The 72,089-nt window shown below is 33.5% G+C and overlaps 1 protein-coding gene and 1 pseudogene across 1 annotated transcript in view; both read right to left on the bottom strand.

Annotated features, from left to right (window-relative positions):
* LOC128210736 (endothelin-converting enzyme 2-like) overlaps nt 1–9,709 on the bottom strand; it is a 15,240-nt gene extending 5,531 nt beyond the window's left edge. Inside the window, exons 1-12 of the mRNA XM_052915087.1 lie at nt 9,502–9,709; nt 8,961–9,170; nt 8,360–8,646; nt 8,060–8,151; nt 6,595–6,787; nt 5,872–5,991; nt 5,045–5,131; nt 3,948–4,105; nt 2,110–2,204; nt 1,581–1,699; nt 1,027–1,155; nt 744–821 (exon numbers count right to left, since the gene is read on the bottom strand). Coding sequence (XP_052771047.1) covers nt 744–821; nt 1,027–1,155; nt 1,581–1,699; nt 2,110–2,204; nt 3,948–4,105; nt 5,045–5,131; nt 5,872–5,991; nt 6,595–6,787; nt 8,060–8,151; nt 8,360–8,646; nt 8,961–9,170; nt 9,502–9,709 — 1,776 coding nt within the window. The remainder of the gene's footprint in view (nt 1–743; nt 822–1,026; nt 1,156–1,580; nt 1,700–2,109; nt 2,205–3,947; nt 4,106–5,044; nt 5,132–5,871; nt 5,992–6,594; nt 6,788–8,059; nt 8,152–8,359; nt 8,647–8,960; nt 9,171–9,501) is intronic.
* Nucleotides 9,710–42,956: 33,247 nt separating this feature from the next.
* On the bottom strand, nt 42,957–59,811 carry LOC128210735 (membrane metallo-endopeptidase-like 1; annotated as a pseudogene).
* Nucleotides 59,812–72,089: the final 12,278 nt, after the last annotated feature.

Here is a 72,089-nt window from a genome sequence, read left to right as displayed (position 1 = left end):
TTTAAACACATTTAAAAACATAATAAATAGACTTAGGTTTTTCACTGAGACAAATGCCTTTTAGAAATCAAACATACGTCACAACCCAGGAATTAGCAAGTAAATGTAGTTTCTTTCAATCTCATTTGGTTACTGCTAGCCCAAAATACGCAATTTGTACGCTCCAAACTAAACAGAAACACTGGATTATGAAAATACTTAAAATTACTGGTTTGTTCGACGTCTCATAAAGAAATTAAGACACATGACACCAATTAGACAGCCAGCGATAAAAAGATTGATTGTAGTATCAATATAAAACATTTCTTGACATAGTGTTGTTTTATTGAATGCTGTTCGGACTTTCAAATGCTCCATTGGTTTATCAGCTTATTAAATCACTATTTTCTCGTAAATTCAAAAACCTTTGTTAGTGAACCATTCAGAATGATTTTTCTAATAGTAAACGTATTTTTATCCAGTAATATGAATGCAATACATGGTATGGTATAACATGGATAACGATTGGAGAATTAGGCATACTAAGCCTCGTCTTACTGCGATGTGGAAATGCATGTACTCGATATTCGGATCCGTTCTGAGGTATCATTAAACGCTGCATTTTCCATTGTAATATAAACGCTGTTGTCAATTGATCTCAAATATAACGTAATCATTAGGAGTTTGTCTAAGTATATTTCCTCAGAACATTATAATGTCCAAGAAAAGAAGAACATGCGTCCTGTTCTAAAAGTGGTACTCACATTGGTGTATAAGTCGGTAAGGAACGTGTTGTTGAGGATGAAAGACGGGTAGCCCACTTTCTCAATCATCTCATCAAGCTGCAATTCGAGGGATAATTTTAGGCATTACTGCCGCGTATCTTCAAAAGACAATTGGCTAAAGAAAAAGCTGTTTTGATCGCAATGCATCCGAAGACGTTTGGAAGGAGTTTTAAACCAAATAGAGTATTTATTTATATAAATATTATTGAACGTGTTCCATTTTTGAACCGAAATAATAAAAACATTATCAGCTGCAATCTACCTTTTTCTCGGCATTTTCCCTTGTCTTCGCGTCCATCCAGATCTTTCTCAGAAGGTATTCCTTGAAAGCTCTCTTCACATAGGTTACCAGGGTTGTAACCTGCAAAGTTTTATTGTCTGTCCCTTTATTCTATGACTGATATCATAACAAATAAAGTAACTTAATCAAAATATATGTATGGAAGGTATAATCTGGATATAGAGGGGTTCTGGTTACAGAACTGCTTAGTATTACAGCTGCTATAAATGCATTTGGTTCAGCGTAGAATAAGTCTTATTAAGGCATAACAACCATAATGTGAACAAGCAAGCTTAAAAAAATAAACATAGCGAAACTAAAAAGGCATGGATTTTTCATGACAGGACGGTTACAAGTCCAATAAATATATGGAATGAATTGGAAGTTCACGAGTGTGATTAAGTCAAAGTAAGTCAAAGTATACTATGTGTATGTGAAAAGAGTTATAAATCACCTAGTTAGCTGCAATCATCTGTTTTTCCTGGCGTGAAACAGTATAAGAAGTTACTGAATTGAATGTAAATGTGACGTTGTACCTGAGCAAGAGACGCGTCGATCATCGTCGCGTTAACATATACGGCAGCGGTAGCGAGTCCTAACGCCTTGTTGGTGTAAAAAGTACAGCGACGCCAATGCTCACCTTCAGCCTCCATTTCTGTAAAGGCAAAATACATACGTCATCATAGTAGTCATAAAGTGTACGCCAGCGAGTATAGCCTGAGTTTATTATATAATACAGTTACAAAAAGGTATATAGCGATTGGAACGAGTAATGAGGCATAACATCTTCCTGTTGTAAATCGCCATTTCCTCCGTTTCTGCTCTAGAATCTAGTCGAACAGTAATGTGTGGATGTACACAATAATTTAGTCTGATAAATATCTTATCGAAAGTACCAGTACTTAATATATGCCATACTAATATATCAGTTCAAATATGTGATGTTAAACCCTTTCACCCGTGTTGTCTGTTAATTGCTATATAATTTTAACTTCTCAATCAGAGTACAAACATCAAATTATGCCATATTTAACACTTCATGTGGGATTCGAGATAAGTTAGTACCTTCGTCGTGGTTGACATCGGGTTGGAATGTTGTGAGGTCAAAGAAGGGCTTCATTGACCTTGCCAGACCCAGTAAAACATACCTCTCTAGTATGCTGTAAAATTATAAATGAGATTATGAGAGTAGCTTCTACGATTTCAGGCAGAAAGGTGATGCTTTGATCACAGACCCGACCCTTTGTATGACTCTAGTACGTTTCATAAGTATGAGAACATACATATAAGCTCAGAAACACCTTAATGGAAGGAATGTAGTGAAGTCAAACTTATATTTCACCTAGGAAATTCAAATGTTAGTCTTTCCAGAAAATATCTATACATAACAGATAGGAATTACAAAGTCGTGTCTAGTGCGATATTGCAATTAAAGTGATATTAACCTAGAATGAAAAATGTCATTACTTTTGTGTTTGTCCTTATAGTGACATCCGATTAATAGTTAAAAGATTGTCTACACTAGAATAACATTAAATTAATGAAAATCATTCAAATATCAATTCAGGTCCGTGTTTTGTTTCTAGACCCAGACAGATTTTGATTAGAAGTTTGCTTTTGGTATTAACACTGTCTGATGCCATTTTAAGATTAATTTGATAATGAGAAATTGCTTTTACATTACCCTGGTAAAACATTATATTTCCATTCCTTAAAGAAGAGCCTTTCCCTGAATAAAATGCATGGATCGACAAAACAAATACTGATGTTGAATTGATCATTTCAGTCAAAAGCCTTTGATTTTGTATAGCTAGCAGTGTATTAATTTGTAATATAGATGCATAAATGGTCACAATGTAGCACATACATTAGTATCTTACAAATGCTTGCTACAGAAACATTTTGACCATATCATTCGTATTTTGTTTAACTATACCTCATAGAATAGCATACCATTCCATGTCTTAGCTGTCACCACAAATAATATCAATAGGTCTTAAAAGACAACTACAAAACACAACACAGACATTGATGTGTATGTAATGCTGTATGTTTCGAGTTTCAGTGTCATTTTGCGAGATTTTAATTTTCTACATAGCTACTTAACAAAATTGTTAATACTACATGCAGTACAAAGTCCACGTCGAATGTTCAAGTTTATGCAATGTAAAAACTAATTTTCTTCGCATTAACTAGATTACAAAACTACGTTATGTCGAACAATTTTCTCCTGGGAAATCAGGAGGGGTACAATAAGTACGTTAAGTAATACTTATTACTCCCAAAATTGACAGTTAACATTATGTAACTCCTAAATCATTCAATCTTCAACGCCGTTTGCAAACATTATGCATTCCATTTGCGCTGAATCGCTTTACATTCTTACGTTTGTTAAACATTTAGCTTCGTGTAATGCGTTTTCCAAATCATGCTTACGAAATAATCCAGAAATTCAGTATCTATGGTCATGAGTCTTTCACATTTATAACACCTTAGTTCTCTCCTACGTGTTTTTCTACGTTTTTTCCCCATTTTATACATTTCGAATTGCTTATCGATATCTCACATGGGAAATCATTTAAAAAATGTGATTGATTTTTTTACTATTAGTCAATTTTAATAATAGTTGTAACACATCGGGCATCAACGCTATCTAAAACCAGACTTGATATAATAAAAACAGGCGATATCAATCAACTAAAGTATATTTTCTATTTCAGGAAAAAGTGACGTTCCTGATAGGTATTAGGACGCTATACATAGCGTTGGTGAAACATTCCGTTTATGAGCATACTATTTAATCTATTGCGCAGTCATACAATGGGTTTTCATTTATTTTTAATAAGGATTAAGGAAACTGCTTTCTCTGTATCTTTACTAAAGCTATAAATACAATTGCATACCCCTTTTTCTCGTCGTTGCTGTTGTACTCGTGCACGACATTACAGACTTGTTTGAGTGCCCCCTCGTGGAGGACTATCACTTCCGTTTCAGGTTTGACGACATGTGCTGCTCCACTTCCTTCCGACAGTAAGTTGTTCAGGTAGAACGACCAGTTGATCTGTAACATTGCCATGCAATTTCCGGATTGTTATTACATGTTGAGTGATACTAAATCTTGTAGGCTCATTAAGGATGAAGGCGGGTTACAAATATTACTACACTTCAGTCCGTGTCTTTGGTAAAACCAGAACAGATACGGCATCTTAAGTTAGAGGTCATCATTAGGTATAGCTTATAACACTAATAGTGTCCTTGTATGCATTAAAATGTTAACATATCATTTGTATTATATTTGAAAACATTCATGTAGTTTTCAGATATATTATTCTGAGAAGATCCCGGTGATGCGACCAAGAGTTATATTATGGTCGTTATAAACATTACCTGTAAACAATTAAATATCAATTCCATCATCATGTGGAATTCTTGTGTTTAATCAACAAACACAGTGTTAATAATTTAAGGAAATGCAGCTCGGAATTCATTGTGGAAGCTCAGAATAAATGTTGTTCATTCATCTATGGCAATATTTTTAATAATGAAGTATAAAAACGCTGTGTTCACAGTTAGGTATATGATGAATATACGGGTGGTTAATCGCTAAAAATGGTTATACAAGAAAAACTTAAACAATGACATTGATTTGCATGTTTCTCCTACTATTTAAAAACATTACAGCAGTTGACAACAAGTTCCATGAGTAAAAACATTTTGGGTCCTACATATAAAAATGTTTTTACTAACGTTGATCGGAGCTAATTGAAACAACTACCTCGTAAAAGAACAATGCTATGTAAACAGAAACATATTTGCACCCGAAAGCGGATTATGGTTCTTTGAAAAAGATCAAATTGCGCGCAGAAAACGATTTATCTTTCATGAATTAATTTGCATGCAGCAATTAATAAAGCATTTTACGAAATGGAATTAGATTCCAAAGCCAATATTTGTTAAAAGAGAGAGCGTTAACATAATTGATAATTAATTGTGTACTCACCATAGAGCATTTAGATTGCAAATCTTTTACAGCTAAATCCTTGTAAGCCTGTGTCCGGTTGTGGATGTGAAGGTCTATATCATGAGCCTGTGAAAGGAAATTGCGACGATAAAACGACCAGTAAACGGACAGACAAATGCTAGAAATAATTCATGTTAAAATGAAAGCTGTGTTTAATGTTTTTGCTAATGACAAACATTAATGCATGTTCCATTAAAACGAACAATGATGATTAACTGCATACGGTCCGCGTCATTAGTTCGGATTACAATTTAATGATTGGAATGCGATTTAATGTTTTACAAAATATAATTGCCAGGGCTGACATTGAATTTTCTGTATAGCTGAAGCCATATTATGTTTTGCAAAGTTTCTGTTACTGTTAATAAAAAACAGCACCTTACATAGAATGACTTTTCGTTGGAGTAATGTTGAATGTCATCAGTTCATACATGTAATTGATTTAAATAGTGAACTATCCACAGCCATTAGTCGTCACAATCACGCAAAACATCTAAATTAACTATGTCTATTTTTCAATGATCAGCAATAAATAAGTTGTAAAGTCTTAGAAATAAACAGTACTTGGTCCCATGTCTCATTCGCAAGTCCCTTATAATAGGGTAAACCCAAGCACACTGTATTGGTATGAACTGTGTTTAATTCACAGGTTTTAAGTGTTCTGATACTTTTAAAGAAACTGATATTTATAATTACAATGATGAAACATTTAATCAAGTTTAAGCAAATTTGATAAATTTACTATGACATTAATTCCTGTTACGCTGCAGAGTATGTTGTATTCTTGATAAATTGGGACCTTATACCAATGCGAGTTGTTTCTCCAGCTGCAGGATGTTCTGTGCCTCCTTTTCAGCTTGCTCCTTGGTCTGTTCCCAGAGCACCAGGAGCAAACCTGTCGTCTCTCGTAGGTAGGCTTTTACCTGCTGGAAAAAACAACAGCATACATACTAAACATAAGATAACTGTGCCTGGCTAGATAAAGTGACGTTGTCATAGAGACTTCCTTCAACTAATTTAATGACATTTGGCGAATAGAAGTGTTGTATCAATTCGCTCTATTCTGCACTATATGATTATCGTAAACTTTCAGCTCGTTTTGTTATGTTTGCACGTGTCGGTGTATTTTCAACACCTTTCATATTCAATGGTAAATCTTTATCAGAATCTGAGCCATGGGAGTCTTTATTTTTATTTTCAATTCCAAGTATTGAAGTTGACTATTTTTGTGAAGCTATTGGTTTTGACTTCTACAACTGATGTGGTCATTGTATCGCAAACATGGTAATAACGTTCAACCAGTTGTATTTTTCGTTAAACGTTTCTTGTTAACTATTTTCTAACGTTGTTTACTGATCAGTACACAGGTGGAACTTTTATCCCATCTATGGTGTTGGGGTCGTGAAACACTACAAATAAATGTAAAATCACGTGCGAATTGGACAACTGACAACTAGAATATCTATTTTATTGATATTTATTCAGTGGTGGCTAACGACGAGGAACAGTTTACAATGCTTTTTACATACCGCGGTTACATTCTCCTTTGGATGTGAATGCGTATCCTTAATGTGTGGTTTCTTCGTTGTGGTAGGTTCAGGAGTCTCTGTGGTATCGATGTTGTATTCAGGGTTAGTAGAGTCTGTCTTGTTGTCTGTCAATTCGGTCTGGGTTTCATTAACTTCAGGTTGTGAAATAGCGTCTGGATCAGTGCCGTTGATACTGAAAATGTTAATTTTGAACTGCAAATATAAAGGCAATAATGCGATGTCGAACGATTTACAGCACACTACTCTTTTTCGGTTTTTTGTTTCACCAGTTTCTAATGTAAATGTTATTATAATTATTAATATAATAAAATAATATCACAAAACTGTTCATCGGACCCTTTCATTCTTTTATTTCATACAGTTTATATAATACAAAATTTCAAAATATATTAAAAGATGGATATATTTTCTCTCTGATACTTGAAATATAAAGAGTTTCCTCGCTGTGTGGCCTTCTTTTTAAAAAAGAACACAAACTCTCCACGGAAACCAACAACCGCTAATAACCTCTAATTATTCAAATGTTGCCCACACTTAAGAATCATCTAACAGACAAGCAGACACCAGACTTCATTTGTTATTGTTATTATATTCTTAAATATCCCGAAATTTACTTGGGCCACTCAAACAATTCTTATCTGAAATGGTCTATCTGGTGACTTCTTAACTTGCTTAAAATATATTTGTTGAGAATCTTGGTTTCTTGAATATTCTCAAATAAAACGCCCAATGATGTGTAAGAAGTTGCGAGTGGAAAGAACAAACATCTTCTTAAATACTTTGAATACAAATTTCTTTGCTCTATAATTGTCAGGGAGAATCTGAACAAATGTCCTTAAGCAGTATCATAAGATCTCACGTAATGCATACTTCTCTTAAAACAAATTTACTCATAATTATGCAGAATAAGAAAAAAAAACCATATGACTCTGAGAACCATTAGCACTATGGTCGTACTAGTACTCTGCCTCCTTCACCTGATTGCAGACCGAAAGTAAAGTAAAACACAAATCAGACAACCATGTTAGCAGTTTCAATACAACCAGGCTTAAATTAAACAATATCGGTTAACCTGGTTTCGTATTCAAGACGTTGAGAATTAATTAAAATAGTATTTGAGTATGGAAAAGGGAGAAAGTGTTAAGCATACTCACACAGCTTTCTGAGAAAAGAGCGTTCAATGACAGGTGTCTATGAAATCAATCTTTAAATCAATAAATAATAAATAGAGTCAAAGGTAGGGCCACACCTAATAAGGCCATACACCGTGATAAAATAATAACTATAACTATTTGCATAACCGACACACACATTTCTTTAGAATTGACCATCTGAGACACTAGATTTTTTAAACGGTACTTGTAGTTGATGGTTTGGTCATAAAGTATAAGTCCACCTGATTCACAAAATTGTTTAAGTGGTACTTATTGTAAATGGTTGGTACCTGTTTGTGATGTTTGAGCTACGTTTACTGAGCGCCCTCTCGACATCCTGTTTGAAAATGTTGAACGGGAACGGCGAGTAACCAGGCTCGATCTGAATAAAATATTGGTTGGATTATAACCAAAGGACTTCTTGCAGAGATGAGAAATGTTATTACCTCGAATTTCAGTTTAATTTATGTCAGGTAGAAGTGTTACAAGGGTATGTCTTATATTGATTTTTCCGTGTAGTTATAATGCTTTAATGGCTTACTGAATATTGATACTTAAGATATGATTATGATCTGCGACGTATGAGGTACCTTAATGATATTGACATTCGGGTTTCTTTCATCCGGTCCAATCATGACTTGAAACAGCGGCCAGAAGTTTAGCTTATGTATGGACAGTAGCGTTCCAGTCATGTCCCATTTCTGATGCGTAGTGCCTGCCCCGGGTAACGCCTCAGTCCCGCCGCCTCTAGTGACGTTTGTAAGTAGTGATCGGAATCTGCTGATCGTTTCTGCACGCGACACTTGACTTTCGTCCATGCAACTTCGGTAAAAGTCACGCACCTTCTTCTGCACGCCTCTATCTATTTTGTGTGTTTCTGAAAATGTAAAACGGTACCAGTACACTTTCAATAACGTCTTCAGTCTAAGCTTGAGATTTAAACGCAGCAATGGGAATTTTGAAATTGAACAAAAAGGAGAGCATATCATCCGTGTTGACGAAGGGTGATTGGTATATTAAGTTGAACTAGTTTAACTATTTTCACCATCAATGTAGTACTAACAGTTTTGAGCCTTGAGTCGCAAACTCAGACTTAATGCTTCTGTGAGAAATGGGCCGGTCTTTAGTTCGAAAGTAACAAGTAGCCTTATTATTGTATTCTTTAATCTCTCTACACACATACTAGCTTACCAATTAATGTTTTGAGCATGAACCAGTGTTTATACGCCAGTTCCTGGAAGCGGTCCCAGATGGGGTACCCGGGTGGTATGGGCGTCTCCCGTAGCCAGCCTCCACATGCGTACTGGTGGAAGTTCTCACATGGGTCGGCACTCGTGTCCATGGCAGAAAGGATCGAGCTAGCCGCAGATAGGCAGCCAGGAGACTCGCATTTCGGCAGTACTGGAAAAAAGACCCTAACTGAAGACTGTGTATTTAAAGTCGTGCATAGTTATCTGGTAGTATTTACAAGGTCCGCGGTCGGGTCAAGGGAGGAAAATGAAGCCAGCCGCCACCAAGCAACCCGGGGACTCGCTTTTGGCGGAGCTGGGGTTAATACTTTCTGATATCTGTCTATCAGTGAGCGTTAAAGTATGACGAACACTACGATTTTAATCAATATTCAAGCGAAGCGATAAATTGATGTTTATTACCTGTCCATTCCTCCAATAATTTGAGAAAGTGATCCTTTTGCTGTAGATATATAAGTATTCCTCATTTCATCGTTTATTACCTTTGACCTCCTTCTTCCCGCCAATATGCGCAGCAAGGACGATGATAACGACGAAAGCAACGAGTGCCAGCGCGAAAAGACCCTTCTCGGGTCCTGTCACTGCACGCCTCGTCTTGCACGGACTGCACGTGCAAAAAGGCCCGTCCTCGTATTCCAGCATATCATCCTCAGAGCCCGATCGACTGTCCGCGAACGGCGACTCCTGCATCTAATAGGACAGGGCTCTAAATGTTTATTTTCGGTACATACGTCAGGATACAAAATTTAATTCAATATGTTAACAATGCTATTTCAGTGCTATTGCTATGGGTTTGGAATACATATTATGAAATCGTTGGTTCAAACATGATACACATATACAATAATAATACACAGGGTCAAGGCATGATCCCGGGTTAAAAAGGTACAAAGAAAATATAGTATATACATAAAAGTATATATATATATATATGAAAATAACAATTTAATTTTAAAGAAAGATCGTAAAAATAAAGTCGACAAATAAGACAAGAAATAAGACAACTCTACAGTTGTTGAAAACATCAATCTTATAAAACTTATTTATTAAGGAGGCAATAAAATAACATAAATGGTAATATTAACATATAAGTGTAAGTTAAAATACTTTGCAAATTCAAACTATTATGAATTCATTTAAAAGTAACTATTCAAACAGAGATTTTGGCGACATGAAATAAGGATACGCAACTCTATCCAAATGTATATTAACGCAAAATACAAGGGCTGAATAATTACACCTGAATACAGTTTACACTGTCCAAAACATGTTCCAAGCCGACGAATTGAATGACCAGCAATCGATAAAAACAGGAAAAGTGCACTATGATCCTGCATCCATGAAAATAAAAAGTATGTTGATGTTCCAAATAACAATGGTAAGGCCTATAAAATATATTGTTTGGTTAGGGTAACATCCTTTTCAAAAATAGATAGGGTAGGTAGGCTTTTTTTTTGTAAGGCTTTATATTAGAATGTTATTTTCATCATTGGAGAATGGTGTTAAAGTTACCTTCTGTATATGCATTTAAGGTTTTAAACTTCATATTGAAAAGCAATTTATTTTTTTTAAATTGTTTTTTTTTTAATTTTTTTATTATTTTTTCAAATCGGCTATAAAAACGGTAGGGTCGGCGCCTATTCCGTAGGTAGGGTCGAATTACCCGAACCAATTGTATTTTTTTGTAGGCCTAAGTATGACATAAATAGAAAAATGGGGTCCTACGGATAGTGAGAAAGATACGCAGTAGAGGAACCATCAACTTTATGGACTTTAAGGCAAAAATATACATCCCAAAAGACAAGGCCCAATCAATAACACTAGAGGTCAATTACACTGGTTTAAACAGGGACCATGCAGATTAATTGAATTGAAATCGACAGGAACAGAAGAAAACATGCCTGCCCGAAATCTATGCAAGGAATTGTCAGTTAATGTTCAAAACCACAATCGTAGAGAGAAAAATAATCGGAACATGTTTAATCAAATTTCCACGGCAGCAGCGCTGAAGGCATGTGCGTGCGAGAAAGCAAAGAAAATATGGCAAATAGATATGGTCAATGCAAAATATAACCTTGTGTGTGCATTACGACGTAGAAAATCGGCATTTTATTCCCATGCAAACGTTTTTTGAAAGTTGAAAGAGTTGCAACTCGGAAACAATTGATTTCATGATATAATTTGCAATTTTATCCAATTGAGGATTGAAGTGCCAATTAAATTTTGCTTTACATTTTTATGATATTCTTAAGAAACTATGTACAACAATTCAATGTTATCTCACCCAGCAAAGGAGAGTGAGTGAAATTGTTCTAAAAGATGTTGAGTATTTCAAGAAGATCCTTTTACAGGTATCTTGGTCATGTTGTTGCACTAAATCAAATTGGAATTTTGTTTCAGCCCATTTATGTATTAAGAGAGATGAAAACAAACATGGTAAACGTGACATTTCCATTCATGTCAATTCATCTTAATATATGTTTCGCTTTTACACCTCAGTATTGTGCAAAACAGATTGTCAAAATAATGAGTTCATACAAGTAAATATCACAGTTCTTAGCACATGTTTTAAATCGCAAGTCATTTTGTTTTTTCATTCCAATTGCCATTTTAAAAATGCAATGGTATCATTTCAATCGTATCATTTTTGAAAAAAAACAAAAACAGCATCAAATAGCTTTGACATCCTTGATTTGCTTCAACGAGATATTGTCATTTTGAACTTTCACAAAAGTCAGAGATTTCCACGATTATCATAAGATTCTCCTTGAGGAAACGCAGCATCTCCGTATTTTGCATCATCTTTTTAAAGCTGGATGTCAGAACACTCATTTTCCAATTTACTGACAAGAAGCATCCGCCGCTGCGTTGCCATTTTTTTTAAAGTGTCTCCTCTGGACAATATAATTCCTAAAAATATATGTCTTATGGTGTGAGACCCCGAGACACATGATCATACAGAATGCGGTTTTATGGCAACACGTTTTTAAGCATAATACAATTGCTTTGTTTCGAACTGCTTTAAGGTGCGTGCATACAAGTTTTTATCAGTACGTTTCAACACACTAATAGACACCTCGCTAATGTTGTTAAATATGGTGGTGTATGATAATACGTCTTACTTACCTTAAACTTCTTGCAAGTATGGAAGAGTAAAAACAACGCACTTTCCTGAGGTGGATGTGACCGTAGATAAATATTACCTGACCATCAAACAGAATAATAATTTAAACACAAGAAATCACAAACATCAATGTAATTGAAAACTTTAGTATAGTAACTCAACAAGTTTCAAACGTTCATTTTAGTCACTTTTATGAGAAATCTATATCTTCTCTTTTATTTCACTCGGAAAATTTAATCTTCCTGATTTTTTTTCCTATTAACAACTCTTTTCCACAATCAAATGTCAATATACCAAGTCCCGTGAAATATGCGGTTTCATTTTCAGACGAATTCAGAATATATTCGACAAAACACAATTATGTATTCCAAAGGAAGCTTTTCTGTATGACCAGGAACTTTACTAAAGCCTGTTTTACAACTGTCTAGTGTCAAAAAACCAATAAACATCATGTCTCTGAGATTCGAATAGTAACAAAACAATACAATGGGCAAAGACATTTCTGGCGTGAGTAGAAAAAGGGTACGAAAATGAACCTTCGTTGCCCCGAAGACGTTCCCTGCCTTTTTAATTTCGGTATATTTGTAGTTTAGATTCCATTGTTCACTAGTAATTGTTAATGTTCTGATATCCTGAATATGTTCTGTTTGGTTGGACCTTTATTGTGGTATTATGGTTTTGGCATCTTGGAATTAAACATAGGTACATTTAGTATAAGGTAATAATTTAGTATCATACCATTCCAATGAAACAGGTGAATTAACAAAGGAATATCAACTGACAAGTTTATTTACCTGTTTAATTATAAGAATAGTATCTCTTTATACGATTATAAGTCGCATAACAGTCGCATATTAGCCCCAAAAATATATCAAAAGTAAAGTCTCGTGTTGCTTGGGTTTTGCACTACCTGTTTTGGTTTGACTTGATCAAGATTAAATTCTCGATGTGCATTATCTAGTGTACGTGTTTACTTGATTTTTTAAGACAAGTATTAAAACGAACATTTATGTCTCGATATATTGTATACATGTGTTGTTACGTATTTAGACGCTGTTACTCCTTAACATTTAGTCTTTTAACAGCATCATCATTTATTTTTTTACTACTTAGATTGCCGTTGTAATTAACTCTGTATGATCATTAAAAAGTAATGCTCAAAACCAATAAACATGGTTTAAAGGAAATCATTTCATGTTTCCACCAAGGAAAGGGCGTTTACATGCAGCGCAGCACTATGTCCAAATTAGCCAGAGTATCCCACAATATTGATCTTAATAAACTGATTATTCCTCTTGCCAGTTGACAGCACAATCTGTCTCTAACAAGTGCCTTCTTTTCATTATTGCCCCAAGAACATCTCGAGTACAAATGATCGCATTTAGCTCACTAGTCTGATGAAATGAGAAAGTTAGCGCTTGTTCCAAGCCGATTGGATGCTCTGACAATTATGTTATACTAGAAAATTGGAATAACGAGCAAGTTTTCTAAAGTCTTATTTGTGTATTTGCATCCTAGAGAATACGTTCATGTTATATTATGGGAAGAATTATTTTGCGTAATCAAATTTGGTTTAGTTTGTTCGCCCATCGTAGAGGCTTTGTCTGATTAACAGTGTTATAACTAAGTTACTAATGTTTATTATAAGTAAAATAATGTTTAGAATCAATTACTATTTTTTGCATTGGACGTCTATTATTTATTAACGTTTTTTTTATTGTGGCTTTTGATGGTAGCGAGGTGAATAAAGCAAAGATAATTTAGTGTACTAACTTAACAAAAACGTATCATACTTAGACTGAATACGTTAATGAAAATGGGCCATGCACTTACTCGATGTATAATAAGCTTGTCATTTTATCAAACCGTTTGCAAAATGTTAAAATTTAATGCCCGGTATCAAAAGTAATGTTGCTGTTCTTGTAAAAAGTATTGCTCACTGATTACTTATATTAAAAACAAATGAAAAATACTACATCAATGATAAACTTAATGAAACAGCCTTAACGTTCTATATTTCTACTAAAAATGGAAGTCTAATGACCGATTTTGTAATATTGGCAGACCAAAACAGCATGTAAGTACCATTTGTATCGGTGTAATATTTATATAATTTTTCTTCTTCATGATAAGGCATCCACAGTCCACATTATTGTGCATTGGATACCTCAATAAAATATGTGCATTGTAAAACGAATATCCGAAATAAAGCTCGATAACCACTATTTGGTAAGGGTAGGCTATTTTTTGAAGTAGAAGGGACATTAATGACAAAAGTAATAGCTTATATTACCTTTCTCACTAGTTGAATGATTACATCAAGAACAATCTAGCATTGTCACCTAATCGCCATCGCTAGACAATTCAATTCCACGAACGTGATTGAATTGCCTCTTTGATTGGAAATTACTAATGGAAACATTTACGATGTATACCAGATAATTTAGTGAAATGTCTTAAGCAGAGAAAAAAGTGGTTTGCTGTGACATTCTTTTCTGTGACTGATATTAGTTTTGCAAACGTGCATGTACTTAGATTTCTAAGCCTTTGCCAATTGTAACAACTGCTATCGTTTAATTGTACCCTAACTACATATAATTATTTAGGATATAACCTTCAGCCAGTGAGATCGTCTATCAGCCTCTAATAATTATCAAGCTTGATAGTATAGAATTGCATTTCTACAATTTAACAGACATAATTCCAGCTGCTGATAACACCTTCTTAACTTATTCAGGTAGGTTACATTGTGTAAAATCATAAACCCTTGTATCGCTCAACCACACTAGTCGCCTCAAGGTCAATATTTGAAAACATTGGTATATACTAATGGTAAATGGTTTCTTCAAGTGCGTTTTTCGCGTTGATATATTTGTATACATTTTTCATATCTCGGGACCAATGTTATTATCAGCTGCTGATCAATTTTTTAGAAAGTGTCTTAACCACCTAACATGTTTGTTGCGTATTTAAATAGGCATCAAAGAATATGCCTAATATCATGTGTATATTGCTTCTGATAAGTATCAGTTTTGGATGTGTAAATCGGACTGTTACATAATATTGATGGCAACCCTTGACAATGCGAAATTAACGATCTTGGTCGTACGTATCTAATTAATCAATTATTTTTCTCATAAACATTGACACAAACAAGCCCATGATTGTATCAGAAACCAATGTAGTACATTGTCCCATAATCGCTATTTTGAGACAATTCAATTTCACAGAGCTGCTTTCCAGAGTCTTGGAAAGATAATTTACAAAAATTACATTTGCTCTAAGCACTCGGCTTCAGTGTCTGAATACATTTGATAGTTTTTGAGAAACAGCGTGATTTTTTTGTACGATTTTATGTAGTCTTAGAACAAAATCTGAATGTAAATATCACTGCAGTACAATATATGACTGAATATTTGTTGACAGAGATTGACATTTGCTATGTAAAACACGACATAACATCAGAAAAAATAAGACAAAGGGTATGTTTACAACACATATATGGACGATAAAGAAACCTTTTAACAAATTCTGGCATAATGTATGTTCAAAAACTCGTTGAGAGACATGATCAGTTTAAGAAGAATCTTGTTTATTTTTTAGTATAGGTGTAGTAGAATTCGATGAGCAATGAACATGTCAGTTCAAGCCATAGCCAGCTATGCTTAAATTAGGTACCCAGTAACCCCATTCAATTTTGTGATCAATTGGAAAATATTGCTTGCTGAGTTTTAACATGTACAAATAATGACCGAAAATACATTACACATGAACTTATTGCAGTTAGATCTTTCTTCTTATTTTTAACTTAGTCACATTTAAAATGACCTATTTTGCAATCATTTAAGACCACCGGAAAAGTTTATTCATGTGTTATTTGTGATCTGACGTTACATTTCCCGCACAGAGCCCTTTTTAAAGAGAGAACAATTACATAAGTTCATCTGGAGCCCACAATTCTCTTATTTTTGTATCGAATACCTTAACTGCCATTTGTAACAAAAGCAGATAATTGAAGTCTGACACATGAACCACATACATCTACGACAAAATATAAAAATATTAACCAACATTTATGTTGGATCGTCCATTTTCATTCAGCGGCTCACTTTCTTCAATGCACGTTGTTCTGAAAAGAGATAAGTATAACAATTTAAAAATAAATCATAGCTGACTTGTATATGATTACTATTCTTATTCTCGACCCCTACCTTATAAAAGTTTTAGTTAAGTTTTTGTTTCTAAGATGTCAACTTTTCTTTTTCTTTTTGTCTTTGATATTAAATGAAAATAAGCGTGTACAAGTAGTATTTAACGTTTTGATTCATATGGACGACCATAGCAATAGGAACATATTTTGGTTATATAAAATGAAAATATATTTTGACAACAAGCCGTCTCAATTGTCATTGGCGTATTTTCATTATCCTGGGAGTCTACAAAGATGGAATCAAGCAGATTTGGAGAGCATTAGCGGAAATAACATATGATAAAGGCCTCCAACAGGCGCAAATGGACATGGCAGACACGCGAAAACTGTGATGTCCATTTATTTCTAAATACAAAATAGGAGCATGCTGAGATGGACACTTTGGACCGCCTTAGACACCCGCTTGACCTCGGTTAAAATAATTCGACAAAAAGAGAAAACAAACTTTTTTCTTAACCGGATTCATCGTTGTAAAAATGTCGGCTTGAAAAACGGCATCGTCTTGTTAATGTTACGGTCGTCCACGATCACGATAAGGGCATCCTATAATCATAGCAATTTAATATATCACGTGCAAGCCTAAAGAGAATTCTTTCATGACAATATTTACCACAATATGTCGTTTCATAAACGTACTCCATTGATGTCTCCTTATTTCAAAGACGAGTGTGATAAAGTATTCATCGTTGCTCAATTCTCTGACATGTAATAACCATTTGAAAAATATACCTGCGTAGGAATCCAACCAGTTTCGGAGAAGTGAGATGTTTAATTCACAAGGCTTATTTAACCTTGTTTAGTATTAAAAGGTTTTCTCTCCAAGGCATGGATAGAGTGATTGCTCACTTCAAAAAGACGTGATTAATTTTCAGCCTACTGGGAATGAAAACTAGATGTATGGCAAAGAAAAGACCCAGCTCAGATAAATAAAATAGTCCCAAGTTACGTAACATGTAAAAGAAAGATAAATAACAAATAACATACATGTATTATGTAATGGCCTTACTTCTAAGACTCCTGACAGAAACATTTAAAATGAAGTATTCAGGTCAAAAACAGTAGTGTGCTGATACCATAATAAACGTAAACAGTGATGGATATTTAGAGTACACATCCATTTCAATGTTGTGTGATAAGGAAACTCAAATGGATTCGAATATTGCGACCCTTTGCACTTTATGCATATTAAGAAGGATGTACTGGCTTTGGCAGTTGTGGCAAGAAACGTAAATGGCAGAAACCATTTCTGACATGCATGCTATTGTTTCCCCAATACAATAAATTTAGCTTCCATATGCGAATCTGGACAAAACAGTCAGAAGATACGTCTTACTTTGGTTTCCATGGTAATAGTTCTTCTGACACAAAAGACGTTGTTTTTACAAATTTAGAAACCGCTTTCATTAAACAGTTTTACAGTGAGAAAAATTATCAGCTGAATGTCTATTTATTTAGTGAATTATAAGACAACACGGCCTATAATGAACAGCAACGTGCTTACCTGCTAAATTAAGGGAGATTCTGATTGTGGAACTTCGACTTAAGAAACAACTCATTTGGAACAGAAGAGTACATATTAGGCATTGTAAATCGTAATTATCAAATAAGTATTCTCTAAGGCAACATTACTTTAAACTAAACATCTAAACTGGTAAGAAAAATTGGACATTAAGCAGCCTATCCGTACTAAAAATGACAATGCACAAGACGTAAATTAGGCTAATATCATTAAAGGTTCCGTGATGATGGCATTTGTTTCAATCGAATATTCCAAATGCAAATGTATTGCTAAATTACCTAAGCGAACTCATGTGTGCTTTATTAATATATTTAAAAAAACGACATTACATCACAAATATCAAGGGATGTTTTTGTTACTGTAGTTAACCATAGTCGAATGTATCGTTGTATTAGCATTATACCGCATCCTGATTCAAACATTTTCATTTGTACATCACGTCTAAACGTTGCAAATCGTATTAACGTACTTTTAACTGGAATGCTCAATATATTTTCAGGAAAGTAAATAATTTGTTCAGGTATTAAACCGTCCATCAAATACAACTTTACTTAAAGGTTTTCTTGACCGGTTTAAATCAACAGTAAGTTCTTACACAGTTCTTTCACTGACCGTACCAAGGTAGTTTACCAATTACCATATTTTGATTGTTTGTGATCTTGTAGCATTGTGTATCGTGTTCAGGGTTTGTTTGATTTTAATACGTGCGCCTCTAAAATAATCTTGTTATAAAGTATAAGTCTTATGGATATGTTAATCTAGCTTCCACTATTTTTACCGTTTTTTTTGTATCAAATGATTTCAAATATGCAAAAAAGTGAAATGATTTACCCAAACTATATACTATCCAAAATCATGTTTATTATTTGTTTAATGAACCATTTTCTCCTCTTACTAGTTTATTTGTTTTTACTCAGGAATGCAAAAAACCCCAGGTTGAATTCAGATTTGTGTACGTTTCGTTTTACCCAATTACCTAAAAGTTTAATGAAGCTATAATGAGTAGTTACAACGCGGAATGATTGTAGCATATTTCTTTATGATTCCATAACTTGCATTTTTTAACCAAAAGGACATAACAGTGAGAAATTATACCCGAATGCACCACCAAAACACTTAAAAGTACAGTTTTAGTAGTGCTTTTTTGTATTAGTCAATTGCATATTTTATATATTGCAATGGGTATTTTATGTCACATTTGACTTTACAAAATATTCATATAAACTCGGAGAGATGACAAACATAAACTATTTCAATTGCATGGCTGTATCAGAAATTCACTTCAACTGGAACGAATCAAAAGTACTCCTGACCAAACAAACGGAAGACAATGCAGTCCGACATGTGTGACACGAATAACACTTTCGTAATCACACATCCATTGCACAGGCTGTTTCTCAAGACAAACGTGTGACTTGTTAAGTCTTTCAGAACAGCATAATAAAGCCTCCTGAACCATTTTGTTCGCTGCAATGGATGTTTATTTATCCCAGTCCCGGCAAGTTAGGTTTTAGGTTTAAAATGTAAATGATTCGAATTAATAAAAAACAACAACAACCCTTTGAAGCTTATTCTTTATCTCGCTGATACAGTCGTTGCAACTGACAACGAGGTACCTCTTACAACCACCTTCCACTTAATGATTGATAACGGATGAGATAACAAAATGCATTTATCAACTCGTGCAAATAAAAAGTTATTATGGAATTTAGTTGTGGTTGGGAATACACTTTTATGAACCGAATAATGTTCCATCGCATGTAAAATAATTTAAAATTAAAGATTCAATGGCCAACACGATAACAGCAACAAAACACGACCTCATTTTCATACGTTTCCATGGAAGAGAAACTGATTTAAAAAACAACTCATTATTTCTCAATGCATTGACACGGAGAGCTGTTTAAGCATCTCAAGAACAGAAATTCAATTTGACAATGGAAATCGTGTTGCACACTTGAAATACGTTTAACACAACACCACTGAAACAGGAATGTGTACTTGCATTTGCCTGCATTAATATACGCGAGCTGTCGAAACAATTTCATTTATTAGTTGGGCTTCTTCACATAAATGTTCGGCTCTAGGATCCGTCTTCACTGTAAAGCCTTCCTAGATAAAATGAAACTTTTTAGCACTGAGCATTTAACAATTAGAATCATCAAAGCATTTGTCCAAAGCTAAGGCTCTTAAGGGGGGATTAAGTTCAACAACTGTGTTTGTGTACACATATTTGTACTAGGTCCGTAGAAGAATGGACGATTGACAAACATCATTAAAACAAGAAAGTCATACGAGTTTGATTAAAGGATTCCACAAAAAAACGAGAGAGAAAATAACTATCAATATACAATTCTGATAACAGTATTATCACACTAACAAGACAAGAGGAGTACGCAACGATATCCAGAGCAACCATTTACCACATTTACGACTTTCAAAAACGGTCATAATGGTCTTTTGAACGTTATTGCAAATATGTGTTGTTCGTTGCACGTACGCTCATCATCACGCAACCTTACAACAGAAAACATGAAACCAGATGTCTATACTTTTTTACTAGGATAACAACAATATGCTAGATGTAAATCATTGTTATGAGGGATTTTAAAGGCAGGACCGATCATTAATGTTAATGTGACAGGTCGTAACACACATCCATCAGCAGGACAGTTTATGAAAGGATTGTCTGCACGCTGATATTGATTGCTGCTTTCTCAGGTTTATAACGTCATACTTCCAAACGTTATAATATTAATGCCGATTGTTTACAGTCATTCCGAAATATGTTGTATAAATTTTGCGTGTGTCGAAAAGACAGTTAAGGTGAAACTTTGCTTACGCTGTAAGTAAAGTAGCAAACTCTCAAAACATATAATTCTAACCAAGACATTATCTGCTGGCCTTAACCCTTTAAAAACCTAACCATACACAACATTGTTTAATTTCCTGCCAACAAAGCGTTAATAAATAGATATTTGAGCGTTAATCAATGCTAAAGGCTAAACTCAGTGAAAAAATGAAATTAAAATTCAAGAAATGAATCGTCGCGATAATATCAATAATACGGGAAAAAAACCACTGTTTAACCCTCAACCTAGTTTATCAATTGATTGTTTTTTTTAACTATTTATGTAAGCAATTATTTCAAAATACATCAATTGGATATGTTAATAAAATGAAAGATGGAACTGATTTCGGATGACCACATTATTTGATCCCTATATATGACAATACATATTTAAGTGAAAAACCTTTGCGTACATTCTTGCAGTCTATGACACAAACCGGAGTGATTTCGATCTCCTGTTGGTGCAAACAAATGCTCTTTCGGAATCTTATCAAACGTTTCCATTGTCACATATGACGTTGTAATTTATGTTTGTCAAATGCCATTCTCGCTTGTTTTAGTAATTCTATTTAATTCTACGGTTTTGCTTCCAAGTTTTAACTTGTTCATCGACACTTATCCTTTGTGTGTGTCGCTCTAAGAATACGCGGATACTTTAGCGCACAATGCTACACCATTGTTTCCAAGACATGAACTCTACTTATATTCAATGGCATCTGCTTACTCAGAACAAGATGTTCCAAACTGTTCCGTATAATCCAATAATGAAAGACTCAAAAGCGTTTTTATAAACATTTAATCTTAGTTTGTAATTTGTGATTTTATTGCCGAATGTATTGGCGAACCCGATAACGCTGTATAAAATTCGTTCAAGTAATTACATTGCTCATGATGGCCGCAATCAACAAAACGTCAATATAAATGAAATTGTTCAAAACTTATGTGTTACAGAAAATTAACACATCAACATATTATTGTAAAGTCTTGTGTTCTTAGATTCCAAAGTCGTTCGAAAACATTTAAAAAGAAGCAGTTTAGATTAAACTTATATGTTTTACAACGTTTCTGGAACAAGTTATTACAATGTTATAGTATAATATCAGTTTGGCACGATTTTACGCGAGAGTGTGGTCTTGTGACGATTTTTTTTAACGATGAATCCGATTCAGAATAAAAAAATGTACTTCGTGTATTAAAATTTCAGCCGTTTTTTCAAAGACAACTTCATCTCATGAAAAGCGTGAGGGCACGTACTGTTTGCGGGAATTGAAGAACCCAACATACTGACACCATAGCGTTTGCCATTTTCAAATGTCAATTGATTATGCAGCATTTGTATGTCTTTCCAATGTCCTCATAAAAGAGAACAAGTTTTTCATTTTTGGGGAGACTGTGAATTTGTTCTACTCCAGGAAACTAACTTTTCTCACGTCTCTTTTTCAGGAAAACTTTGAATATATCTTATTGAAACAGGCTGAAAGCCTTCCTGCCTTTCTGTCTTGATTTCGTTTGTGTGGTCAGTCTCGCGATTCGAAATTCTTCAAAGCATCTTCTTACAGATGTCCAGTTTTTCCCAGTTTTTCACTGATCCTGAGATATATTTACTTGATAATTTCTAAACGACTCTGTTGTCGTTCAGTATTTTTATGCTAAACCATTTATTCAATTATTTTATGATGGCAATAAAAATGGAAAAAAATGACTTCTGCCACGAAATGACTTAAGATGTGCATTTTTATGAATACCGGGCAAGATGAGAATTCAAATGATGTGAATGAAACTTAAGAGAAATACAACTTACTCTGAAATAAAAAATGGGAAGCCTGAGTTTGTTGAATACATTTACATGCAAGTTATACGCAAAATATAATACAGAAACAAGTATATATCCTGTCGAAAAACATTTATTGGATTTGCATGAAACCCTTCTGTCTTCAGACAATGATAATGGTACGGGTCAGAGCAATTATGGTAATAAATGACTGCTTCTATTTTTGCGATGAATCCTAATGGGATTGTTCCTCATCTTTTTTAAATGTACATATATGTGGAGAGATGATTGTGTTTGGAAGCGGACATCATAATCAATGTATGCAACGTTTGGCATTAAAACATCCATTTATACTTCTGTGTTTGAAAGCGACACAAACAGTGCTTCTTCCCTAAATGAGCACCGAAAAAACAACTTTGCACATTGATTTCAAAGCTCATGATAAGAAATTGATTTCAACGGAATCGTAGATTAATGATATATATCATATTTCTTTACGGTCGGTTTCAATAAATCCGACCCCTGGCATTAAATACAAATTAGAAAATAATGAGTCGCTCACTGTTCAGTGCTTCTTCTTGATTTTTGTCGGGTGCTAGAACGAATTTTCAAGCACGGTCATATCCACCGGCATTTCCAGTGTGCACAAAACCCATTTCGAATTGATTATTTCTCAAAGGTATTAAAGTGTTTCCAACCTGTTTTTGTATATGAACAAAACGCACTTTTGTTTTGCATGAATAAACTGTTTTAATTCACTCAATTTGATCTCAAATCATATGACAGATGAAAATAAGCATGGCCATTAACTTTCAATTTCATTATGTCACTTCATTGCGCGCTTATCGAGTAATTCAATCCCTTGCAGCGCTGACTGTTTCAATAAGCGTCCGGATAATGCGAGAAGAGTTACAGAGGCAAGCTGTTATGAACACTAAAAGGACACCTTCAATACGTGCATCAAGTTCTTAACATGCTAATCATTTTAGACTATTTGATTAACTATCCTGGTACCAAGATAGCTTTAAATGTTCACTTTGTTCTTATTGCCTTCACACTGTTCCTTTTAACTGTTCCATTCGAGCCAAATACAGAACAAGCAATCTGCCAAACTCACAATAACAATGCGTAGAACAGATCGCAAGACCTAAATTTACTTGTAACAATTTTTGAAACACTATAACTCATAGACAACATTAGGTTTTGCATACGTTCTAATTAACTTCTCTTTAAGGCACATGGTCCAATTATCTTCGAGTTCTAAGTGCTCCCTTAGGACAAGACGATAGGTAACCACGCTGTGGACGAATTATGGTGTATGGAAACCATGTAAAAAATATTTTTTACATATGTAACAGCTGAGATAGTTTAAAATCGTAACACAAAATCGGTGCAGTGATTTTCCCTGAACGAGATTTTGAATAATTTAAAATATACCCTGACATTAAATGAAATCTGAGTTGCTGTAGAAAGTGTGATGCATAATTACTATGCTTGACTAAACATCGTGTTGCAATTAGCTTTTTTGATAAATATATTGTAAATGGTAAATATTTGTTCAGGAAAATAGTTCTTTTTTTTGCCTTTTAATAGCCTATATACCTTTAAGTTTGTATGTTGAAATGAATGGTTAAAATGCAACGGTCGTGTTGGCAATTCATGATCTATTCACTCACTCACATTTGGAAATTTAGAAACGCTAATACAGTATAAGGATACATATTCCTTTCAAGCAGTCATGAATAACAAAGTATTATTCCAAAGGTAGTAATAAATAAATAAATAAAATGTAACAAACAAACATACAAACAGTAGGTAGAAGAGATTGCTAAAGTTACACTTTGATTGATATTTCTTTTAAAATATTTTATTTATTTCAAAACTCCCTTGGACGCCATTTGTCTTTATAAAATGTTAGGCCTTCTTTGACAAAATAAAATATTTACCTTAGTGAGTTTGGTGTCCTGTTTGTGCAAACAAAAGTAACTTCCGGTATATCATCAAACGGGTCATGTGTACCATATGACACCATAGTTCACGTGCACCATAGTTCCATAATGGCTACCTTGATTATAACACAGTACCTTGAATACTTCGATGTTAATTATTGAAATATTAAAAGTAGAAACGTATCATTGTAGTTGTAAAACAAAAATGCATACTAAGTTCCAGTTTTTCTTCTGAACACATGCAACCTAACCAAGGCTCTTGATAGCATATTAAGCGACGTTCACTAAAGTGCCAACCTCTTGCATGTTATCCGATAATGAAATTGTTCAAAATGGTTGTATATACTAGGAGTTGGTTAAACCCATTAGCTAGTGGTTTGCAATTTGAGAACTCTATTGAACTGTGGGAGAGCAGCATACTTGCCGTAATCGAACAAAACCTATTGGACGTTTTTTGCAGTTTCTAGTCATGCAGTAGGAATGAAAACCTTTTGGTTAAGGAAAATATACGGATCCCTAACAGGAGCGGTGGAATTCCTATCAATTATGTCTTGTTTTTCAGATATGAGGTGCTGATAAATCACCTAAACGGTGGACCGAAATGCGAAGTTTTATTTTTAATGGCCTAATGACAATCGAGGATTTTTTTATAATTTTCTGTTCATTTATTTTAAGAAGATAAATTCTGACGAGTGCACCAAATAAGTTAGAGTTTAGTTTTGATGCGCGCCAAGGTAGCTCGCTCTATTTCCTGTTGGTCGCCCAAACTTAATTTTAACATTTACTTATGCTTTACATATATAACTTTACCCTATCAAGCCGTTTGTAATAAAAATGTGTTACCTAACTGACTATATTAATTATTGAAATAAATAATTGATAATAACAATAAAATAATACGTTATCGTGTATACAAACGGGGCCAAAATATTAATACATATATTGCTAAACTGTTATCAAAATGTTGATTTACTAGGAATCATTTGTTTAGCTTTTCAATATATCGCTGTCAAAGAGATGGAGTGGTAAAGTTTAAACACGAGTATATAGCTGATGCATAACGTAGAAATGCTGGAAAACGAATATAAATGTTATGCAAAACATTTTAACTAACAATTATCGATGCTTGTAAAATGAATGATGCTGCTTTTACTGAAAATTGTTTTGTTTCAACTGAACTGACCAAAACTGTGATCATACAGGAATAGCTATATACGTGTTTAAAATTACTGTTTGTGAAACAGTTTTTAAAGTGTTTTTTTTTATTAATTTGACTAAGTAAATTTTAAAAATGAGTTTAGTATGGCATTTCATAGAGACTTATTTCGCATAAATAAAAACATTTACACGTAATCATCATATATCGTTCCTTGGATATACTTTCTAAGGAATATAATCTGTTTAATTTATGATTTGCTTATACGAGTTTAACAAACACAATGCTTCTTTCACTTCTGTTATACGATTAAAATAAAAAAAATGCACCGAATGATCTTAAGATCATTTTCCTAGTCTACTATACGAGTGTGAAATTTATATTACAGTTTAGTTTGCAAATATGTCGGCTCCATTATTATCATGCACTCGTAGATAATATGGTTCCCTGTTCGCTCTAGAAAAGTACACCTCTTATGTTATATAGGTATCTCCAATGCGATTGCGGATGGACGAGCGGGTGGATGACAGACGGACAAGATATTTAGCAGGATAAAATAACTCGAATACTTTTGCAGGTCTGAACAATATTTTGTCTTAGATTGCATGGTGTTAATCATAGCAATATCACTTCCTTTACATTTATGAACGTCTGCAAACATACACACACGCCTAATTATTACATGTTAAAGCATGCTAATACTATTTCTGCACATTTTTATTTTCTATAACTGTTCATGATAGATCTGAATAATGACTTCTTCGAGCCGTTTTGTTTAGAACCAATACCTTTTTTATGGCTTCTTGCAACTCACATAATGATTTTTCTTCAAATGCTATCACACTGAAATTTATGTTTTTATCGAAAATGTTAATGATCCGTTTAACCATTCTTTAAATACACTTGTATTCTATGAACCATCGCCTGTGCTGGTCATTAAAGCACTCAACTATACATTTTGCAAAAAGGTTACAATCAATATGAAGATACACCTAGAATTTCACTGTTAACGTTAAAAAATCGTTGCAAAAGTAAGATTCCTTTTACGTTCATTGCCGATGCTGCCGGATCAAGGTTCATGGATGCTATGTGTCAAACATAATTTATTTGATTTGCAGTAAACTGGTCCTCAGTGTCTCCAGACGATAATAATTGTCCGGGATAGAACAATCATGCCATTAAATGTATGTTTCTATTTCCTGTGTAATAAATGTCATTTCGCATCGTCTACATAATCATGTAACTCTTTTTAAGCATATGTTTCACGATAAATGCGCATAATATACTTATGTAAAGGAAAGCTTATGTTAAAAGTGAAGTACTTTCAAGACTTCGAACAACTTTAGCATGGTTTACAACGTGCGTTGAAACAGACATTGTAAATAAAAGAACATGCAATTGCTCATCTGCTTTGTGTTATTTTAAAAAAAGAGCGTACGGAAAATGCAATAGAGAATTCATTTCAGACAGTGATGAAAGGCTTTTTTATGTCAGTTTTTATTTATGCATCCATTTGTTAATTATTTACCGAGATAAATGTACGGAATAATATGTCGTGCAATATTTAGCTATTTTCAAGTGATCAGGATCCGCTAGACAGGTGGAACCAGAATAATGACCCATAAATTACCAGAAGATTTCCCGATGTGATATTGACAAAAAAGTGTTCATTGGTTATAAACTATTCCTGCGTCATATGCACAACAGTTGCCCATTTGGTATTGTGGCTGGTGAGATATGCGTTCTAAAAATATATCCCAAACTGATATTGACATAACGCAGTTTAACGTTTATTTATGTTTGACAGCTAAAAATAAACAAGTGCACAATAAGTATTTTTCTTCTGGGCTTGTTACTGTTTGTATTGAAGATTTGTAACTGCAACATGAATATGTTTAATTCTGACAAAAATGGTGAGATAGAACTAAATCCACAATTGATCTTAATCTTAATATTCAACTAGTTTAAGAGTGCTAAAATCCTTTCTTTGTCCACGTTTTTGGTCACCTGCGAGATAAACATATATTCCAAACAAGTACTATGGTCAATATGGATATATCATTTGGGCAATTGTGCAGTGCCATTCCGATGTGTAGGAGCCCACTCCTTCTGATTATCCTGAAAAATGTTTCATTTATCACCAGGTTTGACGTGATTGTGTATGCGGTGTGTATAAGATTGTGTCTCTAGTTCATTGTAGTTTTCGAAACTTGCATTTCGCCTCTAAACAGCGTTTATTTTTTGAATTTTCGGCTACTCGGCTCTGTTCCTGTATAATCCATTGCATTGTATTTTCACTGCAATAAAAATATGTTACATTTCTATCTTGATTGATCTGAAACTAAATATTCAACTAGCTTGTGGGCGTGATAAATATTCCCTCGGTTATTGGGAGAAAAGGCAATACACTGATAGGAGTCATACGTCTTTTTGGTTACAAAGTCGGACAATTACTGTCGCTCCTCAATCGCACAAACGTCCCGTTGCAATAACAATATGTCCAAATAGTTTCAGATGTGTAGTGGATCATTATCAATAAACATTAGGGCACCTGGGCAAAGAAAAATACTAGATTGGTTCCTGATTTAATCATGGGTGTGGTTCTGTCAATGTTCATATAATATACGGAGTATAAGGTGTTTGCAAAAATGGACAGTGCATTTTTATCGTGTATGCCATGTCCATTCGGGTTGTTGGAGGTCCTAATGTGTCATTTTCGTTTTCGGAGATGGAATATTAAATATATACACCATTGACAAAACAGAAGGTTTGTTGTGAGAAAACGTTTAATGAATGAAACCCCAAATATAATGTGTGATTATTAAAGATGTCCATATCAATCAAACACATTTATTGGTAGGTGATGTGTTTCTGATCAATTAAAGTAAACTTAGTTCTGAATTTGAAAGAAATTATCAACAATTGGAAAAAACGAGCTATTTTGCATTTTTAAGTCGTATTCAATGCAATAAAAATCTATTTAATTGACATAAAACGTTGATAATGAAAGTGTCAACTTCAAAATGTTCCCTTTATTCACTCAGCATAAGAGGATAGCACTGTTCTATCTCGTGTGTCATGTCCAATTGCGGTGTTGAGGGTCCTAATCATATTTTTCCCGTTAATGTTGTCCGAATCTGCTTATTTCCGTCTTTGGAGACTAGACCATTTCTCCTGATATTGACATATCAGCTTGTTGTCAGAAAAATAATAGTAACACAATAATTAACCATAGCCATGTATGTCAAATCAATCAAAACGTTAACCTTGAACTTTTTCTTGTATATACTTTTTTTTAATTCGATATAATTAGAAAAATGGTGAGGTCTTAGATTAAAAGACAACTGATGTGTATTATAGTTGCTAGGGTTTCTGGAACCTTACAAAATATTTATATATTAGGTACAGGGCAAGAATAAAAATGGTAATTATATAATAGTTAGGCATGATTTTAAATGGCTGTATTATTCACCTTTCAGGACAACGTGCATAGAAGAAAGCGAGTCTTTAAATAAAAATGATCTAACATCAAGGTAAATATTTACAATTTCGTCATGAAACTATGTTGTGAAGGTGTAACACCTCACTTCTGCACTTTTATTACGACTCTACTTCTGTACTTTTGTTACCAATCACAGTTTAAGTTTCCGACGAATATATTTGTGGATGTTAGATGATCGTATATCCTTTATATGGGTTTAAAGTGCCAAAAAGGCAATGAAAAATTAGTATCAACATTTTAATAATTAAAAAGCTTTTTCACCTTGAATGATTGCAAAATATGTCAATTTAAGTCCAACTTTAGGTAGAAAAAAAGAGAGGAAAAAGGTACTTTAACTTTATGCCTAGGATATTTTATATATTCGGTCATAATTTGCACATGTTTGGGCAAGCAATTTACTTTGAAATGATTTCAATGGGACACCATGTAACATGCATTATATCTACATGTTTACTAAAATAAAACAAATCAACTTGAAATGTCCACGTCTCTCAACGAACATTTAAACAGACTAATATTTCATAAATCAAATTTTGTTCAGTTTGAATAGTTCGTTTGATTAACAATGCAATATTTTACTTTTGATATTATTGGTGAATTATCTTTGATTGTTTTGTCTTGAGCCACTACGGTTGATTGTATGTTTAATGACAGATATCTGAGTTATTTAAGAAAGTTCACATCGCAAAAGGTTATTTCATTGCCTGGACTGTGATGATGGCGGGATGAAAACAACGGAGAAAGCTTTTACCGTTTTTACCGATACCGTTACCATGAACGTGCATTGTTCAATAAACCACTAAATAATGTTCGATAACCACCACCAATTGGTAAGGGTAGGATATTATTTGAAGTAGAAGGGTCATTAAGGATAAAAGTAATAGCTATTATCACATTTCTCAATTGTTGAATGATAACGTCAAGACCAATATAGCATTGTCGCCTAATCGCCATCGCGAGACAATTCTATTTCACGAAACATGATTTAATTGTCTCTTTGGTTAGAAATAACTGCTGGAAACATTTGAGATGTACTTCAGAACATTTAGTTAACAATCTAAAGGAAGGAAGAAAGGCGGTTCGCTGTGAAATGCTTTTCTTTGACTGATATTAGTTTCGAAAAAGTGCATATACATTTATTCCTCAAAATTTACCAATTATAACAATTGCTTTCGTTAGCTGCATCCTATCCGCACATATCAATAATACAACCTACAATAGCAGCCAATGAGATCGTTTACCAAACTCAAATAAGTATTATCTTTAATCGTTAAGAGTTGCATTTATACTACCTCGGACATGGGGTCATATACATTAAGCCACTTAAATTTGAGTTGAGTTTTAAACTACAATCTAAGTGTTTTAATTGGTTTTAAATTTAGTTAGCCAATGGATTGAATGAAATCACTGAAGCAAGTCTAAGTAATTATAAGGATGGTGAGTATATTGAATATGGCATCTTATGTCGTAGTTCACTGTCTGCTGATAACGGTAAGAAAAGCAAGTAGGTTAGTTCTTAGCCTTCAATTTGCTGAAAGGACAATCTATAAATGCATTGGTATATATAGACGGGAAATGAATCTATGAATCTACTGGCCTGTTTCTATTTTTAAAGTATCAGACAGGTGTATTTTAAATGTTTTTACACGTGTTTACTACAAATTTAGGTGTTAAATACGTACTTAACTTGGACTAGTACTACCTTATTCCATTTGTATAAAGCTACTGATAAATATCAACTAAGGACATGCAAAACCGATTGTAACATTACATTTACTACGTTTTCTAATCGCTGTTTTAAAGACGATTCAATTTTACAAAGCTTATTGAAGAGTGCTAGTCTTGGAAAGATTATTTATAAAAAAGAGTTTGCTCTCATAACTGGGATACAGTGTCTGATTATTTATTTTTTGACAATTATTGACATTTGTTGGGAAAACGGTATCCAAGTGATGATTTGTTTACAAAAAATTGCATTTGCAGAGGACTCTGCTCATTTACAATCTAAAGTATGTAAAACACGACATAAGATAATACAAAAAGAAGCAAAACCTGTAGGTTTAAAACACGTATATCGAAGAAGACACTTTCATACAGATACTGGGATAAATATTTGTTCAGAGACGTGGACATTTAGTTAATATGTAAATTTATTATATGCCTAATATTCCTCTTTCATATCCAACAGTGAAAATACAACAAGCCGTATTGAAAAATCCGTATCATGATACTGTCGTTTTCTGATTCCGTATCATGCGAGTACCGTGTGTAATCTCGGAACTACTTTTGCGTTGCTAAAAATATCGTGACGCCAAAAAACACCTAGTAAAACCTGTCAACTTTTAAATGCATTAAATTATCTATTGCTCAATGTTAACATTTTGATTGATATTTACATCCATAGCTATGGTAACGTATTTTTTATTATTAAATAAGCTTAATTTATTCTGTAAACAAGGCATTTTCTTTGTCATTGGCGTATATTTGCAATATCCGGGGAAATTCCCGAATCTTCAAAGACGAAATAAGCAGATTTTGAGAACATTAGAAGAAATAACATATAACCTCCAACTGGAAGTGGCAGACGCGCTGTAACAGTGATGTCTACGTGTGCTGAGGGAGAAAGAGAACATTTTATGTCTATTAAAGTCGATTCGTATTGCACCAAAAGACTTAAAAAAAACCCGCATGAATAGTTAGTTTAAATAATCAGAGAGTCATTTTCAGTGTTGTTATTCGCGTTTATAAAACAGCATGAAAATAGAAGCACTCTGCGCGAGATATACAAGTTTTTTTCGTTAAAATTAATTGGCTTCAGTTGAATGCAGACATCCTTTTTGTAGCCATAACTATTTTCTACATGTGTACGAAAATAAAGTAATAAAATGTTACGTTAGCTAAACCTGTACCGAAAAGCTTTGTAAGCACTAGCTAATTTTGTATGTAAATTTTACGACCCTCCACGATCACGATTAGGACACGCTTTAATCATAGAAATATAACTGATTACGTATATTTAGTCTTAATGGATTTTCATCCGAGAACAGTTCCATCAAAATATCTCGTTTCATAAACGTTCTCAGTCGAAGTCTCTAATTTGAAAGACGAGTGTGATGAAATATTCATCGTTTCTCAATGCTCTGACATGTAATAACCGTTGGAATATATGCTTGAATAGGAATCAAATGTGTGAGATGTTTTATTTACATGGCTTATTGAACCTTGTTTAGAGATAGAAGGTTTTCTATCAAAGTTGGCGAAAGAGGGATTGCTTACTACAAGGCAGTCGTAATTAAATTTAAGCCCCCTGGGAATCATAGCAAGATGTGTGTCTAAGGGAAGATCCAGCTTAGATACACAAAAAATCAAACGGACGTTACTTGTATGAGAAATATACAAACTAATTACAGATAATGTCATGGACTTGCTTATACACTTCCTGACAGGAACATTTAAAGTAAGTGTACAGGCCAGTTAAAAGTGATGTGCAGAATGCCTAGTACTGTTGGAACTGTAGACTACAGATCGAATTCAGTCAAACACTCACATAACAATTTCAATGCTGCATCATAAGCGACTCGAATTGATTTAAATATTGCAAACCTTTTGCAATCTGAACAAAATGGTCAAAAGATAAGGTATTGACGGTGTTGCCCGATAATGCACAGGGCGGTTCCAACATGTTGAACTATGTGAGATTCTAACTCTGGAACTTTGATTTTAGAAGCAACTCTTAATTTGGTGTAAACATATTTTATTGAGCAATAATAAACAACATTTAAATATAAATACATAATCAAAATTCAAAATAAGAATGGTAGAACTAAACTAATAGAGATCCTTTCTCTGTTATGCTGAATTTCAATTGGCATTTAAGGCAGGTTATACATATGAAGTTACTATCATACAAACACATATTCAATTATGTTTTAAACACAGATAATTGGTTTTGAGACACCAAATGAAATTGCCTATCATTTAGAATATAATGCTTATTAAGGAATTGATTAGACGTATTAAAGTAGAATATAGTTTGAGAAAAAAAGGAAGAAGAAAGAGGAAGAGAGGCAAGGTAAGACAGAAGGACAGATTATATTATTTAATCATTATAATCAGATTTGGTTTTCTCTTAGACAACATAACTCGAAATTCTACATATTAACTCGTTGGACAATTGGGCCATAAACATTTTGAAATGAAAATGTCAAGCTGTACCAGACGTTAATCAATCTAAAATGATTAGAGTCTGCGTTATGATGACATTTGTTTCAATCAAGTTTTCCAAGTATTTTATATACATGTATAGTATGTATGCACTGTGCTGCTTGTGGAGTTTTGTGCTGTTCATCCATGTTTCTTGTTTGTGATTTTATGTTATATGTCTTTGGCGTTATCCAGTGCCAATAAACCGGGTTTATGTTTAAACGTTTTACTACTGAGCTTGTTTCTGTAGCTTTTCGCATAAATAATGTATTACAATAATACGTATGCAAAACTATGTATGTGTTATTTTTATATATTAAACGAAGAGAAGATACATCACAACTGAAAAAGGACGCTGTTGATCTTTTAAAAGCCATAGTAAAATGTACTGTTAATAAGATATGTGTAAAGGTTATCCAATCTTATAATTTACATGTGCAAGCTTATATGATTAAATCTCAAAAGTAAGTATTAGTGTACAGGAATCATCTTAAGTCATTCCTTAACTTAGGTATTTCATTGGTCCTGTCATAAAACTTGGTAATTTCTCCAATGATTATTTAAATCTGAACTCTCACAGACTGACAATTTTGACATATTTTTTAAAACATCTGCTTTGGAGTCAGCTGATTATGGCATCAATGCATTGCATTCAGGCATATAAATTAAAGCGTTAGTACCGTATACAGCCATAAAACATCCATTTTCGTACGAAAATATGAAAAATGCGATCTGATATTTTGTCAGCAGTCGTTTATTACTTGTTTCCTCACATTTTCGCAAACAATGGCTCGTTCCAAGGCAAACAATAAAACAAGTTGTCAAAACGGTCAATCTATGAGAGTGCAGCTTTTAAATACTCATATCTTATCTCACAACTTATGAATGCAGATGTGTTGTTGTTGTTTTTTTAAAAAAAGAAATAAATCAACGCCTAATTTTGTTGAAAACCTTTTTCAGGCAAGGTATACAAATAATTAGGTTTACCTCATTCGTTAAGGAAGAAAAATATACGCTGTCAAATTTGCAAATATTTATTGGTTTTCCGTCAAAATAAAATATAAGATAATAAAAACAGGACGGGTCGGAGTATTTATGAAAATTAACTACTGTAATGTGTAAACGACAAACTAATTCGAAATGACCCTTTTAGTTCGAAACTTACCGTAAACTTTAGTATTAAAGGTTAAGTATTGCATGAATTAATTATTAACTGTTACAGTCTAAAATGCAGCGGTAGATGCAGAAATCAGCAAAGCGCTTAGATTTTAATTTTATTCTGTCACTTTATCGCGCGTTTATTGACGATTTTAATCTCTTGTCGTGACGACTGTTCCAATCAGCTTACGGCTTCTACGAGGGTATACAAAAATATGTCATGGTTGTTGCTTTCCCAGGTTAATTACTAAGCCTGATTTAAACACAATATTTATGCAAAAAGCTACAGAAACATGCTCAGTAGCAAAACGTTTAAACATAAACCCGGTTTAGTGGCAATGGGCAAACGCCAAAGACATAGAACACAAAATCACAAACAAGAAACATAGAACAGCACAAAACTCTACAAACAGCACATTGCATAAATTATATATATATATATATAAATAATTGGTATGTTTATCAAGAATTGTTAGGTACCGCCTTGGAACAGTCAGTAAAATGTAAATGTACTGAGGGTTTATGTGCACAAACCTCACTCTTATCCCAACAATCCTTAATAAAGATAAAACGCAAAAGGTAAATCTGATCAAAGTATGCATTAACTTGAGGAAACTTATCAATAAAAAAAATAATAATAAAAAACGAAAAGGTAAATCCTAAGTACTTCAATGATTAGATATCCCAACTCAATCTGCAGACGGAGGGAAACAATTCAGAGCACCTAATGCAAATACTTTTCAAAGATACGATGCAGTCATTGTAAGAAACCAAAAACATCACACACAGTCTGCCTTATAAAATAAAAGGTTTAAAACTGTGTGATCATAGAGTTTCATAATAAAAAGCATCATTGTACTAAAACTGGGAACAAATAAAGAAAAACATTATTAAAAATAAAAGCGACTTGTATATGCTATTCTCTCCTTTCAAATGATTTGAAAACGTAAAATATTTGAAGAAAATTAAGTCACAGCCAAAACACTCGGAGTCAGTCAACACGTGTTTGCCCAAAAATGTTTTAATGATAACATGAATAAGCAAATTCTTAAAAATAAAATCTGAAAGTTAAGTTATGAAAGGATGCTATATTCAACCCAATATTTTGTTTCAGGTATTCATCTTCAAAAACAAGACGGCAAGTGCTCTTCAAAATATTGCCTTTATATCCACGGTTTAAATAAAATCCAAGTAATTCATTAGGTCTATCTGTCCAACTACCTGCTGGAAACATTTTAATTTTACGAATTTTCTTTAAAACATCACCATAAAAATCGGAATGAGCAATACTATCAGCAATGAGCGATTTAAGACTACTATTGTACTTTGATCTGAGATTATAATGACCATTAACAAATTTTGAGAAAGTTGTCCTTAATTTAAAATATCTGAAACCCTGTTTTAGAAGTTTTTGCGTCATAAGTTTACTGCGGGAGCTGAAATTCTTTACATCTGTACATATTCTAGCAAATCGTATCAACTGTGCAATAAAAACACCATATGATGGTAAAATAGGAACATCACCATCTAAAGAAGGGTAATTAATTATTTTAAAATTAAAATCATCATGTTTATCATAAAGATTGATGCTCAATATATCTTCCTTTACTTCTAGTTGCAAATCTAAATAGGATGCTTTTAAAACGGATGTATTAGATTTATTAAGTTGCAATTGTGAAGGATATATCGAATGAATGTTATCTGTACACACAGGATTATCTAAACTTAGAATATCATCAATATATCAAAACGTGCTATTGAATTTATCAACAAGAGCTAGATCTCCAGACTTAAATAATTTTAACATATATTTACATTCATAGCAGTATAAAAAGAGGTCTGCAAGTAAAGGTGCATAATTGGCACCCATTGGAATTCCAATAGTTTGCTTATATAAACATTTACCAAATTTAAGAAAAGATTTATTGAGTACAAAATTTAAAACTTCATCGACATCTGTGCATGTCCAATAGATATATTTATCAGCAAACCTTGAAGGTGGTGATCAAAACCAGATTGTGTAGATTATGTAGCTACACTTGTGTAGTTTTATGTACACATCTGGCACTGCAATAACGAATTCGTTTTTAATTCGATTAAGCTTTAAAGAGAGATGATAAAAACAAGTTAAAACTGTCTTTCTAAAATTATTTCTAGTGCATGAAGCAACGGCATTTAATTGTAAGGTATAGGAAAACATACATGCATGTTTGGAAACCAAGTATTATAACATCAATTTTGATCTATTGAGACTAGTTATTGACATTCAAACGAAAAAAAGAATCTGTATCGACTCATAGTACATGAAGTGCATGCCAAAAATAAATAATTCATTCCAGTTAGAGATAATTTCACATAAACCCGCAACACAAAATATATTCCCATGAGCTTACCTGAAAGATACTCTGAATAAAATATTCGTTAATTGTAATGGCCTGACATGGAAAAATCGTTAAAGCATACTCATAGAGGAAAATCTAATTTGTTCATAAAAAGGGAGATGCATAAATAATACGCTTGTCTAAACGGCTTTGCGTTGCAGTTAAGCATTCATATATTTACTTGCCTGCTAAATATCTATAATGGAAAGTAACTATGTTGTTTAGGTCAACAGGCCATTAAATATACCTTTCTTAAATGTTATCTTTACAAGTTTAACCCTCCAGTATGTTTTTATGTAGCTTTCACTGAACGTACCAAGGTGGTTACCCCAATAGTTTACCAATGACCATAATAATTATATGGCATATCATGATTGTATGTGGTCTTGTAGCGTTGTGTATCGTGTTTAGTTTTTGTTTTATTTTGATGCTTGCGCTTTAAAACAATCTTTATATATTTATAATGTAGCTTCCACTGCGTTATTAGCGTTTTTTGTATTTCATAATTTCTAATATGCAAATAAGTGTTATGATTTACACAAACTATATCTTATCCAAAATCATTCTGAATATTAATAATTATAAATACGGACCATTTTCTCTTATTAATAGTTACTTGTTTATATTCAGGAATACAAAAGAAGGTGTTGAATTCAGGGTTTTGAACATTTCGTTTTAATCATCTATATGATAGCTGAATAAAACTAGAATAAGAAGTAAGAGTGCATAACGATTGTAGCGTATTTAGTTATGATTCCATAATTAATATTTCTTACAACAAAACGACAGAATAAGGGCGAAATTATACTCAAAAACACCGTCGAAAAACACTTTATTGTACAGTTTTATAGTAGGGGATGTTTTAAGGATGGGAAGATGCAATAAAGTGTCTGCAAAACATTTCAATTGAAGAAAACATGTTAAGTCTGTTTTATATCTTGAAATAATAAATTGGATGTTTTATATCTTTCAATCGATGTTTTATGGCACGGTTGAGTTTACAGAATACTCATAGAAGTTAGTAGGTTCGACATTTGTAAGATATTTTGATAGCATTTCTGAGTCAGAAATTTACATAAAAGTCGAAAGTGCTCCTGACCAAACATACGACAGACGATTCTAATATGGATGACACGCATCCCATCCAAATTATAAATATATCCATTTGGCTTTAGCTCGATACCACACCAACAATAAGGCAAACTAAGAAGAAAAAATGACAGGGGTAGTTTTCAAGGACAAAACAATTTTGTAATAACACATAAGTCAGGTTGTTTCGTTGGACAAATGTGTGACTTGTTAATTATTTAAGCGCTGCATGATAAACCATCTTGAACCTTCTTGTTTGCTGTAACGTTTGTTTATTCGCTCCAGTCACAGACAGTAAGTAAGTGGAAAATGTACTTGAGTTGAACAAATGAAGTAGAAAATAAAAAGTACCTTAGTGATTTTGGAGTCCTGTTGGAGCAAACAAGCATGACTTCCGGTATATCATCAAACGGATCCTGTGTCACATATGCCGGTATAATTCAAGTGCATCATAGCGCTATGATTACATCCTTAATATAAGAAAGTTAATTAAATTCTTTGCCAGTGGTTATTGTAATATAAAGAATAAAAATAAATCAGTTTGCATGCATCATCTAGTTGTCAAAAGCTGTTCTATATTCCGAGCACATGCAACCCGAAGAAGGTTTTTCACTGCATTTAATGTGTGGTTACATAATCAAATAGAACATTGGACGTTTTATTCTGTATGTAAACATGCAGTGAAAGTTCAGTATAACAAAACATTACTCTGACAGTAGATATTGGACCAATGTGTTCATGTCTTGAAGCTATGGTGTAATTGTTGGTACACATAAATAATGAAACAAACCTAAATCCAAATCAATCACTTTAAAAGGAAACTCTAGAACCGAACAGAATGTATTAATTTAAGATATAATAAAGCAAAATACCTCAATACAAATTGAAACTATATATAAAAGCCAACTGTTGATACCGAAGAGGTTGCTAAACATTGTACTTTGAAAAAAAAACCAAGTTCGGTAAACATTTAGCGATTGCCATATATTTTCAATATCTTAAGAAAAAATAGGTAGTCTCCAAAGACGAAAAGACGCAGATTTGAAGAACATTTGCGGGAAAATAGCATATGAAACGGATTTCCAACAACACAACTGAACATTACTAACACCGAATAACTGTGATATCCACTTATGCTGAGGGGTTGACAGGAACATGCTGAAACGGTCAACTTGATTCTGTCAATTTCTGTAAATTTAGCTGATACACTATAAAAAAAAACACGAACTTATTATGCAGTTTTTCAATTTGCCACTACCAAAAGAAGGAAATATATTAATTCGTCGGTGGGAGAGTACATTTGACAGAGACATTCATACATCTTTACTTGCATGATCCAATGATTACAGATATTATACCAATGTCGGTACTGTAAACATTTTCATGATGATAATATACGACTGAGAAATCTGCTAGATTTTCATTAAACAATCAGACAATGAGGAAACAAACACAACCGGTTTGATTGTTCTCAAATTATGCCATCTTACGAAAACATCCGTTTGAAAATGTAAGAATCAATAAGGCTGTACTATACACGAATAATTCTCCTGAAAAAATGAACTTCCTTTGTGTTTTGTTATTATATTTAAATCACACCAGTCCTTTTGTCCATAAAATTAATCAACGTATGCAAAGCAATAAACAAATCGAATTTGATTATCTTTCCCGCAACCTTTTTTCTAATGTTCGCCCATTTTCTCTTAGAGATTGAAAATTTGTATGCTAATCAGAGTTTCTTGAACTTATATTGTACACCCGTCGAATAATACCAGGGTAAAAGTAAAGTTTAGTGAACTAACATATTACGTACAATCTTAAATAATTTATTCTATATATAAACTTGGTTAAAATATCTTGTTTCATAAACGTACACGATTGATGTATCCGCATTTCAAAGACGAGTGAAATAAATCTCCATTCTTTACATGGGCTCGGACATGTTATAACCGTCGAAACATATGCCTGAATAAATTCCAATCTGTTCCGGGGAAATGAGCTGTGTTATTTATACGGCTGATTTAACCTTGTTCATATTTAAATGTTAAATAGTTTCTCTAAGCATCGAATATAGGGATTACTTACTACAAGACAGCAATAATTAAATTTCAACCCTTTGGGAACCGACGATAAATTTGTGTCTCGAATAAGATGTAAACAAAATAGTTCAAATTGGCGTTACAAATAAAACATTTACCAAACAAATTACAAATCATCTGAAAAGCTTGCTTAAAGCTTCTTGAAATGAACATATAATAACGGAAAACGGTTAATAGTAGTAAAATTCAGACATCTTCACAGCATACGCAGTGTTCTATCTATAGATCACGCACACATCCATTTCAATACTGCATGATTAGACGCTCTTCTGCAACTTTAATGTCTTTTATCGGTTAAAAGTTATCAATGTGACCAAGGAATTCACCAGTTTCATTCGATTGTCGGCTAGACTTCAATTCGCTAAGTTTTTTTTGTTAGACTGTAAATGAACATTATTAAAATTGCAACATCCTAACTGGTTTGAGAATAGGACCGTTAATATTCATTTTCGACCTAATCATGTCAAACAATACCATACATATATCCAATAAACATTCTTATAACGACTGCCTAAAACACTCATGCTCTAATAAGTATTCATAAAAGTAAAACAGGTGTGGGTAAGTGTATGTGACGTATAGCTTTTTAAACAAATGTTTGCATCATAAAGGAAAATTAATTGTTTTGCACTCTTACCATTTCTACATTTACGTTTTGTATTTTCTTGTAGTGTAAAGACCGATATCAGAGGAACTTAAATAACTAAAAACTGTTGATATTGCAGAATAATGTGCTACAGGATATAAACACTTTAAAATATTTATGTAATGTTTTGTGTTCTGGAATTCTAAAGTAGACTTATATTTTGATTTGGAACAAGTTGTTTGACTTTCCTCTAAACCCGTTAAAAAGATCGATTGGTTCATTTTTTGGGAATGATAACATTTTCCTGTGTATTTTCTTTACATTCACGACTATGTCATTTTATTTGTTGGTCATGTTATGTCGTTGTCTATGCCCTTGCCCTGTGCCACTTAACAGTGTTTATTTGGAATGTCTACTGTGCTATAAGCTTATTGCTGTAGTGATTTTGTATTTTTTGAACAAATTTAAAGCCAAATGATATGAACCTCACATTTCTTGTATTGTTGATGCAGATTCATTTTAAATTTCCAACTGATATCGATGATTGTTGCTCCATTATCATTTGTTAAAACTCTAAAGCGCGATTATTTTGAAATGGGCACACAAATGGATTGAATAAGCCAGCACGTGCTATTAATATTTAATTCATATTAAAACCTGATCTCCTAATATGAATCATACTGATAAATTATTTCATTAGAAACAGAAGCGTTGAGTCTCCTGGCGTCAAATACACTTCAATTCCACTTTATTTGTGCAACAGCAAAACAAAACATGCGTCGAAATAGCGAATGTTTGTTATAATATCACAGCGCGGCAATTCCATAATTTTAATTTCCTTTCCACTGAGCCATTTATGTTTTTATTAAAAGCAAACAATTCAATTAGTTGCAGTATAATGAATGTTTAAATGTTTAATTTGCAACACACAATAATGAGGCCGTTGAAAGCTAGGACTCGATAATTGTTTGATACAACTCAATAGGTTGTTCATAGATAAAACAATCAATCCACTTTCATAAAGGAATGAAAGCACAAAATATAATAATTTATAAACAGTACTAAAAATGAAATTATATTTCCACGTAATCAGTAACTCACGTCGACATATAGTTAATTTCGGAATCAAATTGTTTCCTAGTCTGAGGGAACTATGGTAAAAGACAAACACAGGCAAAAGGAAAGAAAAGCAAGTATAGGCTGAAAAAGCTTCGAGTTTTGCGAACCTTCATAGGTTATCCGGTTCGCACAGTACTTAAAGCTTCTAACCAAAGCGTCACGGACAGGTTCAATCCATGGCTGGGCGCATGTGAGTTTAGTTTGTGATTACCACGCAAGCCGGCCAAGTGGGTTTCCTCCGGGTACTCTGGTTTCTTCAATAATGCAACACCAAATTTTTGCCAACGAGAACTATTTGTTTCGTCCATACTTGTTTATGGGAAGAGCAGAACCGGTATTTATAAAATATCTTAAGAATTTTTCTAACTATGATTTATATTAGTTTTGGTTTTCGTTATTTAGCTAAAACAGGTAAGTTTAAATGAAAAGACGAAACACGTTACACTATACATAAGTATTTTATTTAAAAAATAGTCTCACCACCAGGTAAGAATAATTCTAAAAAAAGACGTAACATGTGTGATTTATTCGATTTCATTTAAGCAAAGTGTTAAACCGTAAATAACCATGTGTACTGTTCATTCTCGTACATAGCCAAACCATACGATCATTGAGCATTTTATGTTATTATTGTTAATTTGAGAAGCAACTGAAAATACATACAGCTTAACATTTTATAGCGAATGTTGAAACAATCAAATTATTAGAAAATACAAAACATTTTATGAAACAATTTAACAAATAGATTCTGACATGCAAAACCGGGCCCGTATTCGCTTACATATTGAGCCTGAACCTGAGACTGATTAAGTAATATTTGAAATGTTACAAAGTATCTATAATACAACGAATTGCTCATTTTGACTCCAAAATTAGAAAAATGTTGTAAAATATGTTTCAAACAAGTGCTGCTTGTATGATATTTTTCTGAATATGGGACCGATGAAGTGTTCCATTTCGATCTTCACTTACATTGATCTTGTTATGCATAGAAAACTTTCGCAGAAATAACAAAAAAAACAATGCACTATATAACACACATGTTTATATAAAAAGGCGCGCTAAATATACGAGAGGTGGCCAGCTTATATTTGAACAAAATACAAAATAGAAAACATCATAATTAACAATACTTTTATGGAAGTAAGTGTTCTTTATGAGACCCATGACAACTGTAAATGAGTCTACAACGTTTAGGCCATGACTCAAGAATCTTATTATTACATTTTTGATAAAGTTTTCTCCACTCGTCTATGAGAGCACTTTTTAAGGCCAATCACTGAGTTAACGTTACGCTTCTGTAACTGGCGTTTAAGGATGCCCCATATTCCAAAGTCCATTGGAGCAGCATCTGGGGAATTTGGCATCCATTCGGCACTTGTAGTACATATCACTTTCTCTTCCTTTAAAAAAGACGGATCATTACAGATGTGTGGCTTGAGGCACTGTCCTGATGGAAAATCATTTTGTTTGAACCTTCTGGAAATAGTTTTGGAACGTCTTAGTACTTGCTGTTTACTTTTGTCCCTTTATCAATGAAACGAATCTCGGTCTTTCCTCTGTAAGACCCACCAGCCTAAGTCATGAAACCCTAGGCAAAAGAATCACGCTTAACAAACTTAAGTTTGTCACTAACCTTTTCACCCTTTCTCATGTTGCAAACTTTCCGACGTCCATACGAGCCACATAGCCTCGTCAAAAGTAACAAATTTTTTCATCTGCCACCGCGCAGATTTAGGTACAGCCTCGATGCTCTAGCCTTCCCCTTCTTAATGCGGGACATTTTGAGCTGATGGACGTTGGACCTTTTCCGAAGTTTAGCCTTCAAGATTTTTGTAATAATGTTTTGTACAGTTCCGCTAGAGATGTCTTACTTCGATGACATCTCCTTTTGCGTCGTTGGATTGACCTTTTGAGATCATACGATATATTTTTCTAATGATGTCAGGTGTGGCCACACGGCACCATTTTCTTAACTTTGGTGCAGGGCGCCCAGCATTTCTTCATTGGCATTGTTGACCAATATTATCACGAATAATCCCAAGAAAATCATATATCCCATTGATTTTAACTCATTTTGAATAGATGTAGGTACGCTTTGCCTTCAAATTCCAAGCACTAGTCCTTCTTTTTTATCACTTATTTATAGATGTACCATCTTTCAAATGATCTAAATGAATGTATAAACCTCAACATTGTGTGTGTGCAAGATGGATAAAAAATGTTCACGAAATTGTTGTGTGGTATTTATACAGCGTGGTAATTATCTTGTTTAAATATAAGCTGGCCATCCCTCGTATTATTTTAAGTGACAATTATCCATCACACTGACCATTTACGTTCCCCTTATTTATAATAACCACCTTATTGTCATATATAATTGGTGGAAAACATCATCAGGCAAATATACAAACATAGGGACAAGAAGGCGAACAAACTGCAATACTGATAATACTTTATCTATTTTTATCAGACAACCAGTCAACGGTATGGCACCTACACCACACATCTTGAATATATTTCAGTGCCAGAGATTGTTGCCTTTATATGGACTTTTAAAAGTTATCAAAAGCAACAATTTGTTTGATTATTTTAACAATACAATACGATAAAAGATGTCATCATCATTATTCTAACTAACCACTTTCGAGCTATGTAGCAATACTGAAGTTAAAATTGTAAAACGAAAGTGAAGCAGAATAAAAAATATGTACATATATAACTGTTTTATTTGTCTACTATAAATAAATTATGTCCAATAGAATACACAAAACTAATGACTGTTCTGTCTGATATGTTCAATGCTAACATCACAAAAAGGTTGATTACATTCCATAACCTTTCATCCAGCCATTGATGAAAGTAACATCTCTTCAGGTTGACGCCGTGTCAATAAGACGCCGTATACCAGTATTTTAATATGAGATCTAACTGCCTCGCAGACTCAGTCCGCTGCGATTTTGGATTTTATCGCTACCATCGTCAAATTCTTGTACACACTGCAATTAACCCATCGTTATTTAAGCAGAATGTATTTTGATTGTGCCTTGTACGTCTCTATTTCATGATCCTTCAATAAACATATATTACTAGTTAGTATTTCACCATACTCTACAATTGTTCGGCGGGTTGTAGCTCGCCACGTTACAACATTTGAACTCATCAGAAAATGCAAGTGAATTGGATAAGGCACCCTCGATTCTGAAAATAAAACGTTTTTGTTGTCACTATGCTGCAGAAACGTGTTCATTTTGAGTTTAAGCCGAGTTGATATTGAGAACAATCCTTGTAATGTACAGGAAACATACACGTATTCATTGTAGCAGCATAAGACACATAAATAAGTATATGCTATATTAGAAATTCACATCCCTCGAGCCTTTTGATATTTATCATCCATATTATTACACTTATAGATATACTAAGATATCTTAAACATGTCTTGAACAACTGAGTTACACTGCACGTATTCTCACTACTCGCTCAATATTACATGGTGTATACAGTTATACAGATACACAACACATACTCTCAACATTTACTCACCTATGAATGCACAACACTGCACATATTCTAACCACTCACTGACCTATACATAGTATGTACAGCTGCGAAACAAGGCACGTATTTTCAATACTCACTCACCTATACATGCTAACACTACACGTATTTCCAACACGCCATTTCCTATATGAGCTCAGTATAAATGCAATACCATGCACGCATTCTCGCAACTCGCTTAACTATATATGCTATGTACCGCTGTGATACACTGCCCGTATTCTCGCCACTCGTTCAACTATACATGCTCTGTACCTTTGCGATATTCTACACGTATTCTCACCTCTCGCTCATCCATAAATCCTTTGTGTAGCTGCGAAACTATAAACGTATTCTCACCATTATCTCATATATGCATGTTCTGTACCGCTGCTATTCTCTGAATGTATTTTTGTCACTCGCTCACCTATAAAAACAAGGGCTGTGTGTGACTCTCATGAGGAAATTCGTTATGCCCGGCATGGTCCACTTTGAGCAGTACATTTGGGCGAAGGAGACGAAGAACAACTCTCTGTTATCGAGGTTCAGTCCTGCAACCGGTTGCTCCTCACCATGCTCCTGCATCCATAACTCATACGCCTGAATCATCGATGACAAGATTACATGAAATTGAAATTTAAGTAATAATTTGATGAGAGAATAACGAATCTTTAATATTTATAGTAAAATAATGTTATGGCAAGCTCGTTTTGCGTCTTCTTTTCTTTGTTTCGTCTCAGTTTTGTCCATGTAGATGTCATTGGTATGTTCATACCATTATAATTTGATAAAACAACAATTCATACTTAAAGAGCCGGTATGGTATTACGTATACGTGGCTTCATCAAACTTACTATATGAGCAGCTCGTAAACCACCATTATCTGCTATATTTTCTCCCAACGTTTGAGCTCCGTGTATCTGCAAAAAATATGCAAAGAAAACCAACGGTGAAATTTATATATAAGAGATCTTTAGGTATGTTTATTTTGCGGCTGGGTATAGAATATGGCAAAGAAAGAATGCGCTCTCGATTAACATCACTTATAGAAGATTAGGTTGTTATATAGCCGTCTCTTGTTTGGTGTTTGTTTGGTCTTGGTCCTAGTACCTTTAAACAGAATCTTGGTGAAATGTATACTAAAGCTCTTGTCCCTTTTAGCTTCATTGTTTTCATTATATCAATAACAATGAATATTGATTGCAGAAAATTGTGCGTGTTTTATTGTCTGTGGTCAAATCGACTTCTTGTGTACATGAGTAAAGCGAAAGATGGAGCAATATTGCTTCCAGTTATTCATTTTAGATGCATCGTTTTATATTTTTACAATATTCTCACCACCACAGCCCAACTCACCGCCATGTTTCCTATCTTAAAGTGGTCATACTGGTCCTTCAAACAGTAAGTAGTCTCGTTGAACATCCCGGCCGTCACGGGATCCCACCAGTCCCGTAAACGACCTTGACCGTCGTACTGCCGAATGAATGTCACAGCTAACTACTGTCTTCGTACAAGAACACTATTTTATTTTAGAATAAACCAAGACTACACGAGAGGCTTCTAAATACACACATAACCACCATACAAGTACAATATTCATTTACGTTCATCAACAGGGTGTACAAAATAGCCACGGGTACTTAGAATTTCACAATGCACCAGAACAGGCGCTAACTCGAGGATATTTGTGACCAAACAGAGTTATCGAATGTTTCAAATTACCTCGATACTTAATTGCATAACCCCTTTTTCAGAAATGCTGTGTTAAACAAATGTAACATACCTTGGACATCAAATGCATGTGCTGTTTCGTGCCCTATTATAGATCCAATTGCACCAAAGTTAGATGCACTGAAAAGTAAATGAGATTAGTCATTTTTATATGAAAAACCCTTAAATATTATAACTTTGACCATACAAAAATAATACAATAACATATAGGAATTTTATAAAGAAATTAACTGCTTTTATGATATTGACGTTTAATATACCGTTAGTTATATTTTTAACAATTTACCCAAAATAACAATTAAGTGAGATTAAACTGTACCTTGGCCCATCCTGAAAAAGTGCAATGGGAAAGGGTATGTCGTTCCTGACTGAACTGTAGTCCGTTTCTACTGACACTGGAGGGTAATTCCAGCTGTAACGAGGAACATAACAATTTCTACAAGTGCCAAACACATGTAAATCAGGGGTCCTATTCAATAACCACCAGAGTCTGATCTTATCTTTAAGAGTTGAATCTGAGTGTTTCGAGTGGACAGTAGACCTGATGAGCATGGAATCACTAGGGCATGTAGGAAAAGTAGGGAAGAACTACAGTAAATACCGCTCCTGGCATATATTTCACAAACTTCTTAAGAAACTGTTTTAAATCTGTAATAGAATTAGAATCATGGACTTGCAGTGAATGGCCCTAATCAATCAAAAACATCTATTTGAAAGATAAAAAATTAAAAAATGTCATATGTTTATGCTTTAGTTCGAAACGGTAGGCGTTCACTTAAAAAAAACACAACAAACATCAATACTACTTAACAATAAGTCTTTTCTCAAACCGAGTGGGAATAACCCCCCTGCTCGAATCAAACAGAAAGATTGTATCCATTATCAAAGCGGGGTAACTAATTATTATTCAATTCTAGATTTGGAGCCTCTCACTAGACTGTTACAAAATCAATATTAATTAAAAATACGTCTTTACTCGATAAGTAAGTAATACTATCCCTGCACTAAATATACATAAAATGATGTATCCATTTCAAATGCGAAGTTACGAATGATTCATTCCATTGTAAATGCAGAGCTACAAAGGATTGATCGATTCTAAACACGGAGCTACTCACCTATTAAGTCTGTCAAACGGTTTACTCAGAGAATTCACCATGTTTGTAAAAGTAAACCTTCTCCAGTTGAGCAAATTGTTGAACCAGTTATCGCAAATGGTAAACTGAAACGACAATTTTTTAAGTACAAAATGTTTGATCATCTGGTCCCAATTTCTCGAAACTTCTTAAGGTTAACAGGCTTATGTAGCTTATTTCAATAAGCCAAAATATAAACTTAAATATGATTTTGTTGAACGAAAAATGATTTATTGTAAGTATAATAAAGATAATTATTATATAAAGTCTAAAAAACTTTAAAGAAGTAAATATAACACAAATTATAGAAAAACAAAAATAGTGAGCTTAGCTTAAACCGGTTATAAGAGACTTAATAAGTTTCAAGAAATTGGAGCCAGGATACAGTTTAATCACATAACATTAATTCATTATGAATAAATAATTACTTATTATTATTATTATTATTATTATTATTATTATTATTATAATTATTTATATACTAATGTTTATCAATATAAATACCATGTATTTCGACTTGAGTATAGAAACAAACACCTAACGGACAAGCTATATTAAATCAAAAGTTATATTTACCATTCAAATTCAGGCAACAACTATTTTTCAATATGGAATGTATAAAGAACTGGCTGAGTATTTCAGTGAGATTTGAACGAATTTTATCATGTGGGCATCAGTAATGAATTCTTGGAGGTTAGGAGTAATCTTGTTTTATTGTATAGCCAAATGTTTGATTCCACCACTTTAGCTCAAATAATTCGGCTATGAAGGGAAGTATCATTTATTTATTCTCCATGGATTTTCTTAACACATTTAAAATCATTATGAATAGACATGCGTTTTTACTGAGATAAATGCCTCTTAGATATCAAACATACGTCACAACCCAGGAAGTAAATCTAATTTTGTTACTGCCAGTCAAAAATATGCAATTAGTACGCTCCAAACTAAACAAAAACACTGGAGTATATTGAACATACTTGTGAATACTGTTTTGTTCGGCGTCTCGTAAAGTAATGCACAATTAAAACACACGACAGCAATTAGACACCCTGGAATAATAAGATTAATGATCGTATCCATATAAAACATTTCTTGAAAAAGTTTTTTTTAACTGAATGTTGTTCGGACTTTCAAATGCCAGCTTATTAAGTCACTCTTTTCTGGTAATTTCGCAATCCTTTGTTAGTGAACCATTCAGCATGATTTTTCTAATAGTATACGTATTTTAATCAATTAATATGCATGCAATACATGGTATGGTATAACATGGATAATGATTGAATAATTAGGCATACTAAGCCTCGACTGTGATGTGGAAATGCAGGTACTCGATTCGGATCTGTTTCGAGGTATCATTAAACGCTGCATTTTCCATTGTAATATAAACGCTGTTGTCAATTGATCCCAATTATACCGTAATCATTAAAAGTTTGTCTTAGTATATTTCTTAAGAACAGTATTATTTCATAGAAAAGAAGAACACATGTCTTTTTCTAAAAGTGGTACTCACATTGGTGTAAAAGTCGGTAAGGAACGTGTTGTTGATGATGTAAGACGGGTAGACCACTTTCTCAATCATCTCCTCAAGCTGCAATTCGAGGGATTATTTTAGGCATTACTGCCGCGTATCTTCAGAGGACAATTAAAAAAAGCTGTTTTGATTGCAATGCATCCGAAGACGTTTGGAAGGAGTTTTAAATCAAACAGAGTATTATATGAATATTATTAAACGCTTACCATTTTTGAACCGAAATGATAAAAACATCAGCTGCAATCTACCTTTTTCTCGGCATTTTTCCTTGTCTTCGCGTCCATCCAGATCTTTCTCAGAAGGTATTCATTGAAAGCTCTCTTCACATAGGTTACCAGAGTTGAAATCTGCAAAGTTTTATTGTCTGTCCCTTTATTCTTTGACTGTTATCATAACAATTAAAGTAAATAAATAGAAATATATGTATGGAAGGTATAATCTGGATATAGAGGGGTTCTGGTTACAGAACTGCGTAGTATTACAGCTGCTATTAATGAATTTGGTTCAGCGTAGAATAAGTTTTATTAAGGCAAGGTTACATTAACAACCATTATGTGAACAAGCAGCCTTAAAAATAAAACATAGCGAAACTAATTAGGCATGGATTTTTCATGACAGGACGGTGACAAGGCCAATAAATATATGGAATGAATTGGAAGTTCACGGGTGTGATTAAGTTAAAGGAAGTCAAAGTATACTATGTGTATGTGAAAAGTGTTATAAATCACCTAGTTAACTGCAAACATCTCATTTTTCTGGCAAGAAACAGAATGGATTATATGAACTAATTTATTCGCTACCATAAGAAATTACTGAAGTGAATGTAAATGTGATGTTGTACATGAGCAAGAGATGCGTCGATCGTCGTCGCGTTAACATATACGGCAGCGGTGGCGAGTCCTAACGCCTTGTTGGTGTAAAAGGTACAGCGACGCCAATGCTCACCTTCAGCCTCCATTTCTGTAAAGGAAAAATACATACGTCATCATAGTAGTCATAAAGTGTACGCCAGCGAGTATAGACTGAGTTTATTATATAATACAGTTACAAAACGGTATATAGCGATTGGAACGGGTAATGAGGCATAACATCTTCCTGTTGAAAAGGGTAAATCGCCATTATCTCCGTTTCTGCTCTAGGATCTAGTCGAACAGTAAAGTGTGCATGTACACAATAATTTAGTCTGATATATATCTTATCGAAAGTACCAGTACTTAATATATTCCATACTAATATATCAGTTCAGATCTGTGATGTTAAACACTTTCACCCGTTGTCTGTTAATTGCTATATAATTTTAACTTCTCAAACAGAGTTCAAACATAAATCAAATTATCCCATATTTAACACTTCATGTGGGATTCGAGATAAGTTATTACCTTCGTCGTGGTTGACATCGTGTTGGAATGTTGTGAGGTCAAAGAATGGCTTCATGAACCTTGCCAGGCTCAGTAAAACATACCTCTCTAATATGCTGTAAAATCATAAATGAGATTATGAGCAGAACAGAACATTTAGTGTTAACTTGAACATATACAGTTCATCGTAATTACAATAACATAACACATGGCATGACAATAGTTGGTAAATGCGAGGGTGCATTATACATTATATACATATATAAATTATCAATGAATTCAACATGTTAAAATCAATAAAGTTAAGGATTATTATTCAAAGCATTATATCGTAGCTTAAAAGCATGTTTGCAATACAACGCTAGATTTCGTAGATATGCAATATTTTCCGAGTTCAATAATTGAATGTATTTAAACATGATTGGTCTTGCATAGTAAAATTTAGTGTTTTTTTCCTAATATCATTATATTGCGGAAAACAAAGTGATATTCGTCTTCAATATCATTATGAACACATAAAACACATTTAACATATGAGAGTCTATAGCTATACAATTTACCTACATATATTATAGTTCTCTGTATAACACTAGTGAACTTAATGAGTCTTTATCATTGCCAATGCCCAACAAATGAGTCGATTAATCTTCTTCTAAAAATATGAATAAAATAATCAATATAAATCGACTCCAAATATAACCATACTTCATTGAATCCTGCATTTTGTAATATAGTGCGTACATTTGAACACCAATTTTTTGAATTTGCGTTATTATCCGCATTGTATCGAAGGCTTTGCAATGTATTGTATAAAATGCAATTGTCTCTTTTAAATTGATACAGTTTAAGGATTTTTTTACGATTCGTACATGTTTAGTAACATTACGAGGGTACCGTCCTAGTTCACCATATATTGCAGTGTTACTAGTGCTTATTTTTACACCAAGAAGTCTTTTCAGAAATGTTCTATGAACCCTTTCTATATTTTCAGCTCTACAAAAGCCCCATATTTCACAAGAATAGCACAAAATTGATGACACAAATGAGTCGAATAAACCAAATATAATTTTAACAGGAATTTCTTTCCCCCTAGTTATCCCAAACACATTTCCCATTGCCTTAAATCCTTTATCTGCTAATGTCTGTGTAGCGTTCATAAGTAATCCTCCGCTTGATAAAACGATACCAAGATAGTTAAAAGATTGAACCTTTTCTTTCAATTCATTACCGTAGTAAAGATTTACATTTTCATTCTTATTACCTCCCTTTTTATAAATGAATATTTTTGTTTTATAAACATTAACCTTAAGTTTCCACTTTTCACAGTATGCATCTTAATTATTTAAAGATCTTTGAAGACCTTCAACAGTATCAGAAAATATTACAGCATCATCTGCAAACAATAACAAATAAATTGAAAGTTGGTCTAATGTTAAACCTGCATCGTTATTTTCACTTAAGTATAGATCTATATCATTAACGAACATAACGAAAATAAAAACGGTGCCAATATTTCTCCCTGTAAAAGGCCAATACCACAATCATAAAAATCAGAAAACGAGCCCATATGTTTTACATATAATCTTACACAATAAATTGATTTAATTACGTAAAATAGACGACCGTCTGTTCCAGACTTCAATAGCTTATATATTATATTATGATAGTAGCTGCTACGATTTCAGGCAGAAAGGTGATGCTTTGATCACAGACCCGACCCTTTGTAGGACTCTAGTACGTTGCAGAAGTATGAGAACATACATATAAGCTCAGATACACCTGAATGTATCAAGAAATGTCGTGAAGTTAAACTTATACTTCACCTACGAAATCCAAATGTTAATCTTTCCAGAAAATAACTATACATAAAAGATAGGAATTACAATGTCGTGTCTAGTGCGATAGTGCCATTGAAGAGATATTCAACTGGAATGAAAAATGTCGTTACTTTTGTGTTTGTCCCTATAGTGACATCCGATTAAAAGTTAAAATATTGTCTAGACTAGAATAACATTTGATGAATGAAATCATTCAAATCTCAATTCAGGTCCGTTTTTCGTTTCTAGACCCAGACAGATTTTGATTAGAAGTTTGTTATAGGTATTAACTCTGTCTGATGCCTTTTAAAGATTAATTTGATATTGAGAATTTTTTGTATTACCGGGGTAAGAAATTATATCTCCTTTTCTAAGAACCTTTCCCTGAATTAAATGCATGAATCGACAGAACAAATTACTGATGTTGAATTGATCATTGCAGTCGAAAGCCTTTGATTTTTATAGCTGACAGTGCGTAAATTTGTAATATCGATGCCTAATTGGTACATACATTATATCATTACAAACACTTGATGCAGGAACAATTCGACCACATCATTGTAATATTAGTTTTACTTTACCTCCTAGAATAGCATAATAGTCAATGTCGTTCCTGTAAACTCAAATAATTGCAATAGATACTTAACGACGACAACAATTATAACACAGACATATAATGTGTATGTACTTTACGAGTTTAAGTGTCAGTTTGCGAGGTTTTAATTAACTACAGAGATTCTTAACAAAATTGTTAATACTACATGCAATATTAAGTCCAATACGAATGTTTAGAATTTTAATTAAGTTTATGGAGTTTTAAAACTAATTTTCTTTGTATAAACTAGATTACAAACTACGTTTAATTTTCTCCTGGGAAATCAGGAGGGGTACAATAAGTTCGTTAAGTAATACTTATTACTCCTAAAATTGACAGTTATGTAATTCCTATATCATTCAAGCTTTAACGCCGTTTGCAAACAGTATGCATTCCTTTTGCACTGAATTGTTTTACATTCTTTCGTTTGTTTAGCCTTCAGCTTTGTGAACTGTGTTTTGTATATAATGCTTACGAAATAATCCAGTTATTTAGAATCTATGGTCACGAATATATGTATATGAAATATTCACATATATGAAACCTTTGTTCTCCGGTGTTTTCCAACGTTTTTCCCCATTTGATACTTTTTAAATTGCACGTTAGTTTTATCACATGTGATTTGTATTTCATACATACATGTACTTGCTAATTTGTTACTTTTCGACAATATTAATAAAAATTCTAAAACGCTATTTGAAACCAGACGCGATATAATAGATAAGGCGATATTAATCATCCCAAAACATATTTTCTATTTCAGGCAACAGTGACGTATCAGATAGGTAATAGGACGCTGTACATAACGTTGGTGAAACATTACGGTTATGAGTCTACTATTTATTTATTGCGCAGTTTAACATTGATTTTGTAGTAATTTTAATAAGGGTTGGAACATCTCGAAATAACTTCTTTCACTGTATCCTTACTACAGCCATTAAAACAACGGCTTACCTCTCTTTCTCGTCGTTGATGGAGTACTTGTGCACGCTATCACAGACTTGTTTTAGCGCCCCCTTGTAGAGGACTATCACTTCAGTTTCAGGTTTGACGAGAGGAAAGCCCCATGATGATTTATGATTGTTCTATTTATTCGATGGTGCAGTGTTAAATTGAATTATCATTTATTTTAAATAAGGATTAGAACAGTTATCTCTGTATCACTACTAAAGCCATGAATACAACTGTATACCTCTTTTTCTCGTCGTTCTGGTGTACTCGTGCACGATATCACAAACTCGTTTGAGCGTCTGCTTTTGGAGGACTATCACTGCCGTTTCAGGTTTCACGACATGGGCTTCTCCACTTCCTGCCGACAGTAGGCTGTTCAGGTAAGACGACCAGTTGATCTGTAACATTGCCATGAAATTTACGGATTGTTATTATATTTTGAGTGATACAAATTCTTTTAGGCTCATTTAGGATGAAAGCGCATTACAAATACTACTACACTTTAGTCCGTGGTTGGGTAAAACCAGAAGAGATTCGGCATCTAAAGTGAGAGGCCATCATTAAGTATAGCATATACCATTAAAGATGTTCATTTAAGCAATTCAATGTTATGATATGATCTGTATCATATTGAAAACATTCATGTAGTTTTCAAATATATTTTTCTGAGAGGATTCTATAGATGAGAGTTCAGAAACATATTTGCACCCGAAAGCGGATTATGAACCTTTGACGAAGGAACAATAGTGCGCGGAACACGATTTATCAATCATAAGTTTATTTCATTTTGCCTGCATCAATTTATAAAGCTTTTAGCGAAATGAAATCAAATTACAAAACAAATAATTATTAAAACAAAAAGCGATAACAGAACTGATAATTAAGTGTGTACTCACCATATGGCATTTAGATTGTAGATCTTTTACAGCCATAGCTGTGTAAGACCGTGTCCGGTTGTGGATGTGTTGTTTTACATCATGAGCCTGTAAAAGAAAATTGCGACGAATAAAACGACCAGACAAATGCTAAATATGATTCATGTTAAAATGAAAGCTGTGTTTTATGTGTTTACTTATGACAAACCTTAATGCGTGTTCCATTGAAACGGACAATGATGATTAATTGCATACGGACCGCGTCATTAGTTCGGATTACAATTTAATGATTGAAATGCGATTTAATGTTTTACAAAATAGAATTGCCATGGCTGAAATTGAATTTTCTGTATGGCTGAATCCATTTTATATTCTGCAAAGTTGCTGTGAATAAACTGCTCCTTACATTGAATGACAATTCGTTAGAGTAATTTTGCATGTCGTCAGTTCTTATATGTAATTGATTTAAATAGTTATCAGTCTACAGCCATTAGTCGTCAAAATCACGCATAACATCGAAATAAAGTATGTCTATTTTTAAGTTGTAAAGTGTGGAAATAACGAGTACTGTGTCCAATGTCTTGAACCTTCGTAAGTCGCTTATAATATAGTAAAGCCGAGCACACTGCTTGTATTGGTATATTCTATGTTTAATGCACAGGTTTTAAGTGTTCTTATTCTTTTAAAGAAACTGATATTCATAATATCAATGATAAGTTAAAGCGATTTTGATGAATCTACTAAGACATTAATGCTTGTTACGCTGCGGTATGTGTTTTTTTCTTGATAAATTTGGGCCTTATACCAATGAGAGTTGTTTCTCAAGATGTAGGATGTTCTGTGCCTCCTTTTCAGCTTGTTCCTTGGTCTGTTTCCAGAGTGCCTGTCGCCTCTTGCAAGAAGTCTTTTACAAGCTGGAAAACAACATGCTATGTACGACAAAAAATGAAAAACTTGGCCTAGCTAGGTTAAGTGACCTTGCCATAGAGACTACCTTCAACTTCTAAACAGACATTTGACAAATATGTGTGTTGCATCAATTTGCTATATTCTGATTAACATAATTATCGTAAAGGTTTCAGCACGTATTGTTATGTTTGCACTTGTCGGCGTATTTTTAACACCTTTCGTGATAATGGTAAGTCTGTATCAGAATCTGAGCCATGGGAGTCTTCACATTATTTTTTCAATTCCCGGTTTTGAAGTTGATTCATTTTTGTGGAACTATTGGTTTTGACTTGATGTGGTCATTGTTTCGCTAACATGATGATAACGTTCAACCAGTTGTATTTTTCGTTTAAAAAATATCTCATTTTTACTATTTTTTAACGTTGTTTACTGATCAGTACAGAGGTGGAACTTTCTTCTCATCTGTTGTGCTGGGGTCGTGAAACACTACAAATAAATATAAAATCACGTGCGACAACTGACAACTAGAATATATATACTAAATAAATTTCATATATATGAAATTTATTTAGTGATATCTAACGACGAGGAACCGTTTACATTGCTTTTTACATACCTCGGTTACATTCTCCTTTGGATGAGGATGCGTATCCTTAACGTGTGGTTTCTTCGTTGTGGTAGGTTCAGGAGTGTTCGTGGTATCGATGTTGTATTCAGGGTTAGTGGAGTCTGTCTTGTTGTCCGCCATTTTGATCTGGGTTTTATTTACTAGAGGCTGTGAAGTAGCGTCGGGGTCAGTGCTGTTGATGCTGAAAATGTTCAATGCCGTTAATTTGAAATGCTTTCATAAAGGCAATAACGCGGTGTCGAACGATTTAAAGCGCAATACTCTTTTTACGTTTTTTTTGTATCACCAGTTACTAATGTACATGTTATTATAATTCTTAATATAATGAAATAATATTACAAAGCTATTCATCGGACCCTTTCATTCTTTTATGTCATACAGGTTATAGAAAAAAAATCAAAACATATCAAAAAATGGAGATATTTTCTCTCTGATATTTAAAATGTAAAGAGTTCCCTCGCAGTGTGGCCTACTTTTTTAAAAAGAACTCAAAATCTCCAAGGAAACCAACAACCGCTAATGACCTATACTTATTCAAATATTGCCCACACTTAAGAATCATCTAAAGACAAGCAGACACCAGACTTCATTTGTTATTGTAATTATATTCTTAAATATCCCGAACTTCACTTGGGCCACTCAAACGATTCTAATCTGAAATGGTCTTTCTGATGTCTTCTTAATTTGCTTACAATATATCAGTTGAGAAACTTGGTTTCTTGATTATTCTCAAATAAAACGCCTAATGATGTGTAAGCAGTTGCAAGTTGGACGAACAAATATCTTCTTAAATACTTCGATTGCAAATTGCTTTGCTTTATAATTGTCAGGGAGAATCTTAACAAATGTCTTTAAAAACAATATTATAAGATCTCACGTAATGCGTACTTCTCTTAAAACAAATTTACTCATAATTATGCAGAATAAGAAAAGAACATCAGACTCTGGGAACCATTAGCACAATGCTCGTACTAGTACTCTGCGTCCTTCACCTGGATGCAGATCGAAAGTAAAGTAAAAACAAAAATCAGGCAACTATCTCTCTCTATGTTAGTAGTTTCTAGGCTTAAATTTAACCATAGCGTATTCCAGGCGTTGAGAATTGATTAAAATATTAATATGGAAAAGGGAGAAAGTGTTCAGCATATTTACAAAGCTTTCTGAGAAAACAGCTTTCAAGGACAGGTGACTATGAAATCAATCTTTAAATAAAAAAAAATAATACATAGAGTCAAAGGTAGGGCCACACTTAATAAGGCCATACCCCATGATACCATAATAACTACAACTATTTGCAATCACCGACACACACAATTTTCTTTAGATTTGACCACTAGAGACACTAGATTGTTGAAATGGTACTTGTTATGGATGGTTTGGACAAAAGTATAAGACCACCAGATTCACAAGACTGTTTAAGGAGTGCTTGATGTAAATGGTTGGTACCGGTTTGTGATGGTTGAGCTGCGTTTACTGAGCGTCCTCTCGGCATCCTGTTTGAATATGTTGTACGGGAACGGCAAGTGAACAGGCTCGATCTGAATATAATATTGTTTGGATTATAACCAAAGGACGTCTTGCAGAGATGAAAAAATGTTCTTACCTCGATTTATGAGTTTAATTTATGTCAGGTAGAAGTGTTACAAGGGTATGACTGATATTGATTTTTCAATACTATATTGTCTTCAGTCTTATCTTGAGATCTAAACGCAGCAATGGGAATTTTTAAATTGAACAAAAAGGAGAGCATATCATCCGTGTTGACGAAGGGTGATTGGTCTATTAAGTTGAACTAATTTAATCAATGTAGTACTAACAATTTTGAGCCTCGAGTCGCAAAATCAGACTTAATGCTTCAGTGAGAAAAGGGCTCAGAAACAAACAATGATGCTGTGAAACAGAAGGATGCCGAAGAGCAGCATGACATCCATTTATAACTTAACATTTTTCAAAGTGCTATTGGTCTTTAGTTCATAAGTAACCAGTAGCCTTATTGTTCTATTCGTTAATCTCTCTACACACATAAATAGCTTACCAATTAATGCTTTGAGCATGAACCATTTTTTATACGCCAGTTCCTGGAAGCGGTCCCAGATGGGGTACCCGGGTGGTATGGGCGTCTCCCGCAGCCAGCCACCACATGCGTACTGGTGGAAGTCCTCACATGGGTCGGCACTCGGGTCCATGGCAGAAAGGATCGAGCTAGCCTCAGATAGGCAGCCAGGAGACTCGCATTTCGGCAGTACTGGAAAAAAGACCCTAGCTGAGGACTGTATTTAAAGTCGTGCATAGTTATATGGTAGTATACATGGTAGTATTTACAAGGTCCGCGGTCGGGTCAAGGGCGGAAAATGAAGGCAGCCGCCAGCAAGCAACCCGGGGACTCGTTTGGGGGTTAATACTTCCTGATATGTGTCTTCATATATCAGTGAGCGTTAAAGTATGAAGAACACTACGATTTTAATCAATATTCAAGCGAAGCGATAAATTGATGTTTATAACCAGTCCATTCCTCCGTTAATTTGACAAACGGATCCTTTTGTTCCAATTATATAAGTATTTCTCATTTCATCGTTTAATACCTTTGACTTCCTCCTTCCCGCCAATGTGTGCAGCAAGGACGATAATAACGACGAAAGCAACGAGTGCCAGCGCGACTGCACGTGCAAAGAGGCCTGTCCTCGTATTCCAGCATATCATTCTCAGAGCCCGATCGACTGTCCGCGAACGGCGATTCCTGCGTCTGAAAAGGCAGGGCTCTAAATGTTTATTTTGGGTACATACGTCAGAATACAACCTTTAACCAATATGTTAACAATATTATTTCAGTGCTATTCCTGAGGGCTTGGAATAAATATAATGAAATCGTTGGTTCAAACATGATATACGTATACAATAATAATGCAAAAGGTCAATAAATGATCCCGTGTTTAAATGGTTCAAAGAAAAAAAAGACAGTATATACATATACGTTTACGTGCAGACCCGCTATAGCCGCCATTTTGGTTGCCCTGGAGGTGGATGGGGGAAAGCAAACACGTGCAAAGTTGGTTAAACAAAAATCAAACACGCGAATAATTAAACATGAAACAAATGCAAATACATACTTAAAGAGAACATATAATGTTAATGCCTTTTGCAAACAAAGAAGAAAGCAAATTACAAAAACACATAATATTTAAAAAAAGATCGTAAAAATAAAGTCGACAAAGAAACAACAATTGAAATAAGACAACCCTACAGATGTTGAACACATCAATCTTATATAATGCAACTGATGCATGTTCATCACGACATTCGATGTTAAATAGCCAATGATGTTGACAATGGCAATGTCAAATGTTCTTGTTTAGGATGTGAAAGTAAAACAACAAATGCTTTTAATACCGTTTTACTTATTTTTTAAGGAGGCCGATGATGATGCCTAATCTTAGTGAAGTTAAGCGTATCAAGTGGAAATATTATCATATATCTGTAAGTTAAAATATTTAAAAAAGTATATTATTGTATTCATTTAAAAGCAACTATTCAAAAGAGATTTTAGAGACATGGAATAAGGATATGCAACTCTATCAGAATGTACATTAACCCAAAAGACAAGGGCTGATTAATTACAACTGACGACAGTACACTGTCCAAAACATGATCCACGCCGACGAATTAAATGACCAGTAATCGATAAAAACAGGAATAGTACACCATGATCCAGCATCCATGAAAATGAAAATAATAATGATGTTCCAAACTACAATGGTAAGTAGGACAAAAATAGAAAAGTGGGTGAGAAAGATTCGCAGTAGAGGAACTATCAACTTTATGGACTTTAAGGCAAGAATATACATCCGAAAACACAAGACCCGATCAATAACACTAGAGTTCAATTACACTGGTTTAAACAGAGACCATGCAGACACATTAATGGAATAGCACTCTACAGGAACAGAAGGAAACATGCCTGTCCGAAATCTATGCAAGGAAATGTAAGTTAAGGTTCAAATCCACAATCGTAGATAGAAACAAAATCGGAACATGTTTAATCAAATTCCCACGTCAGCAGCTGAAGGCATGTGCGAGAAAGCAAAGAAACTGCGGTAAACGGATATGGTCAATGCAAAATATGACCTTATGTGTGCATTAAGACGTAGAAAAAAACATTTTATTCCCATGTGAACGGTTTTTAAAGGGTTAGAAGAGTTGCAACTAGAAAACAATTGATTTCATGATATAATTTGAAATTTACGATATTCTTAAGAAACAATGTTACGCCAATATAATGTTATCTGCCTCAGCGAAGGAGAGTGAGTGAAATTGTATGTTTGTTCTAAAAGATGTCGAGTATTTCAAGTAGATCAGTTTACTGGTTTCTTTGGTAATTTAGTTGCACCAAATCAAATTGGACAACTTTTGTATTTAGAGAGATGAAAGCAAACATGGTAAAAGTGACACTTTTATTTATGCCAGTTCATCTCCGTATATATTTATATTTAACCCATCAGTTTTGTGTAAAACAGATTATTAAAATAAGTGTTCATACAAATATATATATTACAGTACTTGACTTGACACATTCTTAAAATCGCAAATCATTTAGTTTTAGTTAATCATTTTAATTTAAGAATGCAATGGTATCATTTCAATCATATCATTTAAAAATAGCTTTGACATCCTCGATTTGCATCAATGAGATATTGTCATTTTGAAATTTCACAAAAGTCAGGGATTTCCACAATTATCACATTAGATTCCCCTTGAGAAAACGCAGCATCTCCGTATTTTGTATCATCTTGTTAAAACTGGATGTCAGAACACTCATTTTCCAATTTATCGACAAGAAGCTTCTGCCTTTGCGTTGGCATTTTTATAATATCTCCTCTGGGCAATATAATTCCTAAAATTAATGTCTGATGATTTGAGACTCTAAGACACATGGTCATACGAACGCGGTTTAATGGGCACACATTTGTTAGCATGATACAACTGCTTTGTTTCGAACTGCTTTAAAGTGCGGGATTACAATTTTATATCAGTATATTTCAACACAGTAGTAGTTACCTCGCTAAATCGCTAAAAAAAATTCAAAGTATGATGGTTTATGATAATACGTCGTACTTACCTTAAACTACTTGCAAGTATGGAAGAGTAAAAAGAACGCACCCCTGAAGTGGATGTGAATGCAAACAAATATCACCTGACCATCAAACAGAAAAATGAAATTTGTACACAAGAAATTACAAACATCAATGTAATTGAAAACTTTAGTACAGCAACTCAACAAGTTTCAAACGTTCATTTTAGTCTCTTTTAGGAGACATGTATATCTTCTCTTCAATTCCACTCGGAAAAGTGTATCTTCCTGATTTTTTTCCCTATTAACAACTTTTTTCCACATTATAATGTCAATATCCCAAGTCCCGTGAAACACGCGTTTTCATCTTCAGACGAATTCAGAATATATTTGACAAAAACAATTATGTATTCCAATGGAAGCTTCTCTTTATGACCAGGAACTTTACCAAAGCTTGTTTTACAACTGTATAGTGTCAAAGAACCAATAAACATCATGTCTCTGAGATTCAAATAATAACAAAACAATACAATGGGAAAAGACATTTCTGACGTGAGTAGAAAAAGGTTACTGAAAGATACCTTCGTTGCCCAGAAGACGTTCCCTGCCTTTTTAATTTCGGTATATTTCTAATTTAGTTTCCATCGTTCACTTGTAATAGTTAATGTTCTGATATTCTGAATGTGTTCTGTTTGGTTGGACCTTTATTGTGGTATTAAGGGATTGGCTTCTTAGAATTAAATATAGGTTTATTCAGAATGAGTCATTAATTTGGTATCATTCAATCCAATAAAACTGATGAATAAAAAAAGGATTATCAAACTGACTATGTTTATTTATCTATTTTATTATAAGAATTTTATATCTTTATACGCTTATCAGTCGCATATCAGTCGAAAATGAAAAAAAGATAAGTATCATTTTGCTTGGTTCTAGCCTTACCTGATTTTGTTTGACCTTTAAGATCAAATACTTGATGTGCATTATCTAGTGTACGTGTTTAATTGATGTTTTAAGACAAGTATTAAAATGAACATTTACGTCTCGATATATTATATACACGTGTTGTTACGTATTTAGAGACTGTTATTCCTTAACATTTTGCCTTTTAACAGCGCCATCATTTATTTCTTGCTTCTTAGATTGCCGTTGTAATTTACTTTGTATGTTCATTAAAAATAATGCTCAAAACCAACTGACATGGTTTAAAGGAAATCACTTCATGTTTCCACCAAGGATACAGCGTTTGTACACAGCACAGCTCTATGTCCAAATTAGCCAGAGTATCCCACAATATTGATCTTAATAAACTGATTATTCTTCTTGCCAGTTGACAGCATAATCTGTCTCTAACAAGTGCCTTATTTTCATTATTGCCCCAAGAACATCTCAAGTACAATTGATCGCATTTAGCTTACTAGTCTGATGAAATGAGAAATGTAGCACTTGTTCCAAGCCGATTGGATGCTCCGACAATTATGTTATCCTAGAAAATTGGAATAACAAGCAATTTTTCCAAAATCACATATGTGTATTTGCATCAGAGAAAATACGTTCACGTTTTAAGGGAAGAATTATTTTGCGTAATCAGATTTGGTTTAGTTTGTTCGCCTATCGTAGAGGCTTTGTCTGATTAACAGTGTTATAATTATGTTACTAATGTTTATTATAAGTAAAATAATGTTTAGAATCAATTACTATTTTTTGAATTGGACGTCTATTATTGATTATGTGTTGTTTATTGTAGCCTTTGATCCGTGCCATTTAACTTTTTCGCATAACAGAAGTTTATTTAGCTGCGAAAGCTGTGATGATAGCCGGATGAATAAAAGGGTATTTCTCACTGATTACCTTAATCTTAAATACATATCCAATACTACATCAAAGATAAAGTTCTATATTTCAGCTGAAAATGGAAGTCAAATGACAGGTTTTGCAATTTTTCAGGCCAAAACATTATGTAAGTAACATTTTAATCGGTGTATTATTTGAATATTCTTCTTCATGATAAGGCATCCACAATTCTCATTATTGTGCACTGGATATCTTAATAAAATATGTGCATTGTAGAACAAATATCCTAGATACAGCTCGATACCCACCACTCTGTCAATTGGTAAGGATAGGCTTTTTTGAACAGACATTAACGACAAAAGTAACAGCTTATATTACCTTTCTCACAAGTTGAATGATTACATTAAGAGCAATCTAGCATTGTCATTTAATAGCCCTCGCGAGACAATTCAATTCGAAAAACGTGATTGAATTGCCTCTTTGATTGGACATTACTAATGGAAACATTTACGATGTATACCAGATAATTTAGTGAAATGTCTTAAGCAGAAAAATAAAGTGGTTTGCTGTGACATTCTTTTCTGTGACTGATATTAGTTTTGCAAAAGTGCATGTCCTTTCATTTCTGAGCCTTTGCCAATTGTAACAACTACTATCGTTTAATTGTACCCTAACTACATATAATTATTTAGAATAGAACCTACAGCCAGTGAGATCTTCTATCGGCCTCCAATACGAATCAAGCTTAATAGTATAGAATTGCATTTTTACAGTTTAACAGACATGATGCCAGCATTAAGTATGCCAGCTGCTGAAAGCACGTTCTTAACTATATCAGGTAGGTTATATTGTGTAAAATCATAATCCCTTGTTTCGCTCATACCCCAATCGCCGCCTGCAGAACAATATGTGAATACATTAGTACATACTAGTGGTTAATGGTTTCTACAAGTGCGTTTTTCACGTTGAGGTATTTGTATACATTATTCCTATCTCGGAACCATTGATATTTACAGCTGCTGATCATTTGTTTAGAAAGTCACTTAACCACCTAAAACATGTGCGTTGCATATTTAAATGGGTAACAAAGAATGCATAATATCGTGTGTATAGGGCTACTATTAAGTATCATTTTGGGATGTGCAAAAAAGACTGTTACATAATATTGATGGCAACTCATGGCAACTCATGACAATGCAAAATTAGCGATCTTCGTCGTACGCATCTTATGAATCACCTTATTTTCTCATAAACATTGACACAAAAAAGCCCATGATTAAATCAGAAACCAATGTAGTACATTGTCCCCTAATCGCTATTTTGACACAATTCAGTTTCACAAAGCTGATTGAAGAGTGCCAGTCTTGGAAAGATAATTTACAAAAATTGCATTTACTCTAAGCATTCGGCTTCAGTGTCTGAATACATTTTCTTAACAGTTATTGAGAAACAGCATCAGTTTTGGTACGATTTTATGTAGTCTAAGAACAAAATCGGAATGTAAATATTACTGACGTACAATATCTGATTGAATATTTGTTGACAAAAATTGACATTTGCTATGTTAAACACGACACAAAATTAGAAAATAATAAGACAAAGGGTATGTTTACAACACGTATATGGACGATAAAGAAGACTTCTAACAAATACTGGCATCATGTCTGTTTAAAATTACATGATCAGTTTAAGAAAAATCGTGTTTATTTTTGTTGTTGTAGTAGTATTCGATGCACAATTAAGATTGGCAGGTAAAGCCATAGCCAGTTATGCTTAAATTAGATATCCAATTTTGTTATCATTTGGAAAATATTGCTTGCTGAGTTTTAACATGTACAAATAATGACAGAAAATAGATTAAACATAAAGTTATTGCAGTTTTGACTTTCTTCCTTATTTCCAACTTGAAGTCGGACTTAAAATGACCTATTTTGCAATCGTTTAAGACCGCCCGAAAAGTTTATTCACCATTCTATATATGACCTCAACATTACATTTCCCAAACACAAACCTTTTTAAAGAAAAAACAATTACAGATATTCACCTAGAACCCACAATTCTCTCATTTGTTGATCGAAAATACCTTAACTGCCATTTGTAACAAAAGCGGATAATTGAAGTCCTGAACAACATTCATTTTCGACAAAAAACGAATTTGTTTTATCTTTATGTTGGATCTTCCATTTTCATTCAGCGGCTCGCTTTCTTCAATGCATGTCGTTCTGAAAATAGAAAAGTAAAACAATTTAGAAATAAATCATAGCTGACATGTATATGATAACCACTATTATTCTCACCCCCTACCTTATAAGAGTTTGAGTTAAGTTGTTCTTTCTAAATGTCAACTTTCGTTTTCTTTTTGTCTTTGATATTAAATGAAAATAAGCGTGTTAAAGAAGTATTTAATGTTTTGGTTCATATGGACGACCAAAGCAAAGGAAATATATTTTGGTTATATAAAATAAATATATCTTTTGACAACAAGCTGTCTCTGTTGTCCAACAAGCCGTCTCTTTTGTCATTGGCGTATTTTCATTATCCTAGAGAAATTACTGAGTCTACAAAGACGGAAACAAGCATATTTGGAGAGCATTAGCGGAAATAACATATGATAAAGGCCTCCAACAGGCGCAAATGGACATGGCAGACACGCGAACACGGTGATGTCCATTGTTGTCTTAAAACAAAATAGGAGCATGCTGAGATGGACACTTTGGACCGTCTTAGACACCCGCTTGACCTCGGTTAAAATAATCCGACAAAAAGAGAAAACAAACTTTTTTCTAAACCGGATTCATCGTTGTAAAAATATGTCGGGTTGAAAAACGACATCGCCTTGTTAATGTTACGGTCGTCCACGATCGCGATAAGGGCATCCTATAATCATATCAATTTAATATATCACGTGTAAGCCTAAAAAGAATTCTTTCATGAGAATTTTTACCACAATATGTCGTTTCATAAACGTACTCCATTGATGTCTCCTTATTTCAAAGACGAGTGTGATAAAGTATTCATCGTAGCTCAATTCTCTGACATGTAATAACCATTGAAGAATATGCCTGCGTAGGAATCCAATCAATTCCGGAGAAGTGAGATGTTTAATTCACAAGGCTTAATTAACATTGTTTAGTATTAAAAGGTTTTCCCTTAAAGGCATTGATAGAGTGATTGCTCACTACAAAAAGACGTGATTAATTTTCAGCCTACTTGGAATCAAAACTAGATGTATGGCAAGGAAAAGACACAGCTCAGATAAATAAAATAGTTACCTAACATGAAAAAGAAAGATAAAAAACAACGGAGAAGTGAGATGTTTAATTCACAAGGATTATTTAACCTTGTTTAGTATTAAAAGGTTTTCTCTTAAAGGCATGGATAGAGTGATTGCTCAATACAAAAAGGCGTAATTAATTTTCAGCCTACTGGGAATCAAAACTAGATGTTTGGCAAAGAAAAGACCCAGCTCAGATAAATAAAATAGTTACGTTACATGAAAAAGAAAGATAAATAACAAATTTCCTGACAGAAAATGAGAATTCAGGTCAATAACAGTAATGTGCTGATATCATAATAAACGTAAACAGTGATGGATATTTAGAGTACTCATCCATTTCAATGTTGTATTTTAAGGAAACTCGAATGGATTCGAACATTGTGAATTTCTACATATTAAGAACGATGTTCTGACTTTGACAATTGTGACAAGACACGTAAATGGCAGAAATCATTTCTGACATGCATGTTGTTGTTTCCCCAGTGTAATAAATTTAGCTTCCATATGCGAATCTCGACAAAACAGTCAGAAGATAGGTCTTACTTTGGTTGCATGGTAATTAGTCGTTCTTGTCAATTTAGAAACCGCTTTTATTTTAACAGTTTTACAGTGAGACAAAATATCAGCTGCTTGTCTATTTATTTAGTGAATTATAAGCCAAAACGGCCAACAATGAACAGCAACGTGTTTACCTGCTAAATTTGGGGATATTCTGACGGTGGAACTTCGACTTAAGAAACAACTCCTATTTGGAACAGAAGAGTACATATTAGGTACTGTAAATCGTAATTATCAAAACAGTATTCTCTAAGGCAACACTACTTTAAACTATACATCTAAACTGGTAAGAAAATTGGACATTTTACAGCCAATCCGTACTAAAAATGTCCAATGTACAAGACGTAAATTTTGCTAATATCGTTAAAGCTTCATTGACGATGGCATTTGTTTCAACCAAGTATTCCCCAAGCTAATGTATTGCTAGATTACCTATACGAACTCATGTGTGTTTTATTAATATATTTCAAAATGACCTTACATCACAAATGTTAAGAGATTTTGAGAGTAACTGTTATTAACCATAGTCGAATGTATCGTTGTATTGGTATTATACCGCATCCTGATTCAAACATTCTTATTTGTATATAACATCTAAACGTTGTAAGTCGTATTAACTTACTGCCTAACAGGAATGCTCAATATTTTTTCTAGAAAGTAAAAGTTTTATTCAGGTATTAATTAGTCAATAAAATACAACCTTACTTAAAGGTTTTCTTTACCGGTTTAAACCAACAGTAAGTTCTAACATAGTTCTTTCACTGACCCTACCAATGCAGTTTACCCATGACCATATTTTGGTAGTTTGTGCATTGTGTATCGACTTAAGGGTTTGTTTGATTTGAATACTTGCGCTTTTTTATATATATATATTTGTCTTTTATGATTTCACGGTTGCAAATAAGTAAAGAAATTGACCCAAACTGTTTTCTATCCAAAACATTTTAAATATTTGTTTTAAGCACCATTTTTCTCTTCTTACTTGTTTATTTGTTTATACTCATATACTCAGGAATACGAAAGAACGGATTGAATTCAGTTTATAACGGATCTTTTTACCTAACTATCTGAAAGGTAAATTAAGCTAGAATGAGAAGTTAGAATGCACATTGATTGCTGCATATTTAGTTATGATTCCATAAACTGAATTTCCTACATCAAAAGGACAGAATAAGAGCGAAATTATACCCAAATCCACCACCAGAAATCACTTAACTGTACAGTTTTATGCCCATGTAAGATGCAATAAAATGTCTGCAAATCATTCCAATCGAAAATCATTTCAAGTCAATCTTATATTTTGTATTTGTAAGTTGAATGTTTTATATCTTTCCATGGACATTTTATGACACAGTTTAGTTAACAGAATATTCATAGAAATTTGGAGGTTTGAAATTCGTAAGATATTCGTTTATGACAAACAGAATAACAAATTCAAAAACAAAAATGTGTGTTTTTAAGGACAAAACAATTTTGCTAGAATACATTCATAAGTCAGGCTGATTCTCTGGAAAAATGTGTGACTTGTTAATTAGTTTAGGACTGCATAATAAAACCGATTTGGCCATTTTGTTCTCTGTAACGGATATTTATTCGCCCCTGCAAGTAAGTAGGTGAAAAATATACTTGATTCAAACAAATGAAAAATAAAACAAACAGAATATCTTAGCGATTTCGGAGTCCTGTTGGTACAAGAGTTACTTCCAGTTTGTTATTAAATATGTCCTGTGTCTCATATGGCGTCATAAGTCACGTGCAACATATTGCCATAATGACTTCCTTGAAAATAGCATACACCTTGAATAGCTCCTCTACCAGTAATTATTGTAAAACAAAAGGTAAAAACAAATCAGTTTGCTTTATACTTCTTGATGGGAATGAAGCCGAAGTGCAATATATAGCAAAACTGCATCATACATTCTTATTCTTATTCCAAGCTCATGAACAAAGCTTTTAACTGCATTGTATGCCTGGTTCACAAAATATCAAGCCTCTTGCATGTAATCCAATAATGAATGTCTTCAAAAGTGTTGTTTTCTGGGAATTAATCGTACCCATAAGCCGGTAGTTTGCAATTTGAGAACGCTTTTGTTGAACTGTGTTACGTGGGAAAGCAGTATATTTGCCATTATCGAACAAAACGTATAAGATGTTTTGTGAAGTATGTAGCCTTGTTGTAGGATTCAAACCCTGAAATTCTTTTCTAAATTCAGTAAAACATCACGTAGCCCTGAGAGTAGATAATGGATTCTTATCAACTTGTTCATGTGTGTAAGCTTTATGTAATTGTTATTTTAAATATTAAATAATAAAACCAAATTTAAAGATACATTCAATCGAATGTTTCTAACGGAAACTCTAGTATCGAACTGACTGGTTGCTAAACTGCTTATTATCTTAAAAGAAATAATACATGAAAGAATGTATGGGAGTTTATGCACATAACAGAATAATTGCAAAAGAATTGGGACTGAAGCTTTGAAGCTTAAACTTTATCTCGCTTTGGCGATTATTGTGACTTAAAACGTGTCATCCCTTACACCCACCCTCTTTTTAATGATTTATAACGGATGAGATAACAAATTTGCATAAAACAACTGTTACAAATAAAACAATGATAACGGAATTTATAATGGAAATTAATTGCGACAACACATTCTCATGAGAAAAAGTAATGTTCCATCGCATGGAGGTAGGCAGGAGGTGTATGCACGAAACAGAATAATTGCAAATGAATTAAGACTGAAGCATTGCAGCGTATACTTTATCTCGCGTTTGCGATTGTTGCGAATGAGAACGTATTATCTATAAAACCCGCATTCTTTTGAATGATCCATAACGGATGGCAAATTCGCATTAAACAACACTTACAAATAAAAATTATAATGAAAATCATAAATGAAATTAGTTGCGGCAACACAATTTCATGAGCATGAATGCTGTTCCATCGCATGTCAAATCATTTGACAAACATAACTAAAACAAGAAAGTCATCACGTTTGATTTTTTTTATATATAAACATATAATCATGATTCCATACAACACAATAACCACACCAAGAAAACAAGATAGGTGCAAACATATTTCCAAAGCAGTCATTTATCACAATGAAAAAAATACAATTTAATCTTCATGTTATGTGTAAGAGCCTAGGATGCAATAAAATGTCTGCAAATTATCCCATTTGGACCGAGATGCAATGGTTTGTATTGCTGTACTGCATGCTTTGCCTTCAATTTCAAGTTAACTCGCATACTTGTGATGACGCAGATAGCATCAAGTGTTTATAATTATACAAACTGACATAGACAGAACCGAGAGAGGGTGGGGGTTTGAGAATATGAATATAAATATTTAATATAACTATTGTCAAATCATGTTGTTCTTCTATTTGAGGTCCCTTTTGTATGCTTTGATATGTTGATGCCTTTTCTGCAAAAGTACTTATTGTTTCGTCGACTTTTTAAAACGGTCATATGGTCTTTTAAACGTTATTGCAAATATTTGTTGTTCGTTTGATGTACTCTCACTCACCATGCAACCTTTCAACAGCAATACATAGAAACCGATTTCTATACAATATTACTAGGGTTACAACAATATGCCTGATGTAAAGCATTGCTATGAGGGATTTTGATAGCAGGGCCGATCATTAGGGTTAATGGGACAGGTCTAAACATACATGCATCAGCAGAAATGTTGATCATGAAAGGATCGTCTGCACGCTGATATTGATTGCTGTTTTGTCAGGTTTATAAACGACATAAACGTTATACTATTAATACCGAATGTTCACAGGCATTCCGAAATATGTTTTATAAACGTTTTACAATAATGCTGTGCGTGACGAAAAGACGGCAAAACTTAGATGACGTTGTAAGAAAAAGTAGCAAACGCTCAAAACATATAATTCTTACTAGGACAAAAACATTATCTGCTGGCCTTAACACATTAAAAAATATAATATGCAGCAATGTTTAATTTCCTGCCGGTAAAGCATAATCAAATAGACATTTGAGCGATAATCAATGATAGAGGCTACACTCAGGCAAAAAATGATATGCTTTATATTTAAAATAACAAACTAGAAATGAAACGCAGAGATATACTAATTAATTAAGGAAAATATTCTTGAATTAGCTTTCAAAGTATTTAATTGATTAAAACGATTTAAAAAAATATGTTAGCAATTTATTCAAATACATATATTAGAAATGTTGATAAAATGAAAAGTCGAACTGGTTTCGAATGACGTAATTTTTGAGTCCTTTATGTGACAAGTGATATCTTAGTGAAAAACCTTTCCGTACAATCTGACAGTGTATGATACAAAGCTGAGTGTGAAACCTATGTTTCCTGTTGGTGCAAACAAAACGTTTTTGGTAAAACTGTTTACAACTATTCACTTGTTTATCGAAAATAATCCTTTGAGTTTTACTCTCTTAGAATACGCGGATGTTTCAGTGCACGATATGACACCATTTTTTTTTTAAATCATGAATTATTCTTATGGTCAATGGCCTTTCGACCACTAATAACACGATGTTCCAAAATGTTCTGTATAAAGCAATAAAGAAAGACTCA

The sequence above is a fragment of the Mya arenaria genome, chromosome 12 (assembly GCF_026914265.1).
Source record: "Mya arenaria isolate MELC-2E11 chromosome 12, ASM2691426v1".
In the NCBI taxonomy this organism is placed as follows: Eukaryota; Metazoa; Mollusca; class Bivalvia; order Myida; family Myidae; genus Mya; species Mya arenaria.
The sequence above is the reverse complement of the archived record's forward strand: the minus strand, read 5'-3'. Positions and strand labels throughout refer to the sequence as shown.